At 50.2% G+C, this 70,392-nt stretch overlaps 1 protein-coding gene across 2 annotated transcripts; it reads left to right on the top strand.

Annotated features, from left to right (window-relative positions):
• Nucleotides 1-37,884: 37,884 nt before the first annotated feature.
• Nucleotides 37,885-67,769, top strand: MEAK7 (MTOR associated protein, eak-7 homolog). 2 transcript variants are annotated; one of them, XM_005592675.5, is made up of 8 exons: nt 37,885-37,944; nt 45,004-45,181; nt 48,260-48,490; nt 56,476-56,620; nt 59,158-59,586; nt 63,698-63,816; nt 65,373-65,552; nt 66,060-67,769. In XM_005592675.5, the coding sequence occupies exons 2-8, from the start codon at nt 45,029-45,031 to the stop codon at nt 66,171-66,173; spliced, it is 1,371 nt and encodes a 456-aa protein (XP_005592732.3). In that variant the 5' UTR covers nt 37,885-37,944; nt 45,004-45,028; the 3' UTR covers nt 66,174-67,769. The 2 variants fall into 2 exon arrangements, with proteins under 2 accessions (XP_005592732.3, XP_073883789.1); XM_074027688.1 differs by lacking the exon at nt 37,885-37,944 and adding an exon at nt 42,660-44,289.
• The last annotated feature ends 2,623 nt before the right edge of the window (nt 67,770-70,392 follow it).

Here is a 70,392-nt window from a genome sequence, read left to right as displayed (position 1 = left end):
TGCCAGGACTATGGGAGCACTTTCTTCATAATCGTCTCAGAGAGGAAGGAAGCGAAGAAGATTTATCTCCCAGAGTCGAATCCACTTCCTTGGGAGAGGCGTCTATCTGTCCCTCACAGAACTGAGTGCCCCCAAGAGAATTCTTTGCAATGAGTTACAAAGAGCCAGACTTTGAAGGGTCAAAGATATATAGCTTGCTGACAGAGCCTTGGATAATACACATTGTGTGCGTGGAGAGAGAGAGAGGCTTCTCCCCACCAGCCTTTTTCACAGCTGTCTATATTGTGTGCCCTCCCAGCCTCCTTGTGAAGGAGTTTTGTTTGTTTGCTTTGCTTTGTTTTTAAACAAGAGAAAGAAAATGACAATAGAGGATAGGATTTTCTCTAAACCCCCAGCACAAAAGTCAATAGCTCAGCTAGAAATGGGCTTGAGGCCAAAGGTCAACTAATCAATCACCAAATACATTTTGAGAGCATTTCTAGAAGGGGTGCCCATAGGAGTCAGCACCAGACGGCTGGGCAGTGAGTTCAGGGCTGCGGCAGCGGGTGCAGTAGGGCGTGGCCGAATGTGTTTCCTGGAAACTTCAAGGCGAATCTGTTTTTTGCAAACTGCTGACTGTTTCCTGCTTCCATATGGGTGCCATGTGGGCACTATGGGACCCTGCCCTGTGGGCTGGAGCTGATTGGACCGGGGCTGGACACCTGACCCAAGCTGGGCTAATCAGAGTCTCTGTCTCACGAAATTGCCATTGTGTCTGATATCTGGAACAAAGGAGAGGGAGTCTTGGGTGGGGCCAGCATCCATGCTGTCTCTCACAGAGAGAGAATAAGACAGAAATGGGCCAGGCCCAGTGGCTCACACCTGTAATCCCAGCACTTTGGGAGGCCAAGGTGGGCAGATCACCTGAGGTCAGGAGTTTGAGACCATCCTGGCCAACATGGTGAAACCCCGTCTCTACTAAAAATACAGAAATTAATCGAGCGTGGTGGCGTGAGCCTGAAATCCCAGCTATTCGGGAGGCTGAGGCAGGAGAATCACTTGAACCTGGGAGGCGGAGGTTGCAGTGAGCTGAGATCACGCCACTGCATTCCAGCCTGGGCGACAGAGCAAGACATCATAAAAACAAACAAACAAACAAAAAAACCAGAATAAGACAGAAATGACGCACAAGTAGAGACAGAGGGAGAGAGAGAGAGAGTGAGCGAGTGCCAGACTCCTGGACTCTGGTTTTCCAGGCCCTGTTTCCAGCTCTGTACATTCTTACCTTTGGGTTCTCTGAGGCACCCCCTTGTCCTTCTAGTAAATCTCCCCTTGGTAATCCAAGTTACCAGAATGGCTTTATGCAAGGTCAACTACAGAAAGTAGAGGCTTAATGCCAAAGGATATGGTGGGGCCTTTTGTTCAAAATATGTAAGAATTTCAATATGGCAGCAGCAGAACCTAAAACAAAGCATGAAGCCATTCTGAGTGCCAGCCTGTGCGGCTGGTGGGTTGGATGCCCATGGAGCCCGCCATGGGTTTATGTCGCCTGCAACCAAACAAACCTTGAGCAAGTCTGACCTGTTTGGAAAGGTGGCCTTCCCATGTGAAGGAAAGGCATTGAAATGGCTATGTTGTCTGGGGTATATGCCCTGGGGTTCTTTTCTCCTGCGAAGAAAGAATTCAGGATACGGGCAAATGTGGGTGGGTTAAGCAGTGGACAGTTTAATAGAAGAAAGGAGAGAGGAGAGCAGCTCCTCGAGAGAAAGTCCGAAAAAAATGGGGAGGTGGCGGACCGCATCGGATTTTATAGGCAGGCTGGAGAAGGGGTGTCTGATTTACGTAGGCTCACAGATTGGTTCGATCATGTATGACGTTTACGTAGTGTACAGGGAAGGCTGGTTGCCCCACCCTAATCTTATTCTGCAAATGGACTTCCCAGTTGATTGTGCCATCTTGCCTGTTCCTTTGCACAGGTGACTGACAAAGACAGAGGAAGATGGAGCCTCCATCTTTAACGTGATTGGCACAACTGCCGGTATCTATGTCTGTAGCTCGATTTTACAGGCTGCTCTTTGTTAGAAAAGAAAATAATTTGGGGCTGCTTTTCATTTAAAAGAAAAGCCTTACCGAGGACTCCCACACCGTTCCTATCTGCCTAAGTGATTTCTTCTTAACTCCTATATCAGAGTTTAGAAATCCTGCCTAGAATTACATCAAAGGGGCAGCTGTAGGCAGTAAAACTTCAGAGGACAGAGAAAGTCCGGGATGACTAAACAACATGAAAGAAAAGGCATTCCTGGGGCAGGTGGTCAACAGAGAGCCTTTGGGGGATGAGAACAAAAGCCTTTAAACTCCATGCTACTGGCCCAAGAGCAGACAGGGCCTGAGGCCCAGGGAGGGCTGTTCATAGGGCAGATGGTACGGTCCAAGAATCCAAAAGGCACTAACACAGGCAGGATGACGAGGAGGAGTCCAGATCAGATCAGGACAAAGAGACAGAGACCTTTCTCTTCACCAAATGCATCAGCAATGCAGTGAGAGGGGTCGGGCAGGACCATGGCATTTCTTGGTAATGTATCCGAACACTTGCAGTTTGGCTATATTATGTTTAATTAACTGGAATTAACTGAATACTGTACTCATTCTCCATGGTGGCTTCAAATACCGCCATCCAATTCTTTATAAACTCTGAGGTTAAAAAGAAGAAGAAGAAGAAGGAGGAGGAGGAGGAGGAGGAAGAGGAGGAGGAGGAGGAGGAGAAAAAGAATGAGAAAGAGAAGGAGGAAGAGAAGGAGAAAGAGGGGGAGGGGGAGGAGTGGGAGAAGTCGGGGGAGAAGGAGGGGGGGAGGAGTGGGAGAAGGAGGAGGAATGGGGAAGGAGGGGGGAGGAGGGGGAGAAGTGGGGGCAGAAGGAGGAGGGGGAGGGGGAGGAGTGGGAGAAGGAGGAGGAGTGGGGGAAGGAGGGGGAGGGGGAGGGGGAGGAGTGGGAGAAAGAGGAGGAGTGGGGGAAGGAGGGGGAGGGGGAGGAGGGGGAGAAGTGGGGGCAGAAGGAGGAGGAGGGGGAGGGGGAGGAGTGGGAGAAGGAAAAGGAGTGGGGGGAGAAGGAATGGGGGAGGGGAGGAGTGGGAGAAGGAGGAGGAATGGGGGAAGGAGCGGGGGAGGAGGGGGAGAAGGAAGAGGAGTGGGGGGAGAAGGAATGGGGGAGGGGAGGAGTGGGAGAAGGAGGAGGAATGGGGGGAAGGAGAGGGAGGGGGAGGAGGGGGAGAAGGAAGAGGAGTGGGGGGAGAAGGAATGGGGGAGGGGAGGAGTGGGAGAAGGAGGAGGAATGGGGGGAAGGAGGGGGAGGGGGAGGAGGGGGAGAAGGAGAAAGAAGAAGATTTTGGATTGGATAAAACCCATCTTTGTAAGCAGCCGAGTTGCTGGGGCTCCGCGTGGAAGGGGATCAGTCAGCGGTGACCGTACTGGGGGCTCTCTTAGCTGGCTGTGTCTGCCCAGGTCAGGAGCACATTGCATCTAGGCACCACGCTGAGGGCTGACGGGGCATGGGGGTGTCAGAAATATCCTGCCTCTCTGCCTCTTTCCAGATCACTCATTAGACTGTTGGCCAGGACATGCTGAGCCCACAGCCCTGTGACATGTCACCCCCTTGGGTGGCCATCAGTCCTGCCCACGAATCAGTAGGTTCCCATTCAGGGCCATCTTGCAACAATTTGGAACCCACCTAATTGGATTAAATGTCAAGGAAATAATGAGAGACCTTGCCAGCCATCTCTGACGTCCAGGTTCACTGTGTCTGTTGCCTTTTCCTGGTTGACAGCCTTTTGTAGCTTGTAGGAAATAGGTTGGCATGGTGCTTTTAGTGTCATGGAGGTCAGGCTTAGGTTGTGCACAGGTCCAGATATGACTCACAGCATCTCCACTTACAGGCTGTGTAGCCTTGGGAAAGTCACTTAACCTGTCTGAGCTTCCCTTTTCCTCAGCTGGAAAATGAGAATTATAATATTTCTTTATCCCCCAAGATGGCTATGAGGCATAGGGAGATAATTTGATCTTTAATGATATGGAAATCATTCGATAAAGTTGCCTGGCATGTAGTGATGCAAATTATTAATATTATTATTAATTCATGTGAGTTTGTCATGAACATGAACTATTTCTTTTCCAAGTGTTTCTAGCTTTCCAGGTCCTCCATTTAATAATCCATTCTAGAGTCCTGGCTGGGGCTCACATCAGGCTTGTTTGCTTGTTTTTTTTTTTTTTTTGAGACGGAGTCTCACTCTGTCGCCCAGGCTGGAGTGCAGTGGCATGATCTCAGCTCCCTGCAAGCTCCGCCTCCCGGGTTCACACCATTCTCCTGCCTCAGCCTCCCAGGTAGCTGGGACTACAGGTGCCTGCCACCATGCCCGGCTTAATTTTTTGTATTTTTAGTAGAGACGGGGTTTCACCGTGTTAGCCAGGATGGTCTTGATCTCCTGACCTCGTGATCTGCCCAACTTGGCCTCCCAAAGTGCTGGGATTCCAGGTGTGAGCCACCACGCCAGGCCAGGCTTGTTTGTTAATCATACCTGAAATAATGCCATTTCCCCCGGCTCTTTGGTGACCAGAGCTTGTCTAGTTTTTCAGGCTTGCACAACAGGTGCATAAAGAGTGAACATCAGAGAGACAACCATGCCCTGTAATAAATCACAGAACATCTGCTGAAGGGACTATCACTCATTTAGTAAATACTAGTGGGATGCGTGCATGATTTCAGTCACTAAAAGTTATGCTATGAGGCTGGGTGCAGTGGCTCATGTCTGTAATCCCAGAACTTTGGGAGGCTGAGGTGGGCAGTTCACTTGAGGTCAGTTGGAGACCAGCCTGGCCAATATGACGAAACCATGTCTCTACCAAAAAAAAAAAAAAAAAAAAATTAGCCAGGCGTGATGGCATGCGTCTATAGTCCCAGCTACTTGGGAGGTGGAGGCAGGAGGATCACTTGAACCTGGGAGGCAGAAGTTGCAATCAGCCAAGATTACACCACTGCACTACAGCCTGGGCAACAGAGTAAGACTGTGTCTCAAAAAAAAAATAATAATAATAATAATGATATCAAGTGAAAAAAGAATATAAAATTGTGTAATTCTGTGTTGCTTCACTTCATATGACAAGATTATAATTAAGATGTATAAATAGTCATGGGTTAAAAAAAAAAAAAGGAAAGAAAGCAGGGCAATTCACAGAAGTGCTAGGGGTGGCCGTATTCCAGCTGTATATATGTCGTTGTGCAGACAGAAATTAGTATAGCAGGCTTGAGACTGCTATCTTTTTTTTTCTTTTTTTTTTTTGAGACGGAGTCTTGCTCTGTCGCCCAGGCTGGAGTGCAGTGGCTGGATCTCAGCTCACTGCAAGCTCCGCCTCACGGGTTTATGCCATTCTCCTGCCTCAGCCTCCCAAGTAGCTGGGACTACAGGCGCCTGCCACCTCGCCTGGCTAGTTTTTTGTATTTTTTAGTAGAGACGGGGTTTCACCATGTTAGCCAGGATGGTCTCGATCTCCTGAGCTCGTGATCCGCCCGTCTCGGCCTCTCAAAGTGCTGGGATTACAGGTGTGAGCCACCGCGCCCGGCCAAGACTGCTATCTTTAGGAAGACCTGCTTGCTCGGTTGGTTCTTGGCTGGTGTCTGGTAACTCGGCACTTGAGCTGTTTCCTAAATGATAAAAGTGGTTCACTGTGCCTAGACCACAAACAACGTGGTTCATGCTAAACACGTGCTTCCCTTCTGGGAGTTTGGAATTTGGTACGTGCTAAGGAGAAGGTGCCAAGTGACCAGCCCTTAGAAAAACTCTGGGGTGCTGAGTCTCTGATGGGCTTCCTTGGACAGAAGCCTTGCAGACACACAGCTGCATTTTTGTTGATGGGGACAGAAGGTGCTCTGTGCAACCCTTCTTGGGGAGGGGAGGGCATGAGAGAGCCTCATGTGGACTCCTGCAGACTCCACCTCTATAGTTTCACCTTTTGAGCTGGTCGTGTATCCTTACTGCACTGTTGTAAATAAATCTTCGCCACACATACAGCCACCTGAATATGCTGAAGCCCACATGAAATTTTTTAGCAAATCTGTGAATGTGAGGGTGGTCTTCAGAACTCACAGCATAATTTGTGTGAGGTTTCTTGCTTCTCTTTTCTGGAAGGTGGTTATGTTACTTTCATAAGGAAAAAAATAAACATGCTTCTAAATTTTGCCAAATGAGTGTGCAGCCATGACGTTCCAACAGTCATAAGGTCATGTTCCTGGTGCCGCATTCTCAGCGGGAGTTTCCAGTAGCTGCTTAGCTGGCAGCTTCCTTCCCGCCCTGGCCTTGGCTCTAACCTCCCTCCTATGGAGATTGTCAGAAGCCACCGCTAACTCTCTTCCTACTGGGCTGCAGGCAGGAAACGACCCAGATAGCCTGGAGCCGAGGCCTCACCCTGAAAGGGAACCACATAAATGCAACAAGACACAAGAACTCCCAAATATGGACATGAGATGTTACACAGCCAAGAATGCGCTTTTAGAAATGGTACCAAGTTGCTCAGCTGCTCCTGGGGAATTCCTCTCGGGAATGTGGAGGCGAATGGTCATTCTTTTCCGGAAAGGTCACTGCTTGTGTTAACATTCACCCTCCCAGTGAGTGCCCTGGCTAAGCTTGTGAATGAGAGAATCAGAATGGAGTGATTTCAGCAAGCAGGGGGGACTAAAGGAACATTTTGCCAAAAACACAAACCCAGCAGCCAAGATTGCAGTCATTTTCAATAAATGTCAAGCTGCAATACATTTTCTAGTTGCAATCAGTTTGCAAGCTGGTAACACTTTGGGGTTCCTTTGGTCAGGATCTGGCTTGTCGGCTTGGAGGGTGCATTCCTCTGGAGTGTCAAGACTGACCTGGGGGCGGGGGTGTGGGTGGCGCCCGGGACTTGTTCACCTGGGAAGGATGCCGCATCTCCCAGCCTTTGGAAGGAGTGAATGGATAAGCAAATGAATGAGTGCATGAGCAGGGATGATGCTTAGAAACACGGTGAACCAACTCCGATCCCAAACTGCAGCAGGCTTCATGAGAAAGGGAGCAGAACGTACTGATGAGAACAAGGGCTGTGCTGTCAGACAGACTTGGTTTCCAGACCTGCCTCCACCACAGTGAACTTGGACAAGCCATGCATCTGACTTGTGTATTGGCCACGGAGATCTTCGGCAAGATCTCTGAGCATCTGTTTCCTCATCTGTCACATGGTGCCCATCATTTCTACTTTGAGGGGCACTGTGAGATGAAATGCAATCATGCGTGTCAAGTGCAGGCACTTGGGCAACTACCTCATGGTTTATCAGAAGGGCATATCAAGAGGAGGGTAAAGCTTCTATCTTCCAGCTGGGTGCGGCTCACACTTGTAATCCCAGCACTTTGGGAGGCTGAGGTGGGAGGATCGCTTGAGACCAAGAGTTAAAGTCCAGCCTGGGCAACATAGTGAGATCCTGTCTCTAGAGAAAACAGAAAAATTAGCTGGATGTGGTGGCACGCGCCTGTGGTCCCAACTACTCAGGAGGCTGAGGTGGGAGGATCACTTGAGCCCAGGAGGTTGAGGCTGTGGTGAGCTATGATCATGCCACTGTACTCCAGCCCGGGTGACAGAGTAAGACCCTGTCTCAAAAAAAATAGTTTCTATATTATGGTGGGAGAAGAAAGGAAGGGTGGGGAAAGAAAATTAACCTTTATCAAAATCAAAATGTACCAGGAACTTTAAATTTTATTTAATCCAAACAGGAATTCTTTTCAGGTGGGGTTGGCCTTTTCAAAAATTAATGTACACATGAATTCCTTAGAGATTTCATTAAAATGGAGACTGATTTAGCAGGTCCCAGGTTGGGGGCTGAGAGTCTGGATTCTTTTTTTTTTTTTTCCTCCCCGCCTGGCTACTTTTTAAATGTTTTATAGAGACAGGGTCTCACTATGTTGCCCAGGCTGGTCTCAGACTCCTGGGTTCAAGCAGTTGTCCTGCCTCAGCCTCCCTAAGTTCTGGGACTACAAGTGTGAGCACCCCACTCAGCCCCGCCTGCATTTCTGACAAGCTGGAGGGTGGCGGTAATGTTCCTGGTCTGTGATCATGCTTTGAAAGACAAGAAGGTAGGCAACTCTTACTGTGCCCATTGCATAGATGAGGAAAATGAGCCTCAATGAGGAAACCCAGGACTGTCTGTCTCCAAAGCCAATATTCTTTCTCTTGTGTGACTCAAGGTTTCTCAGTGGCTGATGACCATCCAATGGGCATATGCCATCAGGGAAGGGTGGCACACCCAGAGGAATAAAGGGGTTCTTCACAGAGGATGGGCAGGCTAGAGGGACCAAAACAGGACACCAGAGACCCCAGCAAGCTGCAGCAGGGGTGAGAGGAGAGAACGGTGTCTCTGGAGTTTGTGAGCCAGAGCTGCAGCATGGAACGAGGTTTTTTCAGACAGGAGCCAAGACCGTAGCAGAAGAATAGAGCCACTGCCGAAAGCAAGCCCAGTGCGTGTGGCGCTGAGCGGAGGGTGACGGGTGCCCTGGCCTCTGTCTCCTGCCAGCCTCTGAGCTCCTGCTAGTGCCTCCCACTGGCCAAATCCAAGGGAGCCGATGAGGTGAGATCCTAGAGATTAGCTTTCTGGGCTGGAGAGCAGAGAAGAGAAAGATCGAGAATGGGTGGGGAAGGGCACACAGGAAGTAGTTGGCATGTCCTGGAATCCCAGATCTGCTACTTACTAGACACATGGTCTTGGGCCAGACATTATCATCTCTGAGGCTTGGTTTCTGTCACTGTAAAGTAGGGCAAATAATAACACCTTTCCCACAGGCTTATGGCAAACATCATAAAGTGCTGCATGTCACTGCCACTTGTAATAACACTGTTGATCAGGAAAGAAGTTTTGGGAAAAGAAAAAGGCTTTTTCTCAGATGCCAAGAGCTAAACACACAATGGTTCTGTTAAAAGTATCAAGATTTCAAGCTGGAGTTCTGCTTTCCGAATAAAAAGACCTCCAGGCCCTCTGTAATGTAGTGGTGGACCAGCACTCTGCTCAAGCATAGCAACTCTCTCCACATTTTGACGGTTTACATACAGTGCAGAGGCTGTGAAAATGCTACTTGATGCAGCTTTGGCTGCATCTGATGACTCTGGCGAAGAAACGGCCGAGTAGACAGGGAGCTGCAAAACAACAACCCGTTCCTGTCACTGTCTCAATGAAGCACCCTGCTACATTCCCAGATGCACATCCCAGAAGCCCAGGAGGCACCTTGATGGCACCGAGTCCAGCTCCCTGCCACTTCTAGCCCTGTAGTCCAAGCCCCTGCCGTCCTACACCTCCTCACTGGGTTCCACTCTTTCCATCTATTCCCATACAGCAGCCAAAGTGACCTTCCTACAGTGCACATCTCAGCACGACACACTGCTAAAACCTGTGAGCGCCTCCCATTGCTCTGAGAACACGGTCCTACAGGCTCCTCATGAGCTGGTGTTGCTCACGTCTGTCCTGCATTCTCTTCTCCAATGAACACCTGCTTCCTTTGGACACCCCATGCAGTTCTCTCTCCTTTCCCAGGCCTCCCCGTGGCCTGGACTGATGCACATTCTCTCCTCTCATCCATCCTCTCCTCTCCATCTCCCAGGTCTCAGCTGGCCTTTTGCCTCCTCAGGAAGCCCCTATTCTCCCTGAGTGGCTGTCATGCAGCTGTTACACGCCCTGTGGGTCCTGTGGTGTTTTTCTCCTCAGCACTTGCGACTAAGGGATTATGTACATAATATGGGGTTTGATGGCATCTTCCCTTTAGAATATCCCAAGCGGCAGAAACCATGTTCATCTTATTCACCATGCTTTGACGGTGCTTAACCTAATGCCCGGCAAGGAATAGTTGCTCCAGAAACATTTGATGAATGAATGAATGAATGAGAAAATAAAGAAATGACAGCCAGGTGCAGTGGCTCTCACGCGTGTAATCCCAGCACTTTGGGAGGCCGAGGCTGGAGAATCACTTGAGGTCAGGAGTTCGAGACCAGTCTGACCAACATGGCAAAACCCCGTCTCTACTAAAACTACAAAAATTAGCCAGGTGCGGTGGCGCGTGCCTGTAATCCCAGCTACTTGGGAGGCTGAGGCAGGAGAATCACTTGAACCTGGGAGAGGTGGAGGCTGCAGTGAGCCGAGATCAGGCCACTACACTCCAGCCTGAGTGACAGAGTGAGACTACATCTCAAAAAAAAAAAAAAAAAAAAAAAAAGGAAAGAAAGAAAATGAAGAAACGAGACACAGTCTCATAGGCACCTTCTGTCTCTAGCTCCTAAATCTTCACACTCATGGTTTCAGCATGGGAGGAGCTGAAAGAAAGAAACAGTAGTTCCCTCTTTGAAGGCAGGAACATCGAGGGTTTGGGTGTCCAACTGAGGGAAGTAACCCACAGAAACAGCTGTGACCCCTTTATGACTTTTACAAAAGCCATAGGCAGAACTCACAAGTTCCCCGTGGCCCATATATGGATGGCGCTAAGTGAGCTTGGCAGCTTCTGCGGGCGGTGCGGCATCCCTGCAAATTCACTCCAGCTTTCAAAGAGCGGGGAGGTGGGGGTGGTCTGGCAGGTGTGTGGAGCTGGGCGGAAAGACAGGCCTATGAGAGATCCTCTGTGGTGCCCTTAGGAAGAGCGGGCACTGTTCTGAGAGCTCTTGTTCGGTAGGTGCCCAAACTCTGAAGCAGGTGTCGCCATCCCCATCTTACAGATGGGGAAAGTGAGGCTAGTTAGATAGCTGGCCCAGGTCACACAGCCAGCGGATGTGCAGAGCATGGCTCCTCGACCCCAGCTCTTTGTCCCCGTGCTCTGCTGCCTCTGGCTGACGGGGAGCATTTTACGACGAGCTGCCTTGCGCACGGGCCTTCAGGATTTTTGCTCTGTCATGTGATTCAGTGAGTTTGACCTTGGGCATCAGCCCAACCCACTTCTCTTTTCTTTATGTCTCCTTTCTGTTCTCTGTGATCTAGGGCAGTGGCTGAGAACATCAACTCTGGAGTTAGATCCGAGGTGTGAGCCCCCAGCTCCTCCCCTCCTGTGTGATTTCGAGCAAGTCAGTCCACCTTTCTGTGCCTTGATTTCCTCGTATGTAATATTTGCATAATACCTGAGTTTGCTTCATCGAATTGTGTTGTGGAGATGATGACATGAGTCACTGCTGGTAAAGGTCTTAGAATAGTGCTTGGCACATAGAGCAATGCACATGCCTGCTATTAACATATTTTAAGATAACAAATCCACATTTGCTCAAAGAACGGAACTTTGTTGGAAAATTCTCTTAATCTGCTCCCGGGTGCCCTGCCAAGCAGTCTGCTCTGCTTAGAGCCGGGAGGCTCAGCTGGAGTTCCTGCCAGCCCTGCCCGGCCCCGCCCCAACTCGCTGTGTGCCCTTGGGCAAGTTGCTGGGTCTTCCTGAGCGTCCATTTTCACACCTGTGAAATCAGGCCTCATTCTTCTCTGCAAGAGGCCTCTGAGCATTCCAAGAAATACTGACTCAAAAGCAGCAAGTAGCTGAATCTGGGACTCTTTTCTCTTCCTTCTAACCACATCATCCAAGATTCACACAGGCGCATCAAACGTCCCAGGACTCACCCTGCTTCCGTGAGCTTGGCCGCCTGCCACCATTGGAAAGCCCTCGGAGTCATTAATAACATAGTCTTAGGCCGGGCGCGGTGGCTCAAGCCTGTAATCCCAGCACTTTGGGAGGCCGAGACGGGCGGATCACGAGGTCAGGAGATCGAGACCATCCTGGCTAACACGGTGAAACCCCGTCTCTACTAAAAATACAAGAAAATTCGCCGGGCGAGGTGGCGGGCGCCTGTAGTCCCAGCTACTTGGGAGGCTGAGGCAGGAGAATGGGGTGAACCCGGCGGGGCAGAGCTTGCAGTGAGCCGAGATCGCACCACTGCACTCCAGCCTGGGCGACAGAGCGAGTCTCCATCTCAAAAAAAAAAAAAAATAACATAGTCTTAAAAATAACAACCACTGTCTTTTCCTGTTTTCCAGCTTGTGGGCTGACGAGGGGCTGGAATTGTCATCTCCATCCACAGTGGGATTGGCAGGGGGACTGGAAGGACTTTGGGAACTCTAAGTGCTAACAAAGAAAACAGTCCGCCTGGGGCTCTCCAAGGCTGTGGCCTCCACTGTGGGTGCATGCTGAGGCTCGGACCTGTTTGCCCCTTCTCCGAGCCATCGCATGACTCTCCTGAGCAGGAGAAAGGTCCCCCTTCCTTGTCGTGTGTGCAGGGCCAGCCCCTGGCTGGTTGTGCTGACCGGGAGGATTTGTGCTTTCTGTTGTGCTGACCGGGAGGATTTGTGCTTTCTGACGGGGATTTGCCTGCAATCTGCTTAGACCCTTAGCCCGGCTGGTGCTGCCAGACAAAAGGCAGCGGCAGAGGCGGGGCCCACGTGGCTGCAGGGAGGCCAGGAAGGAGGTGGAAAAGCAGAAGGAAACACCCCTCCTCCAGTCTGGAGCGGAGACACTGCCCTGCAAACAGGGCTGCGGTGGGAGGACTGATCGCTTGCGGCTGTCGTGATTTTCAAGGATAGGCTCAGGGAGGGAAGATGGGGTCAGAGAGCCTTTGAGGCAGTTTCTGGAAGCAGGGACTCCGAAAGTTCCCTCCTTAGGTTCTTCTGAGCAAATGGCCACCCGTTCCCTGGACCTTCATTTCCACAACAACCAAGGGACCCTTAGTAGTAATACTAAAAGTGAGTTGTGAGGGTAAGGTATCTTAACCATTAAGCTGCTGTCCTTGGGGCAGGGACAAAAATATTAACAAACAGACCAGCATGGTGGCGCACACCTGTAATCCCAGCACTTTGGGAGGTGGATGTGGGAGGATCACTTGAGCCCAGTTCAAGACCAGCCTGGGTAACAAAGTAGGACCCTATTTCTTTCTTTTCTTTTCTCTTTTCTTTTCTTTTCTTCCTTCTTTCTTTCTCTTTTTTTGATTTGGAGTCTCGCTCTGTTGCCCAGGCTGGAGTGTAGTGGTGCAATCTTGGCTCACTGCAACCTCTGCCTCCCGGGTTCAAGCGATTCTCCTGCTTCAGCCTCCCAAGTAGCTGGGATTATAGGCGCCCGCCACCACACCCAGCTAATTTTTTGTATTTTTAGTAAAGATGGGGTTTCACCATGTTGGTCAGGCTGGTCTCGAACTCCTGACCTCAGATGATCCACCACCTCGGCCTCCCAAAGTACTGGGATTACAGGCCCAAGCTATCACACCCGGCCAGCACCCTGTTTCTAAAAAACCAAACCAAAACAACAACAACAACATTAGCTGTTTGGTGGCATGCACCTGTAGAACCAACTACCCAGGAGGCTGAGGCAGGAGGATCGCTTGAGCCCAGGAGGTTGAGGCTGCAATGAGCTGTGATGGTGCCACTGCACTGCAGCCTGGCCAACACAGAGCAAGATCCTGTCTCCGAAAAAATAAAAATAAAAAAATAAAAAAATAAAAAAGTAACATGTCTCCATGTCCTTCTCTGAGCTTCCAAGTAGGGCTGATGAATGGATGAATGGTTTAGCAGGTCTGGGATTCTGGTGGCTCTGATCAGGTAAGGGTTATGTTGACATCAGGGAGAGTGCCGTGGAAAGATCCACGGAAGAGGAGGTCATGCGGGGGTGAGGAATAGGCGTTGGAGGCCCACACTGGGCGGGCTGCTGCTTGGTGTGGGCCTCTGGGGCCATGTGTGAGCACCGAGGACACTTGTCACATGTCTCTGGAATCCCATTCCTAGATTTGGGGGCAGGTGCACATGATGAGTTCTGAGCTGGAAACCACGTGGAACTCTTTGCCAGTTCCAGTCGCGTGGGAAGCAGATTCGAATCCTGAGTGGGAGTTAGATGTGCCAGCAATGTACTGAATGTAATACCCATGCGGGTCGAGGGGCTGGGGAGAGGAGTGTGTGCTGAAGGGCTTCAGCCGTGGGGCGCGTCTGGCACTGACAGAGCACAGCGGGAGGGAGGATGGCAGTTGCGGAGCGGGGAAGAGCCTCAGCCTGCAGAGCAGCAAGGAGAAAGTCAGGGAGCCCAGAACAAAGAGGAGTGCGCGGAGGGGCGGAGTGGCCGGGCTCTAGGAGAGGACTGAGTGGAGGGGGAGGAGTGGGAGGGCTCTAGGAGAGGACTGAGTGGAGGGGAGGAGTGGGAGGGCTCTAGAAGAGGACTGAGTGGAGGGGAGGAGTGGGAGGGTTCTAGGAGAGGACTGAGTGGAGGGGGCGGAGTGGCCGGGCTCTAGGAGAGGACTGAGTGGAGGGGGCGGAGTGGCCGGGCTCTAGGAGAGGACTGAGTGGAGGGGGAGGAGTGGCCGGGCTCTAGGAGAGGACTGAGTGGAGGGGCGGAGTGGCCGGGCTCTAGGAGAGGACTGAGTGGAGGGGGAGGAGTGGGAGGGCTCTAGGAGAGGACTGAGTGGAGGGGAGGAGTGGGAGGGCTCTAGGAGAGGACTGAGTGGAGGGCAGGAGTGGGAGGGTTCTAGGAGAGGACTGAGTGGAGGGGGAGGAGTGGCCGGGCTCTAGGAGCCATTCCCTGCTCTCACATTGGTTGGGAGCAGGGACACCGCCAGATTCTCTCTTGCAGGGAGATCTGAGCTGTGCATCCCTGTGGCCACCACAAACCCAAGAACACAGACACAGTAGCCCAAAAAGAGGGATGAGTTCTGTTATTGGAGCCAGGGTAAGGTGAGGAGGGGTCCCAGGCTGAGGGCTGCAGAGGACCCTATAGGATGGAAGCAGTTTCAACACTGTTTCAAACAGGTTGCCGCGTGGCAACCACCTCGACCTGCAGGTTCCTAAAGCTGCCCTTTGGTGCCACAAGGCCCCATGTCTTCCCAAGGCTCCCGCTGGTATGATGACAGCTTATAGTTACACACCAGTGGTTCTTGGTGCTGCTGGGCATTGGAACCCCAGGTGCCTGCACCCCATCTTCCAGAGCTTGCCACTCAGCCGGTCTGGAAGCAGCCCTGGCAGCAGGGCTTGTCTAAGCGTCCCACGAGATCCTGGCAGCAGGGCAGCGGGGCTCAGGGCTGCTGGGCGCACCAAGAGCCACAGGCGGTCTGATCTTTTGACTCAACTAGCTGTTGGCTGCAGTCGACATTGTGTACTATCAAAGTCTGTGTATCCATGCGTGTGTCTCAGCTCAGGTGAGCTCCGGGGCTGCCTGAAGGCTGCTCACCAGGGCCATGGACCTGCCCATCCTGTGGGTCTCATCAACCCAACCCCAGGTCACTTAGAATCAGGTGTTAGAGGTTTCAAAAAGCACAGCCAGATGAATGTTCTTTTATTCGGGGCCAGGTCATTTCCTGGTGGCCTCCCCTGGGTGTTGGTGCCCCAGATTAGTCCATGAAATCTGCAGGCTGGCGGGTAGGGCTGTGTCTGAAGGCCAAAGGATGTCCCCGCATCCGTGGGCCATCCGGCTGTGGTGCCCACATGGCGTTCCCTCCCCAGGGGGAGCTGCTGAGCCCCAGCGCCCTGGCTGCCCCTCTCTGCCCTCTGTTTCCTGGTGAGTGTAAAAAGCTGTCACTGGGGTTGTCAGCCAGTCATGGGAATGCACGCAGCCCCCCTGCCAGCGCACAGAGGGCTGAAATCTCTTTAAAGGAGGGCATGATCTTTCTTCCTTCCACAGGAGAGAAGAGACCAAACAGATGTCAAACGGCCTGGAGAACAGTGACTTAAATACTCACAGGTGTGAGCCGCAGCGTAGGCCAGTCATGAGTTGAATGGTGGACATGTCCTGCACCTGTGGCCTTATTTAGACAGAGGGTCTTTGCAGATGAGATCATCCTAGATTAGGGGCGGGTCCTAAATCCAATGACTGGTGTCCTTCTAAGAGGCAGAAGAGCGCTGGGTGCGGTATCTCACACCTGTAATCCCAGCACCTTGGGAGGCAGAGGCAGGAGGATCACTTAAGCCCAGGAGTTTGAGACCAGCCTGGGCAACAAAGTGATATCTTGTCGCTACTAAAAGTGACCAAAAAAAAAAAAAAAAAATTAGCCAGGTGTGGTGGGGCACCTGTGGTCCAAGCTACTCAGGAGGCTGAGGTGGGAGGATCACCTAAGCCCTGGAGGTTGAGGCTTCAGTGAGCTGTGATTGCACCACTGCACTGTAGCCTGGGTGACACAGTGAGATCCTGTCTCAAAAAAAAAAAACACAAAACAAAAACAAAGAAACAAAAGAAGCAGAAGAGAAGAGATGGACACAGAGAAGGCCACGTGACGCTGGAGGCAGCCATCGGAGCAATGCAGCCACAAGCCAGGGACTGCAGGCAACATCAAGCTCTAGCCCCAGAGCGTGAGCTCCATACTGGTCCCTGAAGAAGAGGCCGGGCAGATCGAGGGCTGGGAGTGTCCAAACCCGAGAGTGCCAAGGATCCCCTCATCGCCTTTAGCCAAGCCTGGGTCAGGGACATCCCTGGACAGTGCCTGGTCAGCTTTAAGGTGCACACGAGTCTCCCAGGATCTTGTTAAAATGCAGATTCCGATTCAGTAGGTCCTGGCGGCTGGAGGCTGCCTTCCTAACAGGCTCCCTAGAGATGCTGGCGCTGCTGGTCCCGGACCGCCCTCTCAGCAGTGAGGTCTTAGATCAGTGCTTCTTCCCTCTCAGCAGTGAGGTCTCAGATTAGTGCTTCTTCCTGGGTGCTCCCTGGGCCACATGTATCAGCGTCACCCAGATGCTGGTTAAAAATGGGAAAATCCGCTGGATGTGGTGGCTCACACCTGTAATCCCAGCACTTTGGGAGGCTGAGGGGGGCAGATCAGGAGGTCAAGAGATCGAGACCATCCTGGCCAACATGGTGAAACCCCATCTCTACTAAAAATACAAAAATTAGCTGGACGTGCTGGCACACGCCTGTAGTCCCAGCTACTTGGGAGGCTGAGGCAGGAGAATCACTTGAACCCAGGAGGCAGAGGTTGCAGTGAGCTGAGATTGTGCCACTGTACTCCAGTCTGGCAACAGAGTGAGATTCTGTCTAAAAAAAAAAAAAAAGGAAAATCCAGGGCATCATTCCTGACCTACAAAATCAGGCTGCTTGGGACTGAGCCCCAGACATTAGGGTGTTTAACCACCTCCCAGGACAGTCATATAACTACCGAGGTTTAAAGTATTCAGGGTTGGGCTGGGTGTAGCGGCTCATACCTATAATCCCAGTACTTTGGGAGGCCAAGGCAGGAGGACTGCTTGAGGCCAGGAGTTTGAAACCAGCCTGGACAACATAGTGAGACCCTCATCTCCACACACACAAAAATCAAAACAATTAGCTGGGTGTGGTGGTGCATGCCTATAGTCCCAGCTATTTTGGGAGACTGAGGCAGGAGGATCTCTTGAGCCGAGGAGGTGAAGGCTACAGTGAGCCATGATCATACCACTGCAGTCCAGCCTGGGCAACAGAGCAAGACCCTGCCTCAATCTTTTAAAAAAGCACTCAGGGTCTTGAGGACATAAAATAGACATGCCACATCTTTGTGAGTTTCTAGGAAGATCAAGGCTGAGACAGTGGCCTTTGGAGGAACCTGAGCCTTTCTATTGAGAGGGGACAGGGGAAGGTAGCACCCACGTGTTTAGAGCTCCTGTGCTGTGCCAAGCCCTGTGCCTTACATTCATTAGTGTATATCATCCTCAGAGCATCCCCTGTGAAGCAGGTCCTATCCTCACTCCCATTTTACAGACGAGGAAGCTGAAGCCCAGAGAGACAAAATGTCTACTCAATATCGCGCAAACAGAGGTGGCAGAGTCAGCTTTCCAGCCAGCTGCCTGACGAGGCACCGCTCCCAGTTTCACCATGTGACCCCTGCCCCCTGGCTCGGTCTCAGTATAGCTCTCTGTTCAAGCCGATGCTTCTCAAACTTCAATGTGGACGCGAGTCACCTGGTTAAAGTGCAGATTCTGGCTTCCGGGTAATGCCAGCCCTGTTGGCCTTGGACCAGGCATTGGTTGGTATGGGGTTGCGAGCAAGGGTACCGCTCCACAAACCCTCAAGAGATGAAACCCATGGCACCTGTCAGGGAGTAGGGGCAAGTCCTGACCTGGGCAGCTCCATCCTGTTTTCCAGCCATGGTAACACCTAGGTAATAGGAACCACTTTGCCTTGGAATTGCAAAGCAATTGACATTTCATAGAGCCAAGAAGTTTATTTGCTTGATGGGCACCTGCTAACGGATTTCTTTGAAAATGCAACAGCTGTCCAGTGGCCTGCTGGTCTCATTAGGCACCTGGATGGAATTACCTTCTCCAAGCACCTAATGAGAATGGGCTCGCTCACTCTAAATTAGAAAAGCCTGGGAAATCAGGGCGGTATAATTGCAGAGAGAATGGAGGGAGGCAGTAGGAGCTCCTCTTACAGAATGGTGCCCTTGGGAGGTGGGAGGGGAGCAGCTGCAGCCGGTGGGGGCTCAGGCGCGCTTCTCATCTCGTCTCCCCGTTTCCTTTGAAGAACTGTGTTGAAGAACTGCAGATCCCTGGTCACGTGAGAAAGCGATGTGTTTGTTTGTTTGTTTGTTTTTTTTAATCTGTCTTTTCTAAGGTTTAGGTTAAAATGACTTTGTGAAACAGGCAACAATAAAGGGTATTTTAAATGTCTTTAGTTGGTAAAATAAGACAGCTTTGGGTTAGTCTCTCGATGTTTTAACTTGCCTATGAAACCCACAGGTCTGGAGACAATATTTAGCCATCTGTATGTAGGAAGATGTGCATTCTAGGATGTTAAGCAAGTGTTGTGCATAAAAGCAAAAGACAGGGAGCAACCTAAGGGAGCAACCGAAGTGCCCGTCAGTGGGGACTGGCTCGATAAATTATTATTGACTTAGACAGTGGCAGGTTAGGAAAACAGATTGGCGTGAGCTCCTAATATATTGTGAAATGAGAAAAATGTCAAGGTGTAAGACAGTCATCTGCTACCAGTGTGTCCATGCTTAAAGGCTATAGTGGATGTGAATATACACCCCTAGAACTCTGGGAAAATCCATGGGAAGCTTCTGTGGCGGTCGCCTCCTGGGAGCAGGTCTGGAGGAGGTGGAGAGGAAGTTTCGTTTTTCTTAAGTCTTCGGGGCTTTTTGAAAATGTTACTGTGTTCGCGGATGATGAAGGAAACTCCCAGGTCAGGGGCTGTGGTTGTGGGATTTCGTTTCTTTACACCTTGTTCTAGAGAGGGCTGATTGCACTGAAATCCCCGTGGGCTGCCTGAGTGCACACAGCATGGGGCCTGCACTTCTTCTCGTCTGGGTTCTCACTCTTAAGCCTGCACCGGAGTCCCCAGGAGGGCTTCTTAAACTGCGGACGGCAGCCCGCTCCAGGAATCTCTGACTCAAGAGCTGTGTGTGCGGTGTGAGGATTTTTGTAGTTGAGTAAGTTCGTAAGGGGCTGCTGCGGGTCAATAAACCCACCCCGAGGACCAGAGCTGCCAGGTTCCAGCCCTGGTATGGGGTATTCCTCTCTCCAAATAACTTACTACCCTTTCCCCACAAAACGGCAGGCGGCAGAGGAGGGTCTATCCTTTGTGCTGAAACCCCTATTAATCTCAATAGGGAAGGCGCCAGGTTCAAGAGGCCAACGAAGAGACTCCGAGACAGTAAACGAGACACGGGCTTTACTGGGGGCTGTGGACAGGGGAGCCACAGCTGTCTGCAAACATCTTGGAATTTACACAGCATTTTCATTTAACCGCCTCGCGCTAAGGGCCTCCACCTGGCAACCTGCATTTAACCGAAAACTCAGGGCCTCAATCCCCTGTACAGCTCGTGTTCCACGGGCCAGGCTGGGGTAGGGGTGGGGGAGAGGGGACTGAGGCTCAGATGTATCTCATAGGCAAGGAACGGATCTCGGGGTTGTCCAACCCAGATTCCCTAGCTCAGAACATGCATCCAGATGCATCTGCCGTCCAGGGTCATCCTCACGTTTTCAGGTAAGCTTCAGTGAGTGCCCTCAGGCACCCTGTACTACCCGGCTGCTGTTTCGTGGTTAACCAGGAGAGCGGCTCCTGACTCCAGGCTGGCCTTGCCTGCCGTATAGTCTCAGTTTTAAAAGCACCCACGCCTGAGCCCCACCCAGACCTGGAACATCGGAATCGTTAGTGTGGGCTCGGTCATGGGTATTTTTAAGAAAACCACAGGTGAACTTCGGATAGGGACTGTGGATTCGTCTCCTAGGTCTACTGTACCGCAAACTGTGGGCAGGGGGTTAAAATCACCAGAAATCGACTTCCTCACAGCTCTGGATGCCACAAGCCCAAAGTCAAGGTGTCACCAGGGCTGGTGCCTCTTGAGGCCTGTGGACCCTGTCTTCCTGTGACTTTTCACAACACCTTCCCTCTGTGCATGTCTGTCTCTGTCCAATTAAAAAAAAAAAAAGGCCATGCATAGTGTCTCATGCCTGTAATCCCAGTACTTTAGGAGGCCAGGGCGGGTGGATCACCTGAGGTCAGGAGTTCAAGACTAGCCTGGCCAACACGGCGAAACCCCATCCTATGATCAGGGCGTGGTGGTGCGTGCCTGTAATCCCAGCTGCTCGGGAGGCTAAGGCAGGAGAATCGCTTGAACCTGGGAGGAGGAGGCTGCAGTGAGCCGAGATCTCACCACTGCACTCCAGCCTGGGCAACAAAGTGAGACTCCATCTAATAAAAACAAAAAACAAAAAAAAACAGTCACACTAGATGATAGGCCCAGTACCCTGGTGTGACCTCACCTTAACTAATTCCATCTGCAATGACACTATTTTCAAATAAGTCATATCATCACATCCTGGGGCACTGGGAGAAAGACTTTAACACATGAATTTTGTGGAAGGACAGAATTTAATCCAATGAGACTGAATATAAGGTTTGCTTCTGGGCTGGGCGGAGCACCTAACACCTGTAATCCCAGCACTTTGGGAGGCTGAGATGGGTGGATTGCTTGAGTCCAGGAGTTCGAGGCCAGCCTGGGCAACTTGGTAAGACCCTGTAAAATTAAAAAAAAAAAAAAAAATGGAGGCGTGGTGGCACATGCCTGTAGTCCCAGCTACTCGAGAGGCTGAGGTGACATGATCACTTGAGCCCAGGAAGTGGAGGCTGCAGTAAGCTGTGATTGCACATACTCCAGCCTCAGTGACAGAGTGAGACCCTGTCTCCAAAAAAATTGTTTGCTCCTCCAGCCGTCATGAATACGTGAAGGACTCGGACCTTGTGAAAGTTCGGATTCTGATTCAGGAGGTCTGGGGTGAAGCTGGAGACTCTGCATTGCCAACCAGAGTCCAGCAATTGACTCTCAGCTTCTATGATGAAATGATTGTTAATTTTGTTAGATGCAATGACAGTTCTGTGGTTAGTACAAAGGCATCATTTTTTTTTTTAAATGCGTCAAATATGTTGAAAGCTCAAATGTCAGAATTGACTGACTTTGAACATTCCAGTGAACAGTAGGAAATGGCAAAATGTTAACAGTGGCCGCATCTGGGTGGTGGGTATAACAGGGCTTGTTTTTTTAGTCTCGTTTTCCACATATTAGACATTTTTCATAATCTCTTTGGAAAAGCTCTCCAGCACCTGGGGCTGAGTACTTCTGGGACAGGCCCTAGGAGATGGGTCGCTTGGGGCTTGATATCAGTTCCCAGCCGGTTGTCGAGTTCTCTAAGGGGCTGCGTGTAGCAGCATTTTTATTAGTTTTCAACCACAGTCGCTTCTTCCTGTTGCGCTCTGGGTACTGGGAAGCACCTGGGGAGGGCTGGGATTCTGGGATCCCCCAGTGTGGTTTACCTGCTCTGGGGCAACAGGGACAATTTAGGTTTCTAAGCAATATTCTGGCCGGGTGCTGTGGCTCATGCCTATAATCCCAGCACTTTGGGAGGCCGAGGTGGGCAGATGACCTGAGGTCAGGAGTTGGAGACGAGCCTGGCCAACATGATGAAACCCTGTCTCTACTAAAAATACAAAAATTATCTGGATGTGGTGGTGGACACCGGTAATCTCAGCTACTTGGGAGGCTGAGGCAGGAGAATCACTTGAACCTGGGAGGTGGAGGCTGCAGTGAGCCGAGATCACGCCACTGCAATCTAGCCTGGGGGACAGAGTGAGACTCCATCTCAAAAAAAAAAAAAAAAAAAAAAATTCTTTGTTTCTGCTGTTTATTTGCTGACAGTGCATGTGTTTCTTTTCCCTACCGTGCGTGGGTGAGTCTGTGGCACGTTCTTAAGTCCTCTTCCTAGATGTTTTTATTTAACCCCTTCTGGGTCCCCATTCTGCCTGGTGGGGCTGGTGGACTGACCCTTCTCACTGCCAGCCCATGTGTGATGCTTTATGGGGCATCTCTCCCTCTGGAGGACACGGTCTCTCTTGCTGCCTCCTGGGTCCCCTGCCCTTACATGATGCCCAGCACATTATAGGCACTCAAGTGTGCTGAACACTGAATCTTACAGGTCTGGCCTACTCCCAAGGAGCCTAGCTCAGGGAGGTTGATCAAGCCAGCCAGAGCCGCTGAGCTGCGGTCTGAACTGTGGAGCCAGTGCTGTCCAACATCCAAATACAGACAATGGAGGTAGAATGCAAGCCCTGTGCGATTCTAAGTTTTTTGAATTCACGTTTTAAAAAGAGAAATAATATGAATACGCTTTGAACCTAATATGGCCAAAATACCATTTCTACATGGAATTTCTATTTCACAATTATTTTGGGGTAACACGGAAGAGATCAACGTGGTGATGGAACATCTCTGTATCTTCAATATAGATGGAGGAGTTGTGTTCTGTAGTGATGGTCACACGGCTCTACGACCCTCATGGGGAAATGACAGAATCGGACACACACATTGTACCAGCGTCTATTTCCCAGTTTGGATTAGGTGACATAGAACCACAGGGAAACTTGGTGAAGGGTATATGGGACCTCTGTGCACTGTCTTTGCAACTTTCTGTTGCACTTATAATTATTTCTAAATAGTTTTTTTTTTGTTTGAGATGGAGTCTCACTCTGTTGCTCAGGCTGGAGTGCAGTGCTACGATCTCAGCTCACTGCAACCTTGACCTCTCAGCCTCGAGTGATTCTCCCTGCCTCAGCCTCCAGAGTAGCTGGGACCACAGGTGCCCACAACCACTCTCGGCCAATTTTTGTATTTTTAGTAGAGACAGGGTTTTGCCATGTTGGCCAGGCTGGCCTCGAACTCCTGACCTCGGGTGATCTGCCCGCCTCAGCCTCTCAAAGTGCTGGGATGATAGGCTTGAGTCACTGCTCTTGGCCATAAAATAGTAATTTAAAATTCGAGATTTTAAAATTAAAAAAGAAAAAACAACCAAGTCTTTGAACACTGCTGTGTCTTTCACGCTTATGGCACATCTAGGTTTGGACCTGAGACATTCAAGTAGCGTCAGACAGCCATGTCCCTCGCTCCATGCCCCCGGCACAGCGTTCTTGAGCTGGGATTCCTGGAGGCCTGCACTGTCTCTCCCACGGACTGGTTGCCTGGTAGATAAGCTACTGCCCTGCTTTGAGCCTCAGTTTGTGCATCTGTTAAGTGGGAAGAACGGCAGTGCCTGTCACAGAGTGGTGGCTGCCAGGGTTAAGTGGGATGCTGCGTGTTCAGCACTTAGCGTGGGCCTGGCCCACATCTACTGGTATTAATCATATTTACAATCCCAAACGGCAGCTTCATCCGGTTCTGCCTAATGTTAGAAAGCCCTGCTGCCTCCCTCTGTTAATCTCCCTGAAACAGTCCATTCCTGGCCATCTCTTCTCCTTTGAACTGCTGGGCAGGAAGCAGAACGACCTCTCTGCATTTGGCCTGGGCACCGAGTCCCTGGTTGCCCTCGATGCCTGGTGCCTTCTGGAGAGGTGGCTGCCTGCCTGCCTGCCTGCCTGCCTGCCTGCCTGCTTGGAGGCCAGACCTTCTGTAAAGATCTGTGCAAAGCCTCTTTCGAAACTGAGGACTTCCGTCACCAGCCCTGGCTGTGCGTTGTCACTGGGCATGTTCACCATATAAGGCGATCCCTGCAGAGGCAGGGACCCAGGTAAGCAGGCGGCCTCGCAAGCCTCGCTCCGCTAAGCCACAAAGGCTCCCCAGCTGAGTGTGTGCACAGAGGACTTTAGCAACTAGGAGATTTTCTCACCTTTTATGGTCTCAGGAGAAGAAAAAGACCTGTGTACCACAAAAGCAGAAACACAGCCTGAGCGCAGTGAGAACTGTGGGTTGAACTCACAGCAACTCTTGTTGCAAAAGCAACTTGTGTGAGAAGCCCAGGATGTAGCTAACTCTGCAGGGTGCCTGGTGCCTAAGATAAAGTGACTGTGGAGCTGTGAGGAGTTCCTGTGCAGTGGCAAGACAGCAGCTGCAGAATTTAAGTTGGGGGGGCTTTTGGATGGGGCATAACCACCATGACCCCTCCTTAGCCTTGTGCTCACCCACAGGGTCTTCCCCCACACCGTCCTCCCTCAGATCGAGCTTCCCCACTGTCCTTGAAGCCTGTACTGTCATCAAAGAACATCACCTCCCTCCACCCCCTGGGATTATTTTCATCCCGGTTCTGGGCTGTGGGCCGTGGAAGCCAAGGTGGGATAGAGAGTGGGCAGGAGGGTCTTGGGGACACCTGAAGGGTGAGGGAGGGAAGAACGTGGGGACATGTGTTCCAGGCAAAATGGAAAGGCCAGGGTGAAGGAGTCGAGCTGGGCCATGCGCGTGGGGAGAGACCAGGCTCAGATGGTGGGGGCTGAGTGAGAGGTCAGCCTAGGGTGGCGGGCAGTCATGGAAGGGTTTTAAAGTAGGGGAGAGGCAGGATCCGTTGTACCTGGGGGAATCGAGGGGGGCAGGAGCAACCAACTGACCATTTGTTCATTCAGTAGCCATTTCTTTTTCTTTTCTTTTCTTTTTTTTTTCACTGGCTCTGTCACCCAGGGTAAAGTGTGGTGACACAATCACAACTCACTTTAGCCTCTATATCCTAGGCTCAAGCAATCTTCCTGCCCCAGCCTCCCGAGAAGCTGGGACTGGAGACTTGCACCACCACGCCCCAGCTAATTTTTGACTTTTTGTAGAGATGAGGGAACTCCCTGTGTTGCGCAGGCTGCTCTTGAAATCCTGGGCTCAAGTGATCCTCCCATCTTGGCCTCCCAAAGTGCTGGGATTCCAGGTGTGAGCCACCACACTCGGCTAAGCAGCTGTTTCTTGAGCCCCCGCTGTGGGCCAGACCAGGCCCAGGTGCAGGGGACATAGAAGTGACGTCCCTGCACTCAGGCTCTGTGTCCTGGTGGAACTTAGAGGACAGGGTGACAGTCTCCCTCAGCCTTTCAGATGCTGCTTTTCCTTGGCTGCCCTTTCCTGGATTTTTCTTGTTGTCTGAAAGACCACCGTGGTGGCTAAATGGTAGAAAGGAAAGCTTTGCGGGGGTATCAGTTTGCAAACCGGAAAAGATGATCTCCAATGTGTGTCAAAGGTACCCTCTCTTCAAAGAGGGGAGGAACAGGCTGGGTTTTATGCTTCACAGGGCCTGTAGCCCACAATAGTTACATATATTCAGCAGGTCTGGGGGGAAGTGATATATATTTATGAAGGGAGCAGAGTGCATGGGCAGTGGGTAAACACATGTAACATACATGACATGTTCACGTTGGAGTGAGGTTAGCATTAAAGAGAGGTGGAACTTGGTTCTCTGTGTGGAAAGGTGAACGGTAGGGCACACACTTTGTGGGTAGCTTCTGTAAGCCGCCGAAATAGCCTTAAGGTCTGTAATTATCGGAAAAGAATGTAAGTCCATTCCTTCGTCCGGTCAGAGTTGTAGCGGTTGGATAATTTGCCTGATAGCTGTAGTTATTAGGGTGTTTTGCAAATGTGTTTTTTTTCTTGTAGCCATAGGGATTTTAAAATTTGCCATGCCAGGCCAGGTGCAGTGGCTCACGCCTGTAATACCAGCACTTTGGGAAGCTGAGGCGGGCAGATCACTTGAGGTCAGGAGTTCGAGACTAGCCTGGGCAACATGATGAAACCCTGTCTGTACAAAAAATATAAAAATTAGCCAGCCATGGTGGCGCATGCCTGTAATCCCAGATACTCGGGAGGCTGAGGTGGGAGAATCGCTTGAGCCCAGGAGGCAGAAGTTGCGTTGAGCCAAGATTGCGCCAGTGTACTCCAGCCTGGGTGACAAAGTGAGGCTGTCTCAAATAAATAAATTTGGCTAGGTGCGGTGGCTCATGCCTGTAAACCCTGCACTTTGGGAGGCGGAGGTGGGCTCATCACGAGGTCAGGAGTTTGGGACCAGCCTGGCTGACATAGTGAAACCCCGTCTCTACTACAAATGCAAAAATTAGCTGGGTGTGGTGGCACGCGCCTGTAGTCCCAGACTCCGGAGTTTGAGGGAGGAGAATTGCTTGAACCTGGGAGGCAGAGGTTGCAGTGGGCCAAGAGCATGCCATTGTACTCCAGCCTGGGTGACAGTGAGACTCTGTCTCAAAAAAAAAAAAAAAAAAAAAGTATTAATTTCCCATGCCAGCTGGGCCCTGAACCTTGAACCCCGAAATCATAGGTAACTTTGTTTCCTTAACCTTATGTCCATCTTAGCTGATATAGGGGCATCTATTTTGGTCTCTCAGATCATACTTCCTATCACCTCTGAAAGGATCCTGACTTGTTTTACCTGGGTAATTCAGAGGTAGGAAGAGGCAAGAACCCCAAGTTACTATTTTGTGCCCTAAGCTTTGAAAACCGCTGGGCCTTTCCCACCTCCCCCCTACCCCGCCACCCGTTGTAGGTTTCCACTTTGTTCTCACACCATGTGACCAGCACCCTGTCCCCCAATTCTCACCCCTACCTCCACTGCCCTAACTGAACGCGGTGCTCCGGCCAAGCAGTTAGGAAATGGTTTCCAAAAGCAGAAAAAAATGATCTAAGAATACAGAATAGAGAGGGAGTGGAAGGGCAGCCTCATAGCAGCAGAGGCGGACAGGCACCACCTCAGCCAGGTGCTCAGCGGCGGCATCGGTGGCCAGGAGTCACACTGATAATTCTGGCCCTTGACAGGATGTGATGAGAAGGGCCACTTCACCTCCAGGGTCTGTCTCCCAAACCCATAACCTTCGTCCAATCATGAGGAGAACATCAGCCGAATGGCAATAGTGGGGGACACGTGACTGAATCCCTGACCAGGACTCCTCAAATTGTCAAGGACATCAAAACCAGTCTGAGAAACCATGAGAGCCAGGAGCAGCCCAGGGACACCTGATGGCTAAATGTCTCGTGGGACCCGGGGTAGAAAAGGATATTAGGCAAACACGAGGAAGAGTGAATAAAATGCAGATGACTTACTAATATATGAATCGGCTCCTTCATGGTGACAGATGGACCAGAGTCATGTCAGATGTTAAGGTGCGGTGGAAGCGGGTGCTGGTTGCACAGGAACTCTGTATCATATTATCAACAGTCCTTTATGTCTAAAACCATTCTAAGATTTCTTGTTTTAAAACCCACCACTGTAGCAATGTGTTTTTGCAGTGATCGCGGGCGCCACCTCGTGGACACAGGTAAGCACTGGCCGTGACCAACCTCCCTGAAAAGGAAGGAACAATTGCAGAGGATTGATGATGCGATGAGCCGCTGTGATTGATTCTGGTCTTGGGAAATGGAAAAGGCCGCTTCCTGCCCCGCAGTGGCTGCCAGTCCGGTGGAGGGAAATGGTGCAAGGCAAATTCAGGACTCCTGGTCACAGCCAGCATCTGTTCCATCTTTAGTGGGGTTAGGGACCGAGCTTACGGATCCCATCTTAACTCGTCCAAGGCAGCCTGGAGGGGTGCCACGATGCCGTCAGCCTTGTTTCCTGCTGCCCCTCAGATCTGCTCAGTGGGAGTGGGGGAAGAGGGCCGCCCTCTTGTCCCTTCTTTCCCCGCTATGAAAAGCCCAGACCTTTCCTGTGATTTTTTTTTTTTTTTTTGGTCTATTCTTAGGGAATTAGTTCCTGGTATCACTTTAGATCAAAAGCAGTCTCTATTCATGAATTTAAAATGTTCGGTCCCAGGTAGTAAAATGTGGACGTTGACTTACCATTAGATTTCCCCCACACCCTCAAGAGCCTACTGGGGCAGCAGGGACTGTGGTTTTTCTCTTCCCTGCTACCCTCCTTCCATGTAGCTGCTGTTTTTGATGAGGATTGCCAGATCACATCCGGATGCCCAGCTACATTTGCATTTCAGGTAAACAATGAACACTTTTTTAGTACAATTATGTCTCATGCAATATTGGGGTCCTTTTCTACTAAAAAGTATGTGAAATTCAAACTTAACTGGGCATTTTTTTTTTTGACGGGATCTCACTCTGTTGCCCAGGCTGGAGTGCAGTGGTGCGATCATAGCTCACTGCAGCCTCGACCTCCTGGGCTCAAGTCATCCTCCTACCTTAGCCTCCCACGTAGCTGGGGCCACCGGCTATTCATGAATTTAATATTCATCACTACCATGCCAGGCAAATTTTTGTCTAAGATACAAGGTCTCGATATGTTTTCCAGACTGGTCTAGAACTTCTGGACTAAAGCAATCCTCCTACCTTGGCCTCCCAAAGCATTGGGATTATAGGCGTGAGCCACTGTACCCTGCCACCATCCTCTAATTTTTTTTTTTTTTTTTTTTTGAGACAGTCTGGCTCTGTCACTCAGGCTGGAGTGCAGTGTCATGATCTTGGCTCACTGCAAGCTCTGCCTCCCGGGTTTAAGCGATTCTCCTTCTTTAGCCTCCTGAGTAGCTGGGATTGTGGGAGTGCATCACCACGCCTGCCTAATTTTTGTATTTTAGTAGAGACGGGGTTTCACCATATTGGCCAGGCTGGTTTTGAACTCCTGACCTTGGAATCCTCTCACCTCGGCCTCCCAAAGTGCTGCAATTACAGGTGTGAGCCACTGCACCTGGTTACCTATATTTTTATTATTGTTGTCTGAGTGCCTGATTTGTGACCCCCTTTTGGCTCGGAAGGAGGGGGAGGGCACAGAAAGTTTTCACTTGCCCATTGGGGTGAGATGTTGGCTTCCCATTGGTGCTGTAACAAATTACCCAAAAACTCAGTGGCTGAAGACATTAATGTGTCTTACAGTCCTGCAGTCAGAAGCCTAAAATCAAGGGGTCAGCAGCATGGCATCCTCTCTAGAGGCTCTAGAGGAGATTCCCTCCCCTCTTCCATCTTCAGGGCGGTAGCGTGGCACTGTCCAGTGCCTCCCCCTCCTACTGCTTCCCTGCTTCCATCACGTCTCCTCCCGACCCTGAGCCTCCTGTCTTCCCCCATTAGGATTGCTGTGATTGCCTGGGGCCCACCTGGGTAATCCGGGATAATCGCCTCATTTCAGAGTCCTTAACTTAGTCACATCTGCGAAGTCCCTCTTGCCGTGTCAGGTAACATATGCGCAGGTTCTGGGGATTAGGGCGTGGACGTCTTTGGGGGCTGTTCAGCATCCCACAGGGGTAAGCTGGCTTCAGGCGATCTGTGGCCTGTGTTTCAAGTTGACTTTGAGCTTGTGGTCACTTGTGTGTGTGTGTCCTTTGAGACTCTGCTGCCAGGCTGTGCCTGCTGTAGCCCTCAGCTGGGCAATGCCTGGCCTTTCCCCCTCCTGGTTCACCCTGGGCCCTGGCCCCACAGCCCCTCACTGCTGGGCTCCTGGAGCTCTGCGGAAGGTCTCCTTCCGCGATGTCTACAGGCTGCTGTGGCCACCTGTCCCAGATGTCCACCTCTGACCTGCTGGGAGGCAGGGCAGTCAGTTCCTGGAAACAGACCTTGCTCTGCTGCCCTGGCCCCTCAACTGCCTCATGTGTGACATGGCCATTGGCTGGAGCTCTTTGAGGGGGGCCACTGAAGCCCCCCAGCCCTGAGAGGCTGACCCTGCACTCGCTCTGAGGGGAAATGGAACTCGGCCCACTAGCAGGTCTCCACAGCCTTGACCCTTTCACCACCATCTATGTGAGGCCTCGAACGAGTGTGCACTTTCCTTAAAACACAAAAACAAAAAAACCCAAAAAACTTAGTATAATTCCCATCGCACAAAATTAAGCATTTTGAGGTGTATAATTCCATGACTATGAGGATAATACGTTCACTATTGCCTCTGTCTAGTTCCAAAATATTTTTATTACACCTGAAGGAGACCCCAGAGCCATTATTAGCAATCACTCCTTATTCCTCGTGCTCTAGCCCTGGCAACCACAATCTACTTTCTCTAAATTTGTCTTTTCTGGACATTTTACATCAAAGCTACAATACGTGGTCCTTTGTGTCTGACTGCTTTCATGTAACATCAGATTTTTTTTTTTTTTGAGACAGTCTCACTCTCACCCAGGCTGGAGTGCAGTGGCATGATCTTGGCTCACTGCAACCTCTGCCTCCTGGGTTCAAGCAATTCTCATGTCTCAGCCTCTTGAGTAGCTAACATTACAGGCGCCTGCCACCACACCCGACTAATTTTTGTATTTTTAGTAGAGACAGGGTTTCAGCATGTTGGCCAGACTGGTCTCAAACTCCTGACCTCAGGTGATTCACCTGCCTCGGCCTCCCAAAGTGCTGGCATTACAGGCGTGAGCCACTGCACCCGGCTGTAACATCAGATTTTCAAGGATTATCCACGTTGTAACATGTCAGTGGTTCATTCCTTGTTTTAAATTGCCAAATAATATTCCATTGTGTGGATGTACCATATCTTGTTTATCCATTCTTCAGATGGACTTTTATCTTTTTTCCACTTTCGGCTTGTGAACAGTGCTGCTTGAACATCCATGTACTAGTGTGTGTTTGAATCCAGGTTTTCAGATTTGTGGTGTGTGTATCTAGGCGTGGGACCGCTGGTCCTATGCTAACTCTGTTTAACTTTGGCACCGTTTCACCAGCAGTGCAGGAGGAGAGAACTACTTCCTCTCCAACACTTGTTATTTTAAAAACTTTAGCCCTCTTAGGCCAGGCATGGTGGCTCATGCCTGTAATCCCAACACTCTGGGAGGTCAAGGTGGGAGGATCGCTTGAGGCCAGGAGTTCAAGACCGGCCTGGGCAACATCGTGAGGCCTCATCTCTACAAAAAATAAAAATAATCTGGTGTGGTGGGGTGCACCGGTGGTTCTAGCTACTTAGGAGGCTGAGGTGGGAGGATGGCTTGAGCCTGGGAGGTCAAGGTTGCAGTGAGCTGAGCTGTGATTGCACTACTGTGCTCCAGACTGGGCAACAGAACAAGACCCTGTCTCAAAAACAAAATAAAAACGTTAGCCATACTGGTGTGTGAGCCGTACATTTATTTTTGATTTTTGACTTTGAAATGTTGCATGTGGTCCAGCAAGCACTGCACAGTACAATAACTGCCCGCCACAAGGGGCCATTCAAACTGAAAATGAGAATAAGTTCAATAAAATGAACCCGACTTCCCCTGCCGCACAGGCCAGCGTGGCTCCCGGCTCCATGCTCACGGCACAGATGGATCATTGTTCCCCCACCGAGTACTGCTGGAGGCTGCTGGTGGCGCCTTCCGGGGGCACAGCTGCTCCTGTGTTTGCTGCTTGGTGGTGGCCTCCTAACAGCCTGGTCCAGAAGGTGGCCCATGCAGCCCAAACTTTGGGGTTCCAGAGATGGGGAGTCAAGGGCAAGGAGCGCATGGGGAAGAGAGAGTGGAGGCTCAGCCACAATGGGGGTCTGGCAGTGGCTCAGTCCTTCTGTGGAGGTGTCAAAGGTGGACTTGGAAAATTGGTCAGGGCTGTCGCTAGCAGAGGCACTGCTGTGGATGGCAGCACCAGCCTGGTCAGGACCCCTGGGAGCCAAGGAGGGTTCAATGCCCAAAGCCAGCATAAAAAAACAGAAGCTGGTGCCCAGGGGACAGCTGGACAGCCCATGGACATCCCAGGGAGCAGCAGCTGGTTGAAATAGCATGATGTGTATTTTTAAAAAAGATAGTCTGACTTTATATGCAAAATGTCAAGTAATATAAATCTCTTATTTAAAAAAAACTGAGAATAACCAGGTGCGGTGACTCATGCCTGTAATCCCAGCACTTTGGGAGGCTAAGGCGAGTGGATCACCTAAGGTCAGGAGTTCGAGACCAGCCTGGCCAACATGGTGAAACCCCCCCTCTCTACTAAAAAATACAAAGATTAGATGGGTGTGGTGGTGCATGCCTGTCATCCCAGCTACTCGGGAGGCTGAGACAGGAGAATCGCTTGAACCTGGGAGGTGGAGGTTGCAGTGAGCCGAGATTGCACCATTGCGCTCCAGCCTGGGCAACAAGAGCGAAACTCCATCAAAAACAGAAACACAGTAACTTTCCAAGCAGGCAGGTGGGCAGATTGGAGTGTAGACCGTTTCTGGAGGCTTTGGCCACGAGGTGGCGCCACCTCGGTAGCGCTCAAACAGTGCCACGCCGCTCTGCATTTGCTCTTGTGGTTTTCTTTGGTTTTCTGGGGGATTTTGTTTCGTCTTTTTTTCTTTTCTTTTCTTTTCTTTTTCTCTTCTTTTTCTCTTCTTTTTCTTTTCTTTTTCTTTTTCTTTTTTTTACAGGATCTCACTCTCCTGCCCAGGCTGGAGTGCAGTGGTGTAATCACGGTTCACTGCAGCCTCGACCTCCCAGGGTCAAGCAATCCTCCTGCCTCAGCTCCCTGAGTAGCTGGGACTACGGGTGTGCCATACCACACCCAGCCAAGTTTTTGATTTTTTGTAGAGATGGGGTCTCACTATGTTGCCTAGGTTGGCACATCGGCTCCTGTTTGCTCCTGCGGGCCCCCAGTGCCTGCACCTGAGAGGCTACCACTGCTGTCCATCCTTGGTGTGCCTCAGCCTACAAAAAACTGTTGCTCTGTCAAAAATGCCACTGCCTTGGATGGCACTGAAAAAGACACACCTGGTTGATGTGTGCAGGAAGTACAGGGGTGTGAAGGCTGGAAACGGTCCAGTCCTGCATGTCTAAAGGCCCATGTGTCTTGGGCATCAGGCGCCTTGGCTGTAGGTGACAGGCACCTAACTCGAAGAAACCGAGGTGAAGAGCCGGGGCTACTCTTGTGTCATTGGCATCCAGGGCTGGGGGTACCCTGGCTCTAGATGCGTTAGTCTGTGGGGCTGCTTCTCCTGGGACATCGGCCTTGGATGTCAGAGCAATTTCTTGGTGAGGGGCCCTACCTTGTGCACTGTCACCAGCCAGGCCTGCTGCCCTCAGGCAGAATGCCTTCTATTTTTGTTGCAGTTTAAACACTAAGAGGTGTCCGGCTAGGCCGGTGGCTCACCCCTGTAATCCCAGCACTTTGGGAGGCCGAGGCAGGCAGATTACCTGAGGTCAGGAGTTTGAGACCAGCCTGGCCAATATGGTGAAACCCCGTCTCTACTAAAAATACAAAAATTAGCCGGGTGTGGTGGCGGGTGCCTGTGATCCCACCTAATTGGGAGGCTGAGGCAGAAGAATCACTTGAACCCGGGAGGTGTAGGTTGCAGCAAGCTGAGATCGCACCACTGCACTCCAGCCTGGGCGACAGAGTGAGACTCTGTCTCCAAAAAAAAAAAAAAAAAAAAAAAGGATATCTGGTTGGCAGGAGGTGAGGACACCCGGATGGGCAGTCCATCCAGCCCTGATCAGCTGATGTTGGAGCCAGGGAGCTCCCCAAAGGCTGGCACAGCTGGGTGGGCACACGACAGGTGCTGTCATCCTGTGTCCCTGAATCAGGGTGGCCGGCTGAGACACCAGCCTTCCCGTCGTTGGCTGGAATTCACCGGCTGAGCACGGCTACGCTCAGTGTAGAGCTCTTCTTGGCAGGTGCTGGCGCTGCTGTTGCATAATCAGGCGGGAGTCAAAATGACATCACTGCAAGCGGCCACCCTATCCTTTCCTTCTTGCAACAGATATTTATTGGCACCCACCAGGTGCCAGGCACTTGGCTCTGTATTAAGGCAAAGCTGGCAGGTGTGTTTACTAGGAGCCTGCATTCTGGGAGTGTGGGGGGGAGAAGAGGAAAAAACACAGCAAAATACAACAATGGCGGAGAGCAGCGAGGGCCACAAAAGCCAATCAGGGAAGCGCAAGCAGGAAGCAGACAGGCAGGGAGGCCTGAGTGTGGTGGAGGCAGGCCTCCCGGCAGAGCTCGCGGTGAGCCCAAACCTGGAAGGTGAGAAGGGTAGGGCCGGGCTACAATCTGGCGGTGCCCCGCCCAGGGAGGAGTCAGGAACAAAGGCTTCTCTTGAGTGCCGGCAGAAGGGCCGGAGGAGATCACCCTTGCCCCCACCAGTGAGATTAGAAATCGGGTGGCAGGTGAGATTAGAAGTTAGGCAAGACCTTGTGAACCATGGCAAGAAGCCTTTGAAGGGCTTTCAGAAGTGGGGTAATGTGATTTTCTGTCACTCTAGTGACTGAGTTGGAGAGCGGCAGGCAGCGAGGGAGGCAGCCGTGGAGGTGGGAGGCCGGGGTGGTCCAGGCCGGCCACCTATTGGAGGGGGAGAGGGAGGAGGCAGAGGGTAAAGACTCTTCCCCACCACTTCCTCACAGCAGCTATGAAGCCCTGTGCCACCATCACCTTACAGTGTAGTGGCTTCATGGAGTCCCTGTCAACTGGCACCTATGGGCTAGAGGACAGCCTGTACGTACTCTCATTACTGAAGTGAGTTCTTCCCTGGGGCGTCTTGGGTTCCACCTGCAAGTACAATGCCCACTGAGGGCTGACCCCATGAGGTCTTTGAAAACCAGAGGCTCCATCCTCCCACTCCATAGAAATGGCCGCAGATTGATCAAACCAGGTTACTTCCACAGCAGCGAGTGTGCCGCACCAGGAAGAGCCCCCGACTCAGACTTGGGGCCCAGAGTCCCCACACTCTAGCTGTGTGTCCCTGGAAAAGTCACTTCTCTGAAGCCCACTGTTTTGATGACGGGAGCAATGCCTCCCCTCCAGGGGTGTTGGGAGGGTGGTACTGGATTCTGATGAAAAGGCTTGGAAAGGCAGCAGACCCTTGACGCAAGAAAGGAAAATATTCAGATGGCCCCGGAGTTCTTTTCAAGCATCGAGGTTCCTGTTTGTATCTTTAAATCCCACCTCTTGCTTGGCTGGTACCCTCACCCTCAACCCTTCCAATGTCCTTGTTTTTTTTCCTTATCTAATCCACAGCCACCCCCTCCCTAACCATCCCTCTCCCCTCAATGTACCCGTCATGCCCCATTTCTTCGGCAAGTGGGGACTGAGTGCTAGAGGTGGAGCATGCGGAGGTCAGAGGCTGTTGGTGCTGGGTCACCACTGCCTGGCATAGCGCTTGGCACGTAGTAGGTGTGCAGTACGTATTCACAAACTGTAGAGACAAATGCTGCCCAGTGGTCTTACAGTTGTGCCAGCCCAACTAGCCTGACACCACCAGCTTGGAGCCTGTAGTCTGACAGTCAGGCCTGTTCATCTGTGGCCCCAGGGAACCCTGGGCAGCTCAAGGGACACAGGTAAAGAGAGTGTTCCTAGGATCTTGTAGAAGGGTGGAGCTCAGGTGAGGTTTAGATGAGGCAGCCCTTTTTTTTTTTTTTTTTTTTGAGACCGAGTCTTGTCATGTTGCCCAGGCTGGAGTTCAGTGGCGCCATCTCAGCTCACTATAACCTCCACCTCCAGGTTCAAGTGATTCTCCTGCCTCAGCCTCCTGAGTAGCTGGGACTACAGGCACCCACCACTATGCCCAGCTAATTTTGCACTTTAAGAAGAGACTGGGTTTCACCTGGTTTTACCAGGCTGGTCTAGAACTCCAGACCTCAGGTAATCCACCCGCCTCAGCCTCCCGAAGTGCTGGGATTACAGGTGCCTGTCACCATGCCTGGCTAATTTTTGTATTTTTAGTAGAGACAGGGTTTCACCATGTTGGCCAGGCTGGTCTTGAACTCCTGACCTCAGGTGATCCACCCGCCTTTGCCTCCCAAAGTGCTGGGATCACAGGTGTAGATGAGGCAGGCTTCTGATAGGCTCAGAACAAGGCTAGGTGGGAGGCAGGCAGCATCAGGCCTGGTCTGCAAAGAGGCTCCTGTTTTTTGGGGGGCCCCCAGGTCATGATAGTTATGGAATACTGAGCCGGGAAGTGGACTGTTTGGGGCTCTTCCTCCAGGTTGGAAACCCAAGCTGCTTCCGTATCAAAGTGATTTACACCCTCCAGGGAGGAGCAGGCTGTTTGCTTCTTACTGATAGGATTTCAGATAGCAAAGTTCTTGAAAATCAGTGATTTGTGACATGCGATAACTGCTGCAGCGTGTCCTTGAAAACCAAGGTTCCTTGTTAACTTTGCGGCTGGTTTTATCTGAGCCTGTTATTCCAGCTTGATGAGTGGTCAGCTGGATTTTTGTTGTTGCGGTTTTAAGAAAAGGGCCTCACTGTGTCACCCAGGCTGGAATGCAGTGGCACAGTCACAGTTCACTGCAGCCTCAACCTTCCAGGGTCACGTGATCCTCCCTCCTCAGTCTCTTGAGTAGCTGGGACTACAGGTGTGCACTACCCCAACCAGCTAGTTTTTTTTTTTTTGTAGGGATGGGGTTTTGTCATGTTACCCAGGCTGGTCTCCAACTCCTGAGCTCAAGCAGTCTGCCTGCCTCACCAGGTGGATTTTTAGAGTCCCACTGTGGGGGATGAGCTGCAGGAAGGAAGGAGGCCATTACTGCCCTCCAGCCTGGGAGTCCTGGGGACGTGGAGGGGAGCGGGCGGATGGAGGGCACATCCTAGAAGTCGGATGTGAGCACTCAGGCATGGGGAGAGAGAGTGGGGAGGCTGCGTCCACAGTGACTCCGGGTCTCTGACTCAGGCTGTGGAGGGGGAGATGATGCACCAAGGCAGGAGGTAAACTCAGTTCTGGAGGAAAGAGGCTGAGTTTTGAGGCCCTGGTGAAACAGCCTCGTGCAGATACCTGATAAGTGTGCGGTGCTGGGGGCGAAGTCACAGTTTTCCAGGCTGGAAAACCAGCAGGTCGTGCAGGGGAGGGACCCGGTACCGCGGACATGTGGGAGCTGAATCTGCAGGAAGGTGGCCCCCAGGGAGGATGCGTGGGGTGGAGAGAGTAGAGAGAAGCCGAGAAACTCCAGAGCAGAGGCCAGAAGGGCCCAGGGAAGACCACCAGCGACAGCGAGCGAGCCAGGGCCAGGAATGGGTGCCAGGGCGCCCACGAGAGAGCTCTGAGAGCACGATCACCAAGCGCCAAACGCTGCCTGCGGGGACCCAAAGCGCCCCTTGGATGTAGTGACCAGGCCCCCGGGACTAGGTTTCGCAGGGTTTGGGAAGGAACGAGCTGAAGAAGTAGGGTGACAGGTTCAGACGTCTTGGAGTGAAGAGGAACCGGCTGAAGCGGGGCACGTGGGGTGGAGGGAGTCTGTTTAGCCAGGCTGTGGAGCTGGCGCCTGATGGCTGCCGGGAAGGACCTGGTGCCAGGGAAGAGCGAGGCAGGGGCAGCCGGCAGAGGGGAGGCCCGAGCGGAGGCGGTCCCAAGGCTCCAGGCCAGGACCAGCAGGCCGGGGAGTCGGGGGACAGTTGCCTGGGGCCCATGAGGCTGTACTGTGGAGGCCTCTACGGGGAGAGTCCCGCCTCCTCTCGGCTGTGTCCACATGGGCCACTCTACTCCCCCGGGGTGTCTTCACCCCCAAGCTCAGCCTCTCCCCCAGGATCTCCCACACGCTGGCTGCTCCGCTCCAGCGCCCAGCCCAGACACCCCTTCTCCCCAGGTACCACTGCTGGCCCTAGGCGCTGCCGGGCCTGAGTCATCGGCCACCCTCTCCAGGCGGCGCCTGGGTAAGCACGCAGCTGGACCGGATTCCCGGGCCTGCAGCGGCTCCTTCCGCAGACCGCGGCCCCGCCTCCTCGCCCATTCCCTGTGAGGGGCGTCTCCATTGGCTGACTCATCTATTGGGTTCCGCCCCACACCTCTGCTTCCACGATTGGGGCAAATGACTGCCCCTCAGCAGTGTTGCCTGGCAACGGGGAAGGGGCGGCTCCTGAGAGGAACCCGTGGATGCTGGATCGGACCAGACAGGACAGCACCAGGAAGCCCGGCAGGGTAGGTACCTGGGCTGAGGGCCGCGGTGAGCTGACCCGGAGGCACAGGCCCAGCTGAGGTGGGGACTGGAGCAGCGGGTCCAGAGTAGGCCTGGGCCCTGCCCCTCCCTGGCCTCCCACGCCTCTCCAGGCCATCGGGTCGGGGGAGGGAGAGGTGAAGGCTGCAGGGAGGTGAGGGGTAGGGACAGCTGGGAAGGATGGAGGGAGGGTCTCCTGGGGGGATCAGAATCACCCTGCACCTCCTGCTATTCATGTGGTCAAGGTAAGAGGGTGGGGAGGTGTCTCCCCAAGGGTCAAGGCCAGCCGTGTTGAAGGGGCATTCAGAGCCTGTGTGGACGTGGAAAGGGAGCGGTGCCTCCGCAGAGGAGACCAGTCTGGGGTAGACACTGAAGTGTGTGTGGAGAGTGTCTTCCTTCTTGTATTCTGACCACACCCGTCTGGGCTTTTCTAGGACAGTGAGCTAATAACTGTTCCCAGGCCTTGTAGGTGGCCTGCGCAGTACAGGTCACCTTCTGGCCCACTGGAACTCCTTGCCCAGACTCGAGCTGCCCCTTTGCACAAGAGCCTCTGGGCTCTGAGACACAGGCAGGACTTTGAAGCCTGTCCTGATGAGGCAGTTGGAATCTCCCCAGCTTGTAGGGGTACAGAGGGCCCCTTGTGTGGCTCTAGAGATGCGGGGCCCTTGGAGTAGAGAGTTGGGGCTTGGGAGACAGAGTGGGAAGCAGCTATGTAACAGCCTGTTGGAGAAGCTCTGAGCAGGAGGTGACTGAGCCACTCCTAGGATACTAGTGGGAACGATGGGGGCCATCCTGCAGACAATCGGCCCTTGTCCACCCCTCCATCACGGAGGCACAGCAACCTTCTGTTCCTTCCGAGCAGGGCAGTTTCTCTTGTTCCAAGACAAGAACTCAAGGAGCCATTCTCTGTTGTCTTGGGCCCATTATTCTGTCTCTGACCTCCAGTAAGCAGATCAAATGCCCTGGGTTACCGTATTTAATCTTCTCAATCTTATGTTAAATCAATTACTTAATGATGCTTATTAAAAGCACATTAATTATTCAAGACCATTGCAATGGGTGTAGGGACCACAGCAATGGGATTTTGTAGTGAAGGAGAGAGATTGGGCTCAACTCTGAGTATAGCATGGGCAAGTGGGAAACCCAGGGAGCAGGGTGGGGATCGGTGGATGGAAAATGACTAAGGAAACATCAGGGCGGTAAGGTGGATTCTGGGTAAGCTGACCTAACAGATTCTTACTGAAGGCAGGCCAGGGTGATCAGACATCACCTAGAGCAAGCTCGTCCAACCTGTGGGCCGTACGTGGCCCAAGATGGCTTTGAATGACACCCAACTCAAATTCATAAGCTTTCTTAAAACATGAGATTTTTTTTGCCATATATGTAGATATATGAGCTTATCAGTTATCATTAGTGTTAGTGGGTTTTATGTGTGGCCCAAGACAGTTCTTCCAGTGTGCCCCAGGGAAGCTGAAAGATTGGATATCCCTGACCTAAGCTTTAAACCTGGTTAGATTGCAAGTGAACAGATAATGGTGATCAAATATCAAGGATGGGTGGTTTTTTTTTTTTTTTTTTTTTTTTTTGCTAAAGCCAGATTTTACACAGAAGGACACAGATGGGCCTAGGAGCCTGACTAAGGTCTGGTCAACCAAAAAGTCTTTGTCACTTATTATGGGCTGCTGAGACTTTTGTTTTTATTTTTTTGAGACAGGGTCTCGCTCTGTCACTTAGGCTGGAGTGCAGTGTTGTCATCTTGGCTCACTGTGACCTCTGCCTCCGGGTTCAAGGATCTTCCCACCTCAGCCTCCTGAATAGCTGACACTACAGGCACACGCCACCACACCTGGCTAAGTTTTGTATTTTTGGCAGAGACGAAGTCTCACTGTGTTGCCCAGGCTGGTCTCAAACTCCTGGCCTCAAATGATCCTCCCAAAGTTCTGGGATTATAGGCTTGAGCCACTGCACCTGGCTTCCATTTTGTTCCACTGCCCCACATCCTCAGAAGCCAGGTTTTCTTACCTTTATCCCTACTGATGTCTGACACGGACACTTCCTTGTTGTGAGACCATCCTGTGCACTGTAGGATTTTTAGCAGCATACCTGGCCTCTGCCTGCTAGATGCCAGCGGCACTCCCCTCCTCAGTTGTGACAACCACATGCTTTTCCAGTCATTGCCAAATGTCCTCTGGGGGACAAAACTGCCCCCAGTTGAGCTCCACTGGTATAAGCAACCTTGACGTGCGCTCTCAGCACCAGCGTGCATTGTCCTTTTTTTTTTTTTTCAGACAGAGTTTCACTCTTGTTGCCCAGGCTGCAGTGCAATGGCATGATCTCAGCTCCCCACAACCTCTGCCCTCCGGGTTCAAGTGATTCTCCTGCCTCAGCCTCCCAAGTAGCTGGGATTACAGGCATGCACCACCACACCCGGCTACTTGTGTATTTTTGGTAGAGATGGGGTTTCTCCATGTTGGTCAGGCTAGTCTCGAACTCCCAGCCTCAGGTGATCCACCCACCTTGGCCTCCCAAAGTGCTGGGATTACACGTGAGCCACCGCGCCCGGCGTGCCTTGTGCTTTAGGAGAACTTGATACAAGGGAACCCACAGAAGTCTCGCGGCCAATGTAGGGTTGTGTTATACACAACTTGGCAGGGAAGAGGCCACCCCATGTACCAAGGTGTACTCTGAAAGTCCCATGACACCAAGAAAACTTGCCAGGGACTGAAAGCTCAGGAACTTGGATTTAGAGAGAGAAGAATGCATTAAAGGCCTTCATGTCCTCCTCCAAATTAATTAGATGTCTGGCCTGATGAAAGAGATTGAGGCGTGAGGATGCATGAACTGTGGAACACTTTGTATCATTGCCATTTCTTTTTTTCTTTTTTCTTTTCTTTTCTTTTTTTTTGAGATGCAGTTGCCCAGGCTGGTGTGCAATGGCACGATCTTGACTTGCTGCAACCTCCGCCTCCCGGGTTCAAGCGATTCTCCTGCCTCAGCCTCCTGAGTAGCTGGAATTACAGGCATGTGCTACCACACCTGGCTAATTTTGTATTTTTAGTAGAGATGGGGTTTCTCCATGTTGGTCAGGCTGATCTCAAACTCCTGACCCCAGGTGATCTGCCCGCCTCAGCCTCCCAAAGTGCTGGGATTACAGGTGTGAGCCACTGTGCCCGGCCAACCATTGCCATTTCTTGATCTTGCCTGGCACAGGGCTCTCAAAGGAGACAGGCTGTCCTTGAGCCATTCTGAGATGTGTCCCTTCACCAGCACTCTGCAGGCACTAAGAATGGCAGTGCCGGGGACAGCGCTGTGTTCTTAGGGGCTGCCCACCTTCCCACCTCACTGGCACCAGCCCTGGGGTTCCTACTGGGGGGCTCTCACACACCCTCCTCTCTCGTGCTTGAAAAACTGGCGTTGCCAGCCTGGCTCTTCGTCCAAGCCTTTCCTGTATCTCCTGGGCCTGCCCTGGTTTGCGCCGCTTCTGTGCATTTCTGGGCTCCTGTCCTGCCTGTTGGCACTTGCCCAGCCCTGCACCTTTCTCCCAGCCGTCTGGGGACGGTGGGGGCTGGCCAGTCTGCACCCTGCTACTGTTCTCCGACCACAGTGGGGGAGCCTGTTTCTGGCGGAAAGGGAGAGTTGCAGTGGGATGGAAGTGAGGGGCTGGGTGGAGTCAGGCCAGGGCCCCTTGTGCTGCAGCCCTCTGCTGCCCTCCCCCACGTGCCCGGAGTTCCTCCCTCATCTCCCCACGCTCTTGCCTGTGCCCCTTGCATGCTGTTCCCACTTCCTGGTGAGCCACCTGTGAGTCTCTGAAGACCCAGCTGGAATGTGACCTTTGGGACCTTTTCCACTCTTGACTCTTCTTGTTATATCCCCAGGCCACACCCATCCCAATGCCCTTGTCTCTGTTTCATCTCTCTTTTTTTTTTTCTTTTTTTTTGAGACGAGTCTCACTCGCTGCCCAGGCTGATGTGCAGTGGCGTGATCTTGGCTCACTGCAACTTCCGCCACGTGGGTTCAACCAATTCTCCTGCCTCAGCCTCCCAAGTAGCTGGGATTACAGGTGCACAGCACCACGCCTGGCTAATTTTTTGTATTTTTAGTGGAGACGGGATTTCACGCCAACCTCGTTTGGAACTCCTGACTTCAGGAGGTGGTGTGGCCCACCTTGCAGCCTCTTAGAGTTGAAGCAGAGGGTGGGTCTGCTTTGTTTTGGCTGCTTGGGCTGTGTCCTTGCAGCGCCCAGACTCAGCCGGCGCAGCCCCTCTGTCTGGGAGCCGGGTCAGCCGGCGCGGCCCCTCTGTCTCGGAGCTGGGTCAGCTGGCACGGCCCCTCTGTCTCGGAGCCGGGTCAGCCGGCGCGGCCCCTCTGTCTCGGAGTTGGGTCAGCCGGCGCAGGCCCTCTGTCTTGGAGCTGGGGACAGCCCTTTGCCGCTGGACGTTGCTTCCCGGCTGGAGGTTTTCCTTCTGGGCTCTCCTCCTGCTGCGAAAGTTGAGCAGTAGAAGCGGTGAGATCAGATGGGGCATGGGTGAGAGCCCCAAACGGGGTCGGGTAAGCCCCTGTTTCCAGCCTGTCTCTGCAAAGTGCACCTCCATCCCCTTCCAAGGAGCCCCCCACTGGAGACTTCCTGTGCAGGGGGCACATGAGCAGTGAGGCCTGTCAAACGCCCATGCGCTGCAAGGATGGCTGTCATATAAAAGGCGGAGAAATAACTCGCTTTAGTGGGGGTGTGGTGAGACTGGAAGCTCATGCTTTGCTGATGGGAATATAAAGTGGGGAGCACTCTGGCGGCCCCTCACAATGTTAAACATAGAATTACCATGTGACCCAGCAAGTCCACCTCTAGGTGTCAACACTGGAAATTGGAACAGAGGGACTGAGGTACTCAGATGTTCATTGCAGCACTATTCATAATAGCCGGAAGGTGGAAACAGCCCCCCGCGTCCATCAGCTCATGATTGACAGGCAAAATGTGGCCCATCCATACAACGAAATACTCATCAGCCATAAAAAGTGGAATGCTGACCCACGCCACAACGTAGGTGGGCCTCAAAAACGTGATGCTAAATGAAAGGAGACAATCATAAAGGGCCACATATCATATAATTCCATTTATTATTTTTTTAGAGATGGGGTCTTGCCCTTTTACCCAGGCTGGAGTGCAGTGGCACGATCATAGCTCACTACAACCTTGATCTCCTGTGCTCACGCGATCCTCCCACCTCAGCCTTTAGAGCAGCTGGGACTGTAAGCACATGCCACTGTGCCTGGCTAATTTTTACATTTTTAGTAGAGGTGAGGTCTTGCTATGTTGCTCAGGCTGGTCTTAAACTCCTGGGCTCGAGTGATTCTCTTGCCTTGGCCTCCCAAAGTGCTGGGATTACAGGTGTGAGCCACCGCGCCCAGCCATATACTTTCATTTATATGAAACACCCAGAATACAGAAATGCACTGGGACAGGAAGTAGTCGGGTGATGACCAGGGCATGTGGGAGGGAAGAATGAGAGGGAATTGCTCATGCACAGGGTTTCCTCTGAGGGTGATGGAAATGTTTTTGAACTGTGAGGGTTGCACCGTATTGTGAATGTGCTAAATACCACTGTACACTTTAAAACAGTTAATTTTATGTTATGTGAATGTCATATCAATGAAAAGAAAAGAAAGATCTTGACTGTACCCTGTTATCCCTTGAGGGTTTGAATTTCAGGTGTTGGTGCGGACCATGACTCATGCCCCACCCTAGTAGCATGGCCTTTCCCCCTTTGGCTAAATACCTTGGGGGATAATTTACTGTTGCAGTGACTTTGTTTATCAAGGTGCCTGTGCGGGAGAAGGTGGTTGTCTCTCCAGCAGTCTCATTGACACTGGGTTTCCGGGAAAAGTCCAGGGCCAGGAATTAAGTCACAGCACCTTTTACCTCTTGAGAGATTTTGTTGTCATTTCTAACCATGCTTTTTTGTTTGAATCCCCCGATGTACTGGTGCTTGACTTACTCCTTTAATGAGGTTTGTGACAGTGAACAAGGCCCCAGGTCACCTGATGTCGGTGCCAGTCTCTGTTAATGCTCCTCCAGCGCCTCAGACGCATGAGGCTCGTGGGTTAGGATCATACAGGCACGCTCAGTGCCGGGGAGGTCTCGGCCCTTTGCTTTGGTTGACTTGGTTGATAATCATGGCAATCTTCTGAGGCTGGGCTGTGACTTCTGCTTACAACTGGGGAAACTGAAGCAGAGAGCGTTTTAGTAACTTGCCCAAGACTACACAGCTAAGAGGAGGCAGAGCCAGGATCACAAAGGAAAAACTTCCCAACTAGTGTGTAGCAGTATTCTCAAGGTGAGTTAATCAAATACGTGTGATTGTTCAGCCTTTGATATATCTTTTCCAACTCTGGTTTTAAAGAATGAATATTTAGATTGATTAAAATACAGATTTTTTGTTCTGCCTCTGATTATATTAGCTTGGGCAGTATGTTCTCAAACCCAGACTTTTTGACAATTACGGATGTGTTTCAGTAGGTCATGGGCATCAGGATGGGTTTTTCCAGCTTTATTTGTATCAGCTATTAATTTCTGCCACCTTGAAACAATATTAGCCAGGCATGGTGGTTCATGTCTCTAATCCCAACACTGGGAGGCTGAGGCAGGAGAATCACTTAAGGCCAGAAGCTAGAGACCAGCCTGGGCAACGTAACAAGACCCCATCTCTACAGAAGACAAAAAAAAATTAGCCAGGCGTCATGGTGTGGTCCTGTAGTCCTAGCTATTCAGGAGGCTGAGTGGGGAGGATTGCCTGAGCCCAGGCGGTTGAGGCTGCAGGGAGCTGTAATGGCGCCACTACACTCCAGCCTGGTCAGCAGAGTGAGATCCCACCTCAGCAACACAAAACAAAAACAGAACCCAAAACCCAATATTATGTAGCTCTGATGTGTTTTGGCTACATTTCATGGCTAAATCAATATATATTAACTTGACCATGTCATTATCAACATTTGTTTTCTGTGATTATTAAAGTTTGATTTTTCTAACGTTGTGTCTTTTCCTTCTGCAGAGAATTCTGCCAGATATCAGAACAGATGGGGAACAGCGGAAGCCGTGTGGGGCAGAGATTTTGTTCACGGTTTCTTCCTGAGGAACAGGCAGAGATTGATCGATTGTTTGATGCTCTGTCATCGGATAAAAACAGTCCGAATGTCTCCTCCAAATCCTTTTCTCTGAAGGCACTACAGGCAAGAGTAACAACCAGTGGTTGGTGTTTAGTTGGGAGCAGGGGTCTGCCGACTGGCCCTCAGGCCAGAATCTGCTTTCTTGTTTTTGTAATGCGACGGATGGCAACACTAAAAAGTTCCTTTTCTGTAAAGGGCCAGTAAGTTTTGGCTTTGTGAGCTATGTGGTCTCTGTTGCAGCTCCTCTGCTCTGCTGTTACTGTGTGAAAATAGCCATAGGCAGTGTCTAAATGCATCCCTTCCGCTTTTTGAAATCAGTAGTCTCTTATCGGTGCTAAAGAAAAGAACCCGGAGTAGATGATGAATGATTGACACGATGTTTTGGGGACATTTCTAACTTGAGATGAACATCAGGGAAATAGCCTGCCTCCTGTGTCTCTTGAGCCATGTGCCTCCTAACTGCCCTCCCAGAGACGGGGAGACAGACTGGGTGACGGGTCTGCCCTCGTGGACTCGTTGGTCCGGGAACCATGATGTGTCAGGTGCACCTGTGCCTCTAGAATGTGTGTGTGTTCGATGGCTAGGAATTTTATGATATTCCTAACGAAATCATGACATTTTAGATTCAAGGCTCATCTTGCGGGGAGTTAAAACTGCCCATTTGCCCATGTTTTTGCCCGTTCCACGGGGCTCTCAGCTGCAGGTTTGAGTGCTCAGACTGAGGCAGGACGCTGACAAGGAGATACCGTCAGCTCATCTTCCTGGGAGTCCAGGCAGCCATCCTAGCAGCCTCCTTCCTCTTCTAGAATGTGCAGCGTGGGAGCAGATGAGGAAACTGGCCAGGGAGGTTATCTAGGTCACAGCCGTGTGGTTGTGTGTGCATGTGTTGTGCATGTGTGTGCATGCGTGTGTGCAGCGCCACTAGATGAGAAGCGCCCCGGGAGGCCTGTGGGAACAAGCAGAATCAGCCAGGCCCATTTCAGACTTCACTGTAGAGTGGGTGTTAATGTTCAGATACATACAGTTAAGAGTTGATCGGAAGACCTTGGTGATGGAATGAAGTTTCCTTGAGGAAAGGATGAGAGGTAGCTTTTCCAGTAGAACTTTGCAGACACTGACAGAAATAGGAGTGCTTGTTTTGAGTGGCGAGGGCAGAGGCCTGCCTTCGAAGAGCTGCAGAATATTGATCCTGGAATAAGCAGTGTCCACCCAGCTGGTTGTTACAGGAGGGTCCAGCTCGCAGACCCTGCTGTGCAGGATGTGATTGGCTTGTGATTTGCTCGCTCTCTCCATTTAGTTGTAAATCCAGGACCAAAGCAGATTTGATGCAGGAGCCAAAAAGGAAAACAATATTTCGTTAGAACACTATCGTCCAGGCATTAAGAATTAAATTTGCTGGGTACGGTGGCTCACGCCTGAAATCCCAGCACTTTTTTTTTTTTTTTTTTTGAGACGGAGTCTCGCTGTGTCTCCCAGGCTGGAGTGCAGTGGCGCGATCTCGGCTCACTGCAAGCTCCGCCCCCTGGGTTCACGCCATTCTCTCGACTCAGCCTCCCAAGTAGCTGGGACTACAGGCGCCCGCTACCACGCCCGGCTAATTTTTTTGTATTTTTAGTAGAGACAGGGTTTCACCGTGTTAGCCAGGATAGTCTCGATCTCCTGACCTCGTGATCCACCCGCCTCGGCCTCCCAAAGTGCTGGGATTACAGGCTTGAGCCACCGCGCCCGGCAATCCCAGCACTTTGGGAGGCCAACGCAGGAGTATCACTTGAGCCCAGGAGTTTGGGACCAACCTGGGCAATACAGCAAGACCCCATCTCTACAAAAAATACAAAAATTAGTGAGCGTGGTGGCATGTGCCTGTAGTCTCAGTCATTCAGGAGGCTGAGGTAGGTAGATCAATTGAGCCTTGGAGGTAGAGGCTCCAGTGAGCTGTGATTGAGCCACCACACTCCATCCTGGGTGACAGAGGGAGACCTTGTCTCAAAAAAAAACCAAACCAAAACCCTAAATTTAAAATTGAAATAAAAATGAATGAAAAATGCATATTGAGCCCAAGGAACATGGACAGGAAGTAAAATCTGGTATATTTGGAAACCCCTAATACAGAGACCAAATTAGCTGTATACAGACATATGTTAGACGTGTTAATAAATTCCAACATGCAAATAGCAGCTGCTGGAATCTAGAATGAAGATGATTTTCAAAGCAGAGTTAAGCTCAGATGGTGGCCAGAGGCAGGAATGACGAGATAGGAGGGTTTGGAGGCAGGATGGGAGCAGATTGTGGGAGGGTCTGATGGCCAAGGTGAGCCACACCCAGGACGCTTAGGTGGTGTGAGGCCCTTAGGTGAGAGAACATCCTGCATCCTGGTGATGCAGGAGTATTTGGTAGCTGACAGCAGCATTGTGAAGTGGCCAAGGCTGGTCTTGGCCCACTACCTATTTTCCTGTGATACTACTGATACGGCTCCCAGTGAGTGGAAGAACACCAAGGTTCTTGGTCCTCATGCCAGTTTAGATAAAATGACATGGACACACGTGGAGTGGCTTTAAGGAGCAGAGAGTTTAATAGGCAAGAAGGAAGGAGAAGGCAGAAGGGAGAGGCTCCCCCGTACAGAGACAGAGGGAGGGGCGGCTCCAGAGCCAAAAGAAGAGGTCCTCAAGTGCGGTGGACACCAGCCAGGTATATATGCAGAGGCTGGAGGAGGTGATGTCTGATTTGCATAGGTCTGGGGATTGGTTTGACCAGGTATGTCATTCACGTAGCCCATGAAAAAGCTGGCCCTTCCACCCTAGCCTTTTAATGTGTAAATGCAGGACGCCCTGGATGTTCTACACACATGGGGATATGTGGAGGTGGCCATGTTGCCAGGAACATGTGGGGAAAGGGCAGGAAGGCCGTGGGAATTACCATGTTGGGTGGACCCAGTTTGTAATGGCTGCATTTGCATATCAAAGGTTGCCGGCCTGGCTCTAAGAGCTGGGGCTTTACAAGAAACTTTTTCAGAGATGCTTTAAAAAATGAAAGCTTCCCAAGCATCCCTTTTCCTCTCTATCTGCCTAAAATAATTTAATAACTCCTAGTTACCAAGTTCAACTCGTGCACTGTCTAACCATTTTCTCTGCTTGTCCCCGGCAGAACCATGTCGAGGAAGCTGTTCCCCTGGAGATGGTCACCAGGCTGTACGATGGCATGCGGAGGGTCGACCTGACAGGGAAGGCGAAGGGACCCAGTGAGAATGTGTCCCAGGAGCAGTTCACAGCATCCATGTCCCACCTGTTGAAAGGAAACTCCGAAGAGAAGAGTCTCATGATTATGAAAATGATTTCTGCCACAGAAGGTCCCGTGAAGGCCAGAGAAGTCCAAAAGGTAGTGAGGCCGCGAGGCCCTTTGCAGCCTCCTCAGCAGTCTTGGTGACCATCGGTGGGAGATGGAGGCCAGTGACATGGCAGACAGGGGAGTAAACTAAAAAGTATCTGAGATGGGTCTCAATTAATTGAAGTGTATTTTGCCAAGGTTAAGGGCATATCTGGGAGAGAGACCTGTGCCTTTCTCCAAAGATGATTTTGAGGGTTTCAGGACTTAAAGAGGAAAAGCAGGCTGTAGGGGAAAGAGGGAGGGTCTGGTCCCATTACTGAATCCACATTTTGTAAGAGGAAGGGAGCAGTGAGGGGAATAGTCAATGTGTGTTTGTCTTGCATTCAGTAAATCAGCACTTTACATACGATCAGGCGAGCATAGTCACTACCTGTGGAGATTTGATTTTATTTATTTTTTGAAATGGAGTCTTGATCTGTCACCCAGGCCGGAGTTGAGTGGTGTGATCTCAGCTCACTGCAACTTCCGCCTCTCGGGTTCAAGTGATTCTCCTGCCTCAGCCTCCTTAGTAGCTGGGACTACAGGCGCACACCACCATGCCTGGCTGATTTTTGCATTTTTAGTAGAGACGAGGTTTCACCATGTTGGCCAGGTTGGTCTCAAACTCCTGAGCTTAGGTGGTCTGCCGGCCTCGGCCTCCCAAAGTGGTGGAATTACAGGTGTGCGCCACCATGCTGGCCACCTGTGGAGACTTTAAACCTTTTATCTGTAGCTCTCTGCTTAGGAACAAAAGGAAAGAGAGTTTCTTGCATGACTCAGCTTTTAGCTTAATTTTTCCCTTTGGCAGAGTGAATTGGAGTCCTGAGCTTTTATTTTTTCCCTCCTTTGTCTTTCAAAAATCTTTCAAATCAGAAAAATGGGGGAAAAAGGGAAAAGAAAGAAGGAAAAAGGTTGAAACATTATTTTAAAGACTTGTAGCCAGGAAAAAATTTTAGGATTCGTTCCAAATTGTAGAAAATAATAAAAATTGAAAAACACTGGACAAGGCTAGAATCTAATAACAGGTGTACTATGGTTTATTTTGAAACATTTTTCTCCAGTTCCCCACGTATATTAAAGACAAAATCATAGTAGGACCAACTTGTTTATAAAACAAGTTTTAGTCTTATACTTAGCTTGATTATTTGCATAACGTACAGCAAGAGTAATGATTTGCCATATAGGCACTTACTGTCTCTGTTTAAATTATCTTTGCTAGAACTTTTCCTTAAGGAATCTGAGATTAGACATTTTTATTTTTTTATTTCTTTTTTTTTAGATTAGACCTTTCTAAAAGCCCCAAGCCTAGCCAATAATGCATCTGTACCTATAGATACCCATGTGACTTGGGTGAATTCCTCTCTCTTTGAGGTTCCAAGAAAACTTGGAGTATTTGGGTCTGTCAGAAAGTGACATCCTTTACTTACCACAGGTCAGGACCCTGTAAAGGACAAAGTGTGAGGCCAGTTTGTCCAGTGGCTTTTATCAGCTCTATAGGTCAGCTTTATTTTCTCAAGGTAATCTGAAAATGCTGTTCCAGTCAAAGCCTTCGTGAAATAACCAGTGTCTCCAATTATGTCCTGTTGTAAAAGAAAATAGATTCTTATTGAATGTATGCAAATAATTATATTGCCATAAATTAAGAATACTCACAAATAGTTTCCAAATTTTGGAGAAATTAGGTAGAAAGGGATTATGTTTTAAATTTTGTTCACTAGAGTATACTTTGATTGTTAAAAACTGTAAATAGCTTAAAAGAGAAAGTTTTCTTGACTGAAAAAAACACCTAATATTGTAAACAAAATGTCATAAAAGATTATTTCAGTCTTCTGTTAGTTCAGCCCATGCAATTAACTTCTTGCTTGCTTGATATTGGATCAGCAATCCTCAGGAATACATCAGCCTCCTATGAGTCCTAGAAGTTTTCCTTTCTATTCCAACAGCACAATTTCTAAAGTTATTAGAACTGATATTTAAGAGTACTCTTCAGAGTTCTATAGCTGATTATAAACTTCCCTATAAAAGGATCAAAGTAAAACAACAATTGTGGATGTCAAAAGTCTTAGGACAGCCATGGTTAAAGACAATTGACAAGGAAATTTGGGTACTTCTGTGGCACACAACAACTTTACATAATAGCAATTACTATTGATAACATATACTAAGACACATCAGAATCACAGGAATCTCATACAATTTTGGAACATATACTAATAACACACTTACATAAATATGGTCTAAAGATGATTAAACACTGTTTCATATTTGACAGTGCTTCCTGTAAGATTGTATTATACCAAGTAAGCCCAATATGTCTCCCTTGGAGCTCAAGGGATCTAACATCAAAACAATAATCGAGGTCAAAAGGACTGAATTTTGAATTTGATTCTGGAAAGTTTGTCAAATATCAGAAGTTTAAAACACTTGATATAGGCTGGGCGCAGTGACTCATGCCTGTAATCCCAGCACTTTTGGAGGCCGAGGCAGGTGGATTATCTGAGGTCAAGAGTTCAAGACCAGCCTGGCTAACATGGTGAAACCCTGTCTCTACTAAAAATACAAAAATTAGCTGGGCATGGTGGCACGCATCTGTAGTCCCAGCTACTCAGGAGGCTGAGGCAGGAGAATTGCTTGAACTCAAGAGGTGGAGGTTGCAATGAGCCAAGATTGTGCCACTGTACTCCAGCCTGGGTGACAGAGTGAGACTCTGTCTCCAAAAAATAAATAAAATAAAACACTTGATATCACAAAATAAGATCACAGGTCATTGTAAAATAAGTCATTTAGTCAAAGTGCTAACTCAAAGGTTTTGAAAAAAAGGCTAAAAACCTTTTTTTTTTTTTTTTGAGAGAGGAGATTTAATTTCCCAAACAATAAGCCCTAATAAAGACAGTACGAGGCCACTTAAATCTCTGTCAAGTCTTATAAACAAATCTATTAAATTTTAATCATTTTGACCATAAGATACAATTTGTATAAACCCTTTTATAACCTTTTATAATTCTTTAAATTAAAAAGTGGATTATGCTCCAAGTAAACCTTGTTAATCTGACACAAGGACCCAGATGCTGGTGTCGGATCAGTGTCTGTTTGATATTAATGTTTAATTTACAGAGAACCTCTGAACTAATTTTCTCTCTCAAAATCAGCCCTTACAATCTCACACATCCACCTCTTCCACAATAGTCCCTGGGCGTACAGAGGTTAAATATTTTTAATTTCTGGCCCTGTGTCTCGTGAACACAGTTTGATTGTCATCTTTTCCTGGATGTGAAGATGAGGCTTTAATTGTTTTCGCTGTTGAAGATTTAGCAGGATTCAAGTTTCTTTTAGCCCTAGGAATCACAGCCCTGTGACTTAACAGCAGAAGGACTTAAAAAGCAATACAAAATGTTACATGGATATGCTAACCTTAATTTAAAAAATTTAAATCAATTTTCTTTTCTTTTTTTTCTGAGACAGAGTCTCCCTCCGTAGCTCAGGCTGGAGTGCGGTGGTGCCATCTTGGCTCTCTGCAAGCTCCGCCTCCCCGGTTCACGCCATTCTCCTGCCTCATTCTCCCGCCTCATTCTCCCGAGTGACTGGGACTACAGGTGCCCGCCACCACACCCGGCTAATTTTTTGTACTTTTATTAGAGATGAGGTTTCACCATGTTAGCCAGGATGGTCTCGATCTCCTGACCTCGTGAACCCCCCTGCCTCGGCCTCCCAAAGTGCTGGGATTACAGGTATGAGCCACTGTGCCCAGCCATTTAAATCTGTTTTCTAAGCAAATAACTTAATAATGGGATGGGAAATATTTCAATAAAACGTAAAATCTGGGCCGGGCGCAGTGGCTCACGCCTGTAATCCCAGCACTTTGGGAGGCCGAGGCGGGCAGATCACAAGGTCAGGAAATCAAGACCAGCCTGGCTAACACGGTGAAACCCCGTCTCTACTAAAAATACAAAAAAAAAAAAAAAACTAGCCGGGCGTGGTGGCGGGCGCCTGTAGTCCCAGCTACTCGGGAGACTGAGGCAGGAGAATGGCGGGAACCCGGAGGCGGAGCTTGCAGTGGGCGGAGATCGCGCCACCGCACTCCAGCCCGGGCGACAGAGCGAGACTCCGTCTCAAAAACACACATACACACACACACACACACACACACAGAGACACACACATACACACTCATAAAATCTGGCCAGGGGTGGTGGCTCGTGCCTATAATCCCAGCACTTTGGGAGGCCAAGGTGGGCGGATCACAAGGTCAGGAATTTGAGACCAGCCTGGCCAATATGGTGAAACTCCGTCTCTACTAAAAATTATAAGAATTAGCTGGGTGTGGTGGCACATGCCTGTAGTCCCAGCTACTCAGGAGGCTGAGGCAGGAGAATCGTTTGAACCTGGGAGGCGGAGGTTGCAGTGAGCTGAGGTAGCACCACTGTACTCCAGCCTGGGCGACAGAGTGAGACTCCATCTCAAAAACAAACAAACAAAAAATGTTTGTTAGACCAGTTACCTAAAGGCGCAAAACAAAAACAAAAACCTGCCGTGGTGTGATTGCTTTGCCCTATAGGGAGGGAGTCTAGGTAACCTGCAAAACTAATGAAAATGGTACTTGAATTAATCAGACATAGGAAGAGTGTGTCCTGGGTCATAAAGGTTTTCAGTTTCATAGAACAATTTAGACATATTTTAAAAAGTCAAGAGCACAAAATGTTACATTAGAAGAAAACATTTCTTTTGGATTTTTAAGAGGAAAACATTTTTGGCATCAGGCCACAACAGCAGTTAGAACTTGAGGGGAAAAAAGTTCAGGAGCTGACGAAAAAGTTGAAGGAGCGAGTTATTATCTCAGGTCTTCTCAAAGAGAAAACGGCAAGATGCAGTAAAAGTTCAACTTTTGGGTTAAAAAAATTAAAACGTCTTGTGATTTTATTAATCAGTATCTTAAAAGAATCTTGTTTTAACAAATTCTTTAGTGTGATAGTGTATTTTTAATATCTAAGCCTAATTTCTAGAAACCCTTATAAATAATTTCCTTTTAATTACAGCCAATTTGATCACAAAAAGTTTTTTTCCAGAAATCATCTTTTTTTGTTGTTGTCTGGGTGACGGGGTCTTGCTCTGTTGCCCAGGCTGGAGTGTAGTGGTGTGATTTGAACTCACTGTAATTGTCGCCTCCCAGGTTCAAGAGATTCTCCTTCCTCAGCCTCCCACGTAGCTGCGACCACAGGCGTGTGCCACCACGCACAGCTAATTTTTGTGTTTTTAGTAGAGATGGGGTTTCACCATGTTGGCCAGGCTGGTTTCAAACTCCTGAGCTCAGGCAGTTCGCCTGCCTTGGCCTCCCGAAGTGCTAGGATTACTGGCGTGAGCCACTGTGCCCGGCCCCCACTTTTATTTCTTTTCTTTTTCTTTCTGTGTGTTTGTGTGTGTTTTGAGACACAGTCTTGCTCTGTCACCCAGACTGGAGTGCAGTGGCACAATCTTGGCTCACTGCAACTTCTGCCTTCTAGGTTCAAGTGATTCCTCCTGCCTTAGTCTCCTGAGCAGCTAGGATTATAGGCTCCCACCACCACACCTGGCTAATTTTTGTATATATTTTATTTAATTACTTATTTTTATTTTATTTTATTTATTTTGAGATGGAGTTTCACTCTTGTTGCCCAGGCTGGAGTGCAGTGGTGTGATCTTGGCTCACGGCAACCTCTGCCTTCTGGGTTCAAGTGATTCTCCTGCCTCAGCCTCCCAAGTAGCTGGGATCACAGGCATGTGCCACCACATCCAGCTAATTTTGTGTTTTTAGTAGAAATGGGGTTTCTGCATGTTGGTCAGGCTGGTCTTGAACTCCCAACCTCAGGCGATCCACCTGCCTCGGCCTCCCAAAGTGCTGGGATACCAGGTGTGAGCCACCGTGCCCGGACCTATTTTATTTTTTTTAAGACAGGGTCTCGCTCTGTTGCCCAGGCTGGAATGTAGTGGCACGATCTCGGCTCACTGCAACCTCCACCTCCCAGGCTCAAGTGATTCTCCTGCCTCAGCATCCCACGTAGGTGGGATTACAGGTGTGTGCTACCATGCCTGGCTACTTTTTGCATTTTTAGTAGATATGGGGTCTCATTATGTTGGCCAGGCTGGTCACGACCTCCTGACCTGAAGTGATCCACCCTCCTTGGCCTCCCCAAGTTAATTTTTATATTTTTAGTAGAGACAGGGTTTCACCACGTTGGGCAGGCTGGTCTCGAACTCCTGACCTCAAGTGATCTGCTCGCCTTGGCCTCCCAAAATGGAGGGATGACAGGCGTGCGCCACCGCGCCCGGCCCCCACTTCCATTTCGATTTGAGTAATTTGAGCTGTTTCCCTTTTTTCTGTTAGTCTAGCTAAAGGTTCTTCAGATTTTTGTTGATCTTTTCAATGAACCAGCTTTTGGTTTCATTAAAGAGTAGCTGTGTAGTAATAACTTTTTTAGACAAAAGAAAATCAGGTAACACAGTAGAAAAGCAAGGAGCTTAAGAGCTGAGAGGAACTGGTCTGTTTATACCTTTGGGGTTCAATAAAGAAACTCACATTTCTCTCAGAAACGAGTGTGGCACCTTCTCTGTTTTCTTTAAGGAATCCCAGACTGTTAGACGTTATTTTAGGTCCTTCATACAGCAAGGGGTGGCAAGAGGAAGCAGACATGTGCGGAAGCAAATGGAGAAGACAATTCAGTCGACTGAGGGAAAGAAATCTTTTTTTCCTCAAAAAACAAGACCCTAGGAGAGACAAAAAAGCATTTTGTCCCTTTAAATATAAACACACACACACACAAACACACACACACACATATATCTTGGATATTAGCTTTTAATTAAGCTGACTTTAACCATTGAGCTCTTTTTAAAAATCATTTTAAATCTCTTACTACCATGTTTTACCTGGGACAAAAATGACTGCTATGTCAAAAGTAACACACATATCAAACCAGAAAGGATTTGATGTAGGAACCAAAGTCAGGCTGTTGAGGTTAAAAAAAAAAAAAAAAAAAGACAGAAACTTAGCTACTGAGCGAGAGTGCGGGGCGGCTGCCCTGGGTCTTTCAGTTTGGGCCTGGCTGGCAAAGGTTATGGAAATAAAGCCCCTCAGGCAGTCAAAATCTTTTTTTCCTTTTGGTGGCCTTGTTCTTTTCTTCTTTTTTTCCCCAGCTGTGGGAATTTAGCCAGTTCAGAGACCTTGTTTCCCCATAATTTGGATTTGACCAAGTCAGGTAGAGTTGATCAAACCAAATGGGAAACAGACTGAAACAACAAAACAGAAACCATAAATAAAAACAATTCAGCAAAACAAACACGCGCTCACACGCTTTCTACAATTACTGAGTGCGCTCATGGTAAGGAGAAATGAAGACCAGTTGGTTGTTAATCTTAAGTTTTAGTCGTCAGGAGAATGTTTAAGACAAAACCCCAATTCAGCTACTTTCCTAGGGATGGGGCCCAGGCTGCAGACTGCCCTCTGCCATCTTAGAAGCAGGAAAACCTGAAACTCGCCTTCTCTGTTGGAAGCGAGCAGCAACTCCGGAAGGTAGTTGCCTGCCCTCTGTCGCTGCGGAAACAGGAAGACTTGCCTTCCTTTCTGGAAGCAAGTAAAACTCAGCACAATAAACCTTAGATCTCAACCAAATCTGGGGAGATCAGGGATTTTCTGGAGCGGGGAGCTCCTGGGCCTCAGCAAATCATCCTGTTGGTTTGAGCAATGAAGACAGTCGGCATTGTGGAGCTGTCCATCCTCGGGGAGCCCTAAACCCCAATACTGTTGGGCCGAGGTCAGAAGTCCTGGACGAAGGCTTTGGGAAAACTTCTAGGCCAGCCAAGTGTATCATTAGAAAAATGAGTAACTACATACATAGCATGACCTTTCCACACATTATGGCCCATCATAGTTGGCATTAAAGAAAATTGCCATTCTCCATGTGGACATGACGGAGGTCTCAGGTTACGGTGGAACTGTTTTTAATGGTAAAATTGTGATCTTAAAGTTTACAGAGGATCTGGTTGGTTCTGTGGTGCACGTGCTAAGCCACCGACAGGAGCTGAGAGGCTGGACTGGGAAGGAAGCCCCAGGGCCCGCCCCCCGGGTGCAGGTGCTGGCTGCTCAGCTGCTCTCTGAGATGAAGCTGCAAGGCAAGTGTGCGTGGACTCGGTGATTTAGGTCTTTTGCTGTAGAGCGGTACCCGCTGTCTCCATGACTGTAGCTGTGTAGTAAAGCTTTGAAACCAGAAAGCGTGAGCCCTCGAACCTTCCCCTAGGTTTCTAGTTTGTTGGCATATTTTTAAATAATCCTCCTTATTTTCCCAAAAGCAACAGTGATGTCCCCACTTCCATTACTGATATGAAGCATTTGTGTCTTGTCCGTTTGTCCTTAGTCAGTCTAGCTAAAGGTTTTTCACATTTTTGTTGGTTCTTTTTGAAGAACCAGCTTTTAGTTTCATTAATTTTCTGTTGTCTTTCTAGTTTCTGCTTTATTTTCCCCAAGCTTTTATTTTCTTCCTTTTGTTTGCTTTAAATTTGTTTGGTCTTCTCTTTCTAGTTTCTTAAGGTAGAATATTAGGTTATTGATTTGAGATCTTCTTTTTCATATCAGCATTTACAGTTGCAAATTTCCCTTTCAGCAGCGCCTTAGCTGCATGCCATCAGTTTTGATAGGTTATGTTTTTATTTTCGTTGATCTCAATATTTTCTAATGTCCCTTAGGATTTTTCCCTTTGGCCTATTGACTATGTAAAAGTATGTTGTTTAATTTCTCCATGCCTATGAATGCCTCAAATTGCCCTCTAGTATTGAGTTTTAATTTCATTTCATTATGTTTAGAGAACATACTTTGTATGATTTCAATCCTTTAAAATTTGTTGATACATCATTTATGGCCTATTATATGATCACTTCAGGGTAGTGGTTAAAGCACATGTGAGAAGAATGTGTATTCTGCTGTTGGGTGAGAAGGAGTATATATTTATATTTACTTGGGATTAAAAAAAACCTTGTGGCAAATCACATTGCAAAGCAGACTTGCTTTATAAATATGTTGCTCTTTTGTTTTAAAGCGAGATTTTAAAGTACAGCTTGAAAATAGGTTATATTTCAGAAATTAATTCAGAAGAGGTATGTGGAACTTGGAAAGAATTTTAAAAGTATCAGTAATTTGTCTTATGGATAAACTGTTCATCTGTCTACAATTAGTAGTTTTTCTTTTTTTTTTTTTGAGACGGAGTCTCACTCTTGTTGCCCAGGCTGGAGTCCAGTGGAGCGATCTTGGCTCACTGCAACCTCTGCTTCCTAGTTTCAAGCGATTCTCCTGCCTCAGCCTCTCAAGCAGCTGAGATTACAGGCGCCCGCCACTACGCCCGACTAAGTTTATTTTTTTTTTGTATTTTAGTAGAGACGGGGGTTTCACCATGTTGGTCAGGCTGGTCTTGAACTCCTGACCTTAGGTGATCCACCCACCTCAGCCTCCCAAAGTGCTGGAATTACAGGCATGAACCACTGCACCCCTCTAGAATTAGTATATTTTAAAAGAATCATGAAAATAAAAATTAGCGTTTGTCATTGAAGTAGAGAAAGTTAATTCAGACGATTAAAATTATCCTTAAGGTTTCAAGTAATATATAGGTAATGAGAAATGAAACTGTTTGAAAAATAAATGGAAACGATAGGAATTTCGAAATATCAGAAGTTGGGAAGTAGTTTTACATTTTCTGCTTAATAAAATGGGCCTGAGACAAAATGTTATTTCAGCTTAGATTCAAATTTTCACTAGGCTGGAAATTATAATCGCTGTAAATGGAGCCTTTGTGTCAGCAAGAGCTTAAAATGTAAAAGCTCCTCTGGTCCTTGTAATAACCAAGCAGGGCAGGTTCTGGCGTTACCTCCATTTTCCACCTAAGGAAACTGAGGCACAGAGGTGCAGATCTTGGCATGGTCATGCTGTTCCTCAGCTTGAGTTTGAAACCAGCTTTGGAGTCCCAGGTGTGTGCTCCCACGCTCTTACCCTGTCACCTCCACTCTTAGTGGGTGAGGGATGGAAAATAGGACTCCAGGTGCTGTATGATTAAGCCTGATTAGTGGTGAATGAAACCCGCTCTTCCCAGATAAACTACAGGAGTCCCAGGAAGTGCCCTACCAGCCCCTTGACTGGCTGGCAACAATGCCCTTCCAGTGACCTTGGCAGGACAGACGCCCTCTGATGAGTGGCTCCAGGTGTAGCTCAGGCATCTATTCCAGCCCCATTGCCAGGGCACCACCATCTCGACGGGCTCTGAAATGCTGCTTGGAGAGGAGAGAAAAATGTTGAAGTCGGATTGTTGAGATCAGTGTTGGCCAACAGACAAAGCAAGCCCCATGTGAAATTTTCACTTTTCTAGGGACCGTGTTAAAAGGGTAAAGAGAAACAGGGGAAACTGATTCTAATAATTATGTCCGAAATACAATTTTGAAATGTAATGAATATTTAAAAATTGAGATAATTTACATTTTTTTCATACCAAGTATTTGAAATCAGGTGTGCCTTTTACACTTCCGGCACCTCTCAGTTCACATGAGCCCTGTTTTGTGTGCTCAGTAATTGCTACGTGGCTCATGGCTCCCGTACTCAGTGTGGGTTTAGATAGTAGCTATACGGTGACATAACAGCCCCGCTAATGCTCACTGTCCCCTTCCCCTAGATGGCAAGAGGTTTCTGGGGCCCCAGTGGCTGGACTGTGACTGTGACCGAGCCGTGATGGAGGACTGGGTGTTCAGGGTCCCCCATGTGGCCATATTCCTGAGTGTGGTCATTCACAAGGGCTTTCTCGTCCTGTGCTCATCCCTGGATCTGACTACCCTGGTCCCCGAGCGTCAAGTGGACCAGGGCAGGGGTTTTGAGAGCATCCTGGACATTCTCTCTGTCATATACATCAACGCCCACCTGCCTCGGGAGCAGCGGCACTGCTGGCGCCTGCTTTTTTCATCTGAGCTCCACGGACACAGCTTCTCCCAGCTCTGCGGCCACATCACTCACCGGGGGCCCTGTGTAGCTGTCCTTGAGGACCGTGACAAGCATGTGTTTGGTGGGTTTGCCTCTTGCTCCTGGGAGGTGAAGCCTCAGTTTCAAGGTAAGACTTGGTAACCTGAACCTCGAGGAGTGGCACAGCCCAGGCAAAGAACTCTGGAGAAAGGGAGAGGGCGGGAGTGCTAAATTCGGCTCTCCCATCTTCTCCAAGTGTTTCTCTAGACGCAGTTGGGGCAATAGGAAAATGTGATGCTACTCAGTGGTGTTTATCACATCATAGTTCTTCAGGACAGACTGTGTGACCCCCAGTTTTCAGGTGAGGACACAGGCCCGGTTATTATACAGTGCTGGCTCTACAGGGCATGGGAGAAGTCAAGCCACAGATCCCTCAGAGGGGACCAGGAGATGCTGATTGGTTCAGATCGGATGTTTTCCTTCCCTGGGCCTTCCTGCCCCTGCCCCCCCCCACCATGTGTGTTTGCTTGTTGGAATTTGGAAGCTTTCTGCATGACCTTGAATGTACTGGATGAAAGGCTCTAAGTAAATTCTCCTCTTTCCCTTAAGGAAGAATATTCTGATGAAAATGGTCCTTTAAAATTATTTAAAACACAGGCCAGGCGCAGTGGCTCACACCTGGAATCCCAGCATTTTGGGAGGCTGAGGTGGGAGGATCACTTGAGCCCAGGAGTTTGAGACCAGCATGGGCAACATAGTGAGACCTCGTCTCTCTCTTTAAAAAAATAAAATAATAAGGCCAGGCGCAGTGGCTCAAGCCTGTAATCATAGCACTTTGGGAGTCTGAGGCAGGTGGGCCACTTGAGGTTAGGCATTCGAGACCAGCCCGGCCAACGTGGTGAAACCACGTCTCTACTAAAAGTACAAAAATTGGCATGGTGGTGCATGCCTGTAATCCCAGCTACACGGGAGGCTGAGGCTTGAGAATCACTTGAACTTGGGAGGCAGAGTTGCAGTGAGCCGAGATCACACCACTGCACTCGACAGGGTGAGACTCCATCTATAAATAAATAAATAAATAAATAAATAAATAAATAAATAAATAGGTTTTTGAAACGTTGACAGACGCATCGCCCATCAGTGGGCTGTCCTCTGTACTCGAGAGTGGGCCACCATCCCCAGGGTTTGCCTTCGTCACTCCCCCGTATGTCCTGTATCTCACCCCGCACCTCTGGAATGGTCACCTCTCCACCACGCAGAGGGTCTGGAGGCCGGGAACTGTGTCTGGGTGGAGTTGCCCCTGCAGGAGAACTTTCAGCAGAGGCTAGGTGGCATCTGGCTGGGACAGGTAGCAGGGGTCCCAGGTTGAGGGTTGGGCACCTCTATCTCCTAGATCGCATTGTTTCTAGGGTTTGATTTATATCTAGGTTTCAGGATGTTCTAGATCTTTATCTTAGTTCTGGGAATGGTAGGAATTCTCCCCAAATCAAAGTTTCCAGGTGCCAGCCCTGCTGGTGGGCCTTTCTAGAGACAGCAGCCTCAGCCTTGCCATGGCCACTGTCTTCTGCACCACCTGCCTTTCCCTGCCTCCGTGTCACAGGCATGGGGCACCAGCCCAGCCTCAGGCTCTGGGGAAGTTACACATTGCTCTGCCTCTCACTACACAGCTGAAGGCTTGGCTTGAGGATGTGAAAAGACCCTGAGCATCATGATCAGGTTAAAGCTGCTGCTACCTCCAGAGCCCTTAATGTTAATTTCAGATGGACTCTGCCGGCTCTTCATGTTTTATTAACAAGCAGACTTAATCTTCCTGAAGCATGCGTGAAAAATGCAGTGGCCAAGTTTTCAAACCCGAGTTCATTCTGTTGCAGTACGTGTCCATACTCAGGAAATAACAGCAGAGGGCAGCCTCACACCATGTATGGTACAAATCCATGGACTTTGGGTCAAGTTCAGAGAGCGTGCTGTCCGCTTGTCCTGGAGATAATGACCTCTAATATCTGAGACTGATAGCTGTGGGGCAAACAATGAAGGCAAATGCTGAGGAAGGTGGCCCCCTCCTTGAGTATGGAGGATCTTTCACTGTGGGGCTATGTGGCTTGGTCAACCTTTTTTTTTTTTTTTGAGATGGAGTCTCGCTCTGTCACCCAGGCTGGAGTGCAGTGGCCGGATCTCAGCTCACTGCAAGCTCCTCCTCTCGGGTTCACGCCATTCTCCTGCCTCAGCCTCCCGAGTAGCTGGGACTACAGGCACCCGCCACTTCGCCCGGCTAGTTTTTTGTATTTTTTAGTAGAGACGGGGTTTCACCATATTAGCCAGGATGGTCTCGATCTCCTGACCTCGTGATCCGCCCGTCTCGGCCTCCCAAAGTGCTGGGATTACAGGCTTGAGCCACCGCGCCCGGCCTGGTCAACCTTTTTAAAGGACTGTTTTCTTAGTTTTATTTGAGGAAAGAAGAATTGATTATACTTAGAGCCTCTTTTGCTTGTGTTTTCTGTGCAGTAGTTGAAAAGGCCCAAGGCTTTGGATTGAACACAGGATTTTGAGTCCCAGCTCTGTCCCTGGGCAAGGTGACTGATTAATTTTCTGGGCCCTCAGTTCCTCAGAAGTACATGAAACCATGCTGCGTGGGCAGGCAGCTCCTCAGCGGTCGGGCGCCAGGTGGTGGCGGCATGCTTGAGTATTGTTTTATGAGAATGAGATAAGGAGCCCTTGCTGTTGGCATGACTTTTTTTTTTCAGGTAATCATAACTCCTCAGGTCCTTGCCCTGTATCCTGGGAAGTGATACTTCCCCCACCTGGCCTTCCCCATGGAGAACGGCCCTTGGGGGTGGACTGGCATCTGGGCCCACGCAGCCAAAGCCTGAGCTCCGTGGCCCCGCCACCTTGCTCCGCAGTACGACAGGCTCAGGATTGCAAAGCAAACGGCCGCGTACCTGAAGTCCAGCGCGGGAGGGTCGGGTGGGGCCAATACAGTCGGGTGTGACTGAGCTGTTCATGGCGGCGTCTAAACCTGCCCTCAAGCCTCTGAGGCTGCTGAAACCCCAGTGAAGCAAGCCTCAGTCTGTAGCCCAGAGTAAAGTCCTTCTCTTAGCTGGTTCCGGTGGAACTTTCTAGCCTAGCTACCTTCCTTCCTCCGCCCGACGCTCTCAAGCCCCACTGTTGCCTACCTGTCCCACACCTTGTCCTCATGGGAGCCCTTCTCCATGGGGGGCTCTGTTTCAGGGCCTCCCTCTTGACCTTGGAAGCTGCCTCCCAGAAGCCTCCAGGATGACAGAGGCCCTCCGGGGATCTTTCTAGATTGGAGGCCATGGGTGGTGTCAGCCCACACTACAGACTGGGCCCTGTTTGCTTGCTCAGGGCCATCATCCTCTTCCAGCCTCCTGGTCTTGGTGCCTCCTTCTTATCTACATTCTACCATGGTGTCCCCAATTTTCTTCCTGTGACTTCTTTCCCCCCGATGACTAGCCCAACCCCAAATTCCTATGAGCAGCCTTCCGGCTTGTTGTGACACTTGTGTATGCTGGTATCCAGGCGGGCAGCCCTTTCGGCCAAGTCCTCAGAACATGGTGGGAAGCGCCCCTCGCTGGGAGCTCTGAGGATGAGGCCTGGCCTACGGCCCTCTCCCCAGTGCTGAGGTGCTTATGGAGGGAAGGAGTCTCTGAGACTGGGGACCCGTAGTTTCCAGAGTTTTGACTGGTTCCTTTCTTCTAATGGCCTGTGTGCCCACCCCATGCCTGTGGGCGAGGGTGGATGACCACCTTTCCCAGGCTGTGCCCCTGGGGGCAGCTCTGCACCCGCAGGTTTTCTCTCTCTGCATGGTATGTTCTTTCAGGCCAGGCTCAGCACCATGCAGCATCACTTGCCTGCTTGGGTAGGCTGTGCTGGAGGCCTTGGTCTCTGCGGACTGACCGCCTTCTCCTTGCTTATAAGCTAAAGGAAGCCTGTTGTTTCTGGCTTGCATGTGCGTGGCCAGCCTGGACCGACTCCAGACAGTGGGCAGAGTTGTGATCTCTGCTCCCCCGGCCAGAGCTAAAAGATGTCCCATTCCTTATTAGGTGTCCCTCTAATCCCTGCATCCCCAGCTCATCCACCTGGGTCCCCAGCAGCTTGTCCCAACCCCCGGTCTGCCGACACCTGGTTATGGGTGAGGGGTCTTGGCCGTGCTGCTTCCTGAGCCACAGCTTACTGGCATTTCTGGTCCTCTGGGACTGGCTCAGACACTGACCCTGTTTGTTTTGTTCTCTGGCCGCTTTCAGGGGATGACAGATGCTTCCTGTTCTCCATCTGTCCCAGCATGGCCGTATACACACACACAGGCTACAATGACCACTACATGTACCTGAACCACGGACAGCAGACGATCCCGAATGGACTGGTGAGCCTGGGCGGAGCGTGAGGGTCTCGCCTTGGTGATGTCCCCCCGTGAAGGCATCAACCCCGAGGCTCAGCTCCACAGATCAGGGCATGGCGCGTGGCATTCATCTCCTCACACACGCCATGTCCAGTTCCTTCTGCCTCCAGGGCCGGTGCTGGGGGTAGTGACAGCTGGGCCAGGATTTCCCTTAGAGAAGGATGTGGCCTCTGCTGGGGCTTCTCTGTGGTTTGTGTGCAGATGGCGCACTTGGCCCCTTTTTCTGGCCCTCAGATGATTGGTTTGTGGCCTTTGAGGCTAGGGGTAGTGTTAGCGCCAGACCCGTCCCTGCACGTCACTGGCCTGCCTCATACCTGGCAGTGCTGGACTGAGGGGAATGGACGGCCGGCAGCTCATGAGACAGCACGTGGGGCCCCAGTTGGGGTGACCATGGCTCCTGTCCAGCCCTCGCTTCAGCTTGGTGACGTGGCACAGGAAGCACAGGGAAGTAGGGGAGGCCTAGGCCAGGTACAGGGAGCAGGTGGGCATGGGTCCCGAGGGCAGGAGCTGGGGCAGCATCTACGCCAAAGCCCAGCTTACTCCTGCCAGCTCCCCTGCCAATTTCTTTCCTCTGCTACTTGGCAGAAAGCTCTTACTGGGACAACCCAGTCCTGTGTCTGCAGAGCTGAGGGCAGAGAAGGCTGGTCCGCTAGAGGGGCCAGTGTCCTTCCCAGGCTTACCACACTGATGCCCTAGAGAGAGGGAGGGGCGTGGCTGGGCCACCTAGAACACCTGGCATCTTCTGGAAGGGGCGATCTGGTGGCGGCAGGAGAGAGGGTGCCAGCCTCACAGGGAGCACCTGGCAGGCCCCGGTCATCGCTCGTCATTGGCCCTGAGGGACAGAGCGGCTCCGAGTGTCAACTCTGGACAGTGTGATCGGGTCTCTTGTTGCCCAAGGTCAGAACTAGGGCGTGCCAGGTGTTCCAGGCCTACCAGGGACCAGAGGAGGTTCTCGGCAGGGCGAGGTTGAACAGCTCAGACCCCAGCCATGTGACTAGGGGTGGAAGGCACAGGGGTTCGCGTCCGCCTCTGCCTCTGCATCGTGTTAGCCACACACTCGGAGCTGAGTTTCCCAGTCTGTCTTAGGGTGAGGATCGCTGCCCGGAAGCGGGGGCACTGGTGCCCCAACATGGGGGGTTTGCAGTATCAGCTTCTGTGTTCCCTTCTCCCCTTATCTTAACTGGGTGGGACCCTGGGCCCTGGAGCTCTCTTTCTATGTATATATTTAACATTTTTAATTCTCTGACGTCACTTGTGCTTTCAGCAAGCAAATCCTCCTGAGAAAGAGCCGTGGGTGGGTGTCTGGAGACATAGATGACTGTTCTAGTCACTTGGCATGGGATGCTTAAATGGCAGCAATTGATATATTTCGCAGTTAAGGAAAACATAGATGATGGCATTCACACTCACCCGCCCTGTCTCAGGCTGGTACTTAAGGTGAGAGGCTGGCTCGTGGTATTTGATGTCCGCAGGTCCTGAGGAGTTGCTGATGCTGTTCTCTGTCCTGGCTTCCTTTGCAGGGGATGGGAGGGCAGCACAATTACTTTGGGCTTTGGGTGGATGTTGATTTTGGGAAAGGACACAGCAGAGCTAAGCCCACGTGCACCACGTACAACAGCCCGCAGCTGTCAGCCCAGGAGAACTTCCAGTTTGATAAGATGGAGGTGTGGGCGGTTGGAGACCCTTCAGAGGAGCAGTTGGTGAGTGGAGCCATCCTCTGCCTCCCAGGATGGCCTCTTGAGCCTTGGGGGCCTTTCTCCATTTTCTTACCATTACCCCCTTTACTCTTCTGTCTGCAGATAGTTTATCGCAAATTTGATCCTGGCAGCTGATGCTGGCTTGGATGCCAGGAGATGCATGGCTGGAAGTCTTGTCTGGGATTTGTGGGCGGTTTAGTAGAGCAGCCCTGGGAAGCGGGCGGGGTGGTGGGGGGGGGCGGGTCGTGGCCCCTCATTCTCTCTGCCCACCTGCGAGAGGAAGGTCTGGGGTTCCTTCTCCTTCCCTGGTTCTGCACCTGATTTGCTATTGGCCCCTGAACCTCCTGTAATACCTCCTACCCACCCAGCCTTGAATCCCAGAGTGGGAGGGGCCTTAGGGGGAACCAGAGCCGATTCCACCCGAGAAGGCTGGAAAACTAGCAGGAAGCCGCTGCCTGTTGTTGGGCCATCATGGAACACACCCACCCTTTCTTCTCTTCTCTTCTCAAGGCCAAGAGCAACAAGAGCATCCTGGACGCGGACCCTGAAGCCCAGGCCCTGCTGGAGATCAGTGGGCGGTCGCGCCACAGCGAAGGGCTCCGGGAAATCCCAGACGATGAATGAGGAGCCGCCTGAGCCTTCCTGGATTCCTCTGGGTAGAGAGGGCACCGCCTGCAGCCCCTCTTCCCTCCCCCATGGTTTAACTGTAATAGAGTGCCACACGGGTCACAGCCAGGTAGTCCCAGATGTGCCAACAAGACGCCCTCTGAAGCCATGTCCTGACTGATGGGTGGATCTCCCAGAAATAGATGTTTTTTTAAATTTTATTTTTTGCCCTACAGGGTCACTCTCAGGATCTCTCCGAGAAATCTTAAATGTCAAATTAGTAACTCAATCTTATACTTTGTTCTTTTTTACCAATGAAATCCTAAGCAGCTGAGACCTTTCAGACCCCGGCTGGCATTAGGGAATTCCGCTGGCATTAGTGTTTGTTGGGGGTGCAACTTCTCTATTGAGGAGGGGCTTCCTCCCGCTGAGGTTCACATGGCCTCACTCAGGCCATCCTGTTAGAAGGTGGGACCTGATGGTCTGTTCTGATGGGTAAGGGACAGAGGCATCTGGATGAAAATCTCAACGCTTTCTGGGAACAGCCTTGGTGCTGGCCTGGGTTCTAGCTCTCCGGGGACCGGCGCCTGAGTCCCAGCTGTCTAGGCCTCGGTGCTGGCCTGGGTTCTAGACCTCTGGGGACCGGTGCCTGAGTCCCAGCTGTCTAGGCCTTGGTGCTGGCCTGGGTTCTAGACCTCCGGGGACCGGCGCCTGAGTCCCAGCTGTCTAGGCCTCCGTGCTGGCCTGGGTTCTAGACCTCTGGGGACCGGCGCCTGAGTCCCAGCTGTCTAGGCCTCGGTGCTGGCCTGGGTTCTAGACCTCTGGGGACTGGCGCCTGAGTCACAGTTGTTGGTACAGCCATTTGCCCAGGGCTGCTCGTGAGGGGGATGATGGAAAATTCAGCAGTGTAAACTCGCTTTAAACAAGGTCCGTGGATCCCGAAATGCTGAATATCATGTAGCTGGGTTGTTGGGTCAGCAGAGCTGCCATCTGCCCACGTCTGGATAACAACACACGGTGAGTCACCAGTTGGCTACGAGAATTCTCCACTTTAAAGGCACTGTGAGCTTGTCTCTAAGATACATACCTCTGCCTTTTGTCTTTTGCTGTAAGCTTTGACCTGTTGCAGATCTGATGAAAATACAACCTCTTATTATACAGTTTGCCTTGATTATAAGCCATAGTAAATCGAGCTGTTTGCATTTTGCAGGCCCTGCATTTTCTACTAGGAGGTTCATCGAACCTTCCACTTAGCAATACCCCGACTCAGGCAGAATGCCTTGTAAATTAGCCTTCAAAAGAAAAGTGCACGCTCAGACAGTGTGTCGAGGAGCAGGAGCGTGATGCAGACAAGGACTTAGTCATGACTGATTTTCTTTGGCCACTTTTTAATGGCTTGTGGGGAACATTGTAATCTTCCGAACTGACATGTTGGCAGATATAGAATATTAGGATGCTCAAACATCTCTACCATGAGTCCAAGGAATTTAGCTCCCTGTTATCACTTTGTTTTGGAATGTTTTTTATAAAAATGCAACTAAATACCTCACTATTAAACTGCCATGATGCCTCAGTTAAAAAAAAATTAAAATAAAGGTCCGTCAGTGTCTGTGCCTTGACGATCCTTCATTGCTGCTTCTGCCTAGGCTGCCGCAAAGGTTAGGACTTAGTCCACATGCTTTCTACCCTGAGCTTGTTCTAAGGAGAGTGCAGATCACAAGTGGACCTGCCTCTAGGTGGTGCACTTAGAGAAAGGGCACTGGCCCGGGCTTGGGAGCCGGGGGATGCAGCTCTCTCCATGGGCTTCTCTTGGTGCATGGTTCTGCCTCTGGGCACTCAATCTTTTTAGGGTATGTGCAGGGCTGGGGCCAGTGGACCTGACAATGCCTTACCTGGCTCTGAGAAACTTTTAATCCTAGTTTGTACAAATGAATAGTTTGTTCTTTTGGGAAACCAGAATGAGAATTCAGGTTCTAAGGACTAGAAGTCTCCCTACAAATGACTTATCAGGGCCCTAGAAAGTGCTAGAAGGAAGAGGTTAAAAAAAAAAAATGTCCACATTGCAAACTACTATAAATGATTGCCACATTTGTAAGCTATTATTTTTTCCCCACCATATTTTTTAATTAAAAATGCTGGGGCTGGTCATGGTGGCTCACGCCTGTAATCCCAGCACTTTGGGAGGCTGAGGCAGGTGGATCACCTGAGGTCAGAAGTTCGACACCAGCCTGACCAACATGGAGAAACCCCATCTCTACTAAAAATACAAAATTAACTGGGCATGGTGGTGCATGCCTGTAATCTCAGCTACTCAGGAGGCTGAGGCAGTAGAATTGTTTGAACCAGGGAGGCGGAGGCTGCGGTGAGTCGAGATCGTGCCATTGCACTCTAGCCTGGGCAACAAGAGTGAAACTCCGTTTAAAAAAAGAAAAAAAAAAAAAAAAAGCTGGGTATGGTGGCTCACGCCTGTAATCCCAGCACTTTGGGAGGCTGGAGCAGGCAGATAACTTGAGCCCAGGAGTTCAAGACCAGCCTGGGCAACATGGCAAAAACCTGTCTCTACAAAAAAATACAAAAATTAAGTAGGCATGGTGACACATGCCTGTGATCCCAGCTACTTGGGAGGCTGAGGTGTGAGGATCATTTAAGCCTGGGAGGTTGAGGCTGCTATGAGCTGTGATTGTGCCACTGTACTCCAGCCTGGGCAACACAGCAAGACCCTATCTTAAAAAAAAATTGTGTACCTGGTTTAGAAAAAAAAGGATACAACTTAAAGTCAGTCATCTTCCTGCCTCTTGTCCAGCTATTTTCCCTCCTGACAGGCAAAGGCGCTGATGCAAAAATCACTCAGGTCTCTTCCCTGTGACTTGGTGCACACCTGAGCGTCACCGTGTTTTACACGCTGATGCATCCTTTGCTTTCTTTTTTAAAGGGAGGTCCGTATCCACCCACCTGCCTCCCTCTTGTCTTTATGCACAGTATGATGTCCCACCGTATGGATGCTCTTGGGCCTAGCATTCCACCGTCCCCAGCTGGGGAACGTTTTGTTTGCAGCTAATCATTGTCATGAATGTCGTTTATGTGTGCCTTGGTGTGATCGTGTCTGTGGGATAAACTCTTAGAATTGGAATTGTTGGATTGAGAGGTATATGCCTTTTATTTAGATATGGATGAATTAAACCTCTTGAGCTCAATTTATACTCTTAATATGCCGGAGTGCCTGTTTGCCATGTTTTCAGCAACACTATATTAAAATGTTTTTTTAAACCTGATAGACGAAAACTATATTTTGTTGATACATAATATTTACATATTTATGGGGTACATGTATTCGTTACATGCATAGACTGTGTAATGATCAAGTGAGGGTATTTGGGGGTGTCCATCATCTTGAGTATCCTTTCCACATTGCAAGCATTTCAAGTCTTCCCTTGTATCTACTGTGAAATACACAGTGCATTGTTGCTGACTACGGTCACCCAGTGCTACTATGGAATGTGAGAACTTAACTCTTCTAACTGTATGTTTGTACCCACTTGTGGGGCACCCGATTCTGTTGCTGTTTGGGGTGCAACTAAGTAACCCTCATGCACCTAGGGGAACTGAACAAAGGGGGCAAACACGGGAATAAAAGACGAGACAAAAGAGTATATTTGGAAGAAGGGGTCAGGGAGCACCTTGCCTCTAGTGGACAAGGGCCCTGAGCTTTGCACAGCCCTCCATATTTATTAGGCAAAAGAGATAGAAGGAGGGTGGAAGGAAGGGGTCAGCTGCTCAGTCTGGAGCAGGCTTGCAAGACTGCATTCCTTGAACAACAGGCTCTAGATGTCGCAGTAGATAACCTCAGTGCCAGGGGGTGACGGCCTCCAGCAAACCTTGTGTCGGCAGGAGCAGTGGTGAGTTTGCTTACATCCTGCGTTCATGATAAACAGTTTGCTGTTTGATCATGTAGCCTCCGGTGGAATGCTGAGTTGGTTACGTCCCATGGGCCTTCGGCTCCCTGCACCCACTAGCCAACATCTCTTGCTCCCTCCCACCCATACATCCTTCCCATCCTCTAGTATCTATCATTCTTTTCTCTACCTCCATGAGAGCCACCTTTTTTTTTCTTTCTTCTCTTTTTTTTTTTTAGCTGACACATCAGTGAGAACATGCAGAATTTGTCTTTGTGTCTGGCTTTTTCACTGAACATAATGATCTCCAGTTCCATCCATGTTGCTGCAAATGACATGAGTTC

This window comes from Macaca fascicularis, chromosome 20 (assembly GCF_037993035.2).
Source record: "Macaca fascicularis isolate 582-1 chromosome 20, T2T-MFA8v1.1".
Taxonomy (NCBI): domain Eukaryota; kingdom Metazoa; phylum Chordata; class Mammalia; order Primates; family Cercopithecidae; genus Macaca; species Macaca fascicularis.
This window is presented reverse-complemented; position numbering and strand designations above follow the sequence as displayed.

Excerpts from the sequence above, each read along its gene's own strand:
- MEAK7 (XM_005592675.5), top strand. The coding sequence starts at position 45,029 with ATGGGGAACAGCGGAAGCCGTGTGGGGCAGAGATTTTGTTCACGGTTT. Across the intron at positions 63,817-65,372 it reads AGACGATCCCGAATGGACTG|GGGATGGGAGGGCAGCACAA; the intron begins GTGAGCCTGGGC and ends CTTCCTTTGCAG. Across the intron at positions 65,553-66,059 it reads ACCCTTCAGAGGAGCAGTTG|GCCAAGAGCAACAAGAGCAT; the intron begins GTGAGTGGAGCC and ends TCTCTTCTCAAG.